The sequence below is a fragment of the Lissotriton helveticus genome, chromosome 10 (assembly GCF_964261635.1).
Source record: "Lissotriton helveticus chromosome 10, aLisHel1.1, whole genome shotgun sequence".
NCBI lineage: Eukaryota > Metazoa > Chordata > Amphibia > Caudata > Salamandridae > Lissotriton > Lissotriton helveticus.
The window spans coordinates 572007911-572079999 of record NC_136071.1 but is presented as its reverse complement, the minus strand read 5'-3'; positions in this window follow the sequence as shown (position 1 = coordinate 572079999).

The following is a 72089-nucleotide window of genomic DNA, read 5'->3' as shown; positions in this document are numbered from 1 at the left end:
ATACAGTGTTCTTCTTTAGGCTAGATCTATTCCCATGGTCAAGAACCCGTTTAGCGTCTCCCCTGTATAGTCAAAATACAAAGTGCAGGATAATGATGAAACGAAAGAAGAATCATAAATGAAAATAAGACAGTATAGGTTGAATTCACCCTTATCTCTGTTTCCTGTTAGAGAACTGAGTTTTCTCCTTTTGGGGAAGGATTCCAATTCTTGACACCCTTGTGTTTACCACAACACTAAATCTCCTTCCACACACATAGATTGAATAGCCAGTTCTATTCACAGTATCTATCTCAATAACGTGCAAGAAGGTAGTGGTACTGAAAGCAATACTCTATCTTGAATTGAACTTACTCCAAAACCTATCCCAGCAATGAGAACGCAGAACAGCGTCTCGTCCAACGGGAATAGGAGCAAAAACTTTGTTAAATCACAAAGTCAAACACAAGAGTTTTTGTTAGTGCATACGTCCGTAATGCACTCCTGCTCCATTTCCAAAGTTTCTCACCCGACCCAGCACGGGGTGAGAACAAACAGAAACAAATTCGGCGAATGTTTCTCCAATACGGAGCTTACCGCTACCTCTCCTCACCGGCACGCCAAGGCAATAATTATCGGCACCACGAGTGAGTGCCAACAGTGTTTATTTCCGGGAAGGTGCGTAACCGATGTCTTGGAGCGTGACGTCGATTCCCGGCTTTTTGGGAACTAGAGTTTGTTCCGTGCGTCCGCCATTTCTCCCGCATTAGGCGGACGGCGTCCATACACGGTGGAGACCTGACAGTACATTCCCCTCACAAGGGACGCCTTCCAGCAGCGGGTTTCCCGGGAAACCGCCGATGGAACTTTGCAACCAACCGAAGAGCATGAACCAAACGCTCCGGTTCCCAAGAGTTCTCTTCCTGGCCATAACCCTTCCAGGAAATCAGGTATTGAAGACGTCCCCTCACCCATCTTGAATCAAAAACCCCCCGAACCTCATATTCACGGTCCTGCTGAACCCAGATCGGTGATGGAGCCCGTCGGACAGGACAAAAAGAGGGCTTCAACAAGGACACGTGAAAGACAGGGTGGATCCGCAGATGGGCAGGCAATCTCAACCTAACTGACAGGATTCATGTGTTTCTCTACCCGAAACGGCCCAATGAACCTAGGATTGAACACACTGTGTTTCCTGAACTTGATGTTCCGTGTAGACAACCACACCTGGTGCCCCTTCTTGTACACAGGGCAAGGCTTACGATGTTTATCAGCCTGCAGCTTGTACGTTGTCTTAGCCTGGACAAGATTCCTGCGCGTCTCCGAAAGTACTCGGCGTATGCGCAGCAATCTGGCCCTGACGTCTGGCAGCTTGACATTGTCATTCGGGAGCAACAGGGGACTGACTCTAGGGTGGTGACCATACATGCAAAAAAAAGGAGAATAAAGCATGGAGGAATGTTGAGAGCTGTTATATGCCACCTCAGCCACCCACAACCAATCCACCCACGCGTCGGTATTAGTCTGGACATAGCATTGCAGATACTGCTTCAGGGTCTGATTAAGTCTTTCGGTCTGGCCATCAGTCTGGGGATGAAAGCTGGTAGACAAGGAAGGGGACACCTGTAAGGCAGAACACCACGTCTTCCAGAATCGGGCAGTGAATTGAGCCCCCCTGTCCGACACTATCACTCTGGGTAGACCATGTATTCTGACGACATTCTCCAAAAGGAGATGTGCCAAACGACCAGCCGTAGGGACCTGATTACATACTATAAAATGCCCCATCTTGGTCAGATAGTCCACCACAACCAGTATAGCTGTCTTTCCCTGATCCTTAGGGAGTCTGACAATAAAGTCGACTGAAAACCTCTCCCATGGTGTTTCGGGGGTAGGCAAAGGATGTAACAGTCCCTGTGGTCGTTGATGGTCAGATTTCATTTGGGTGCAGGTCGTGCACTTTTTTCCCCATTGCATTAAGTCACACCTTATCGAAGACCACCAGAACTGCCTCAAGGCTTTTTCAAGGGTTTTCACCGATCCCAGATGACCGGCACAAGGCGCTTCATGACACCATGCAAATACAGTTCTTTGCAGAGTCCTTGTAGGAACAAGCACTTGAGATCCCCTCATAGGCACTCCGTGTCTCAACCTCCACTCCGGATGATGTCGAAGCCACGTTCTCCACACACAGGTTTGTATTCCTTTACGTACATCTTTCAGAAAATCCCCCGTCTGAGTCACACCCACAACGTTGGCAGGATCAATGATGGACCTGCTAGGTGTTATAGCATGCATCGCTGGATTCTCTTGTCTCGTTAAGGCATCCGCCTTTTTATTCTCACTGCCGGGTCTAAACGTGACGATGAATTGATATTCTTCGAAGAATAACATCCAGCGCAGTTGTCTTGGCGTAAGGTGACGGGCCGCACGTAAAAACTGAAGGTTCCTGTGGTCCGTATGGACCGTCACCCTATGAGTAGCACCCAGCAGCCAGTGTCTCCATTCCACAAACGCATCACGGATGGCCAGCAATTCTTTTTCCGCGCTGGTATAATTCTTCTCTGCGGGACTGAATTTCCTCGACATAAAGGCAATGGGGTGTAACACTCCGTTGGATTCCTCTCTTTGTGACAATACCGCTCCTACTGCAACTTCAGATGCATCAGCCTCCACCACAAAAGGTAGGTCAGGATCGGCATGGGTCAAAACAGGCACCGTGGAGAAAGCTTTCTTCAACCCGTCAAACGCTCTTTGTGCTTTTGAATTCCAAACAAACAGAACGTTTTTTTCTTGTAAGACGGGTCAAAGGTGTTAACAGAGCCGAAAATCCACTAATGAATCGCCGGTAAAAATTGGCGAATCCCAATAAACACTGGATGTCTTTTACTGTGTTCGGACGAGGCCACTCCTGTATAGCCTTTACCTTTCTCTCAGCCATGACTTGACCCGAGGGAGTGAGCATTACCCCTAAGAACTCCACCGTAGTCACATGAAATTCACATTTCGTAATTTTACAATACAACTGGTGCCGTCGCAAGGCTTGAAGTACTTGGCTCACTTGTTTTACATGTTCTTTGGTGGTGTTGGAATATACCAAGATGTCGTCTATATATACGACAACAAAGCGGTCAAGGTATTCCCTCAGAACCTCATTGAGAAAAAACTGGAAGGCGGCCGGGGCGTTACAAAGCCCAAAGGGCATTACCAGATATTCAAAGAGCCTGTACCGCGTCTTGAAGGCCGTCTTCCATTCATCGCCCTGTCGAATATGTACAAGATGATATGCACCACGCATATCGAGTTTTGTGTATATGGTGGCGGAACGGACTTGTTCTAGCAAAACCGGAATCAAAGGCAGTGGGTATTGATTCTCAATCGAAATGGTATTCAAGGCTCGATAGTCAATACAGCACCTCTTTTCTCCATTAGCCTTAGGTATGAAAAACAACGGCGAGGCTGCAGGTGATCTCGACGGACGTATATACCCTATGGCCAGGTATTTATCCAAGTATTCCCGTAAGTATTCATTTTCTGGCACAGTTAGTGCATAGAGACATCCATTCGGCACCACCGATCCTGGGAGAAGGTCTATTCAGCAGTCGTAGGCTCGGTGCGGTGGGAGCTCTGCGGCCTGAACTTCACTGAATACGTCTTCAAATGCTGCATAACAGTATGGCAAAGTTACCTCTTTTTCGGCTGCAGTGGCTATTCCCTGGATTGAAGCCAAGGCTTTTGAGGGGCCCTCAGACTCGAGCACGCAACGTGACTGACAATCCTCAGATGCAAACCGTATCGTCTTGGTGGACCAGTGTATGGTTGGTTCATGTTTTTGTAACCAGGGGAGCCCCAGGATAATGCCATATTGGGGTGCCTGAATTATATTGAAGGACAACTGTTCATGATGGTTTCCCTTATAGATGAGATCGTATTCAGGGGTATGAAACTTAATGGGACCGGCTATTAATTCACTACCGTCCACAGCGTACACCATTTCTGGCTGTTGTTTCTCAATTGGCCTTACCCCCAATCTTTTTGCTTCTGCAAAATCCATAAAACATCCTGTTGCACCAGAATCCACCATGGCCTTAACGTTTTTTACGTCAGAACCAATAACCAACGACATGGCCAAGAACAAATGGTTACTCTCCTGGTCCCGGCCAGGTAATACTGAAGGGATAACATTCCGGCTTGATAGGTCCCCTTCAATCGCCTTCAAGCACTGGAGTTTTCCGACTTCTTCTCACTGCTTACTGCTACGATTTGTCCTGCTCTGCTTTTTCCTGGCTTAGGCTTCACCGGACAGTCCCTCAAATAGTGCCCTTTTTTGCCACAGTATAAACAAAGACCGAACTTTCTACGATGTTCTTTTTCATGCAGCGTCAAAGCAGCTCTCACAGCTCCAATTTCCATAGTTTCCAAGGACTTCTCTACTTGTCCCCCTTTATCATAGGACAAAACAGGCTGTTCTTTTTTCTTAGTGTCGCCTTTTCTTTCGCGCATTCTGTGATCTAACCGCAAGGTCAGTTCGATCAGCGCCGAGCAAGACCGAGGCTGTGGATCTATCTGTGCCAATATGTCCTTCATCTCATCGTTTAGTCCTTGATAAAACAAGGCAGATTGCTTGATTTCAGGCCAGTCCGTTTCTGCTACCAGACGACGAAAGTTGTTCAAGTAGGTTACCAAATCGGAGGTGCCTTGCTTCAAGACTAGCAGCTCCCTGTCTGCGGTGAATGTTTCAGCTCTACGATCAAAAGTTTTTTCAAATTCTGCTCTGAACTCGTCCCAATCGTAGAGGAGGGGATCGTCTCGCCGAACCACAGGGACTGCCCACTGTGCCGCCTCCCCCCCTAAGTAGGAAATGAGGAAAGCAAACCTAGCCTGGTTAGTGGCGAACATCTTGGGTTTGCACATAAAGTGTAAAAGCACTTGTGTCATAAACACCTGCACCTTTTTGTTGTCCTCATTAAAACGCTCCGGAGGCGCCAAAGGAATCTGCGTAGGCATTTCTACCACTACCGAAGTGGTAGGAGCAGAGCTAGTCCCGGCATCAAATGGGTTCCCCTGCATTCGGTCCAGTCTGGCCCTCAACTGTGCTGTTTCGGCTCTAGAGACCGTCACCTCCCTGTTGGAGGCCGCTAGCTCCGTCTGCACTAAAACCAATGCTGCCAAGACGTCATCTATGGAGGCCATGATATCGCCAACACAGCCAAGAAGAGAAGAACAATCGTGGGCCGATAATACTGTCAGGTCTGACGTTGGTTCTCTTCGGGGGTGTGTTGATTGTCCTATAAACTCCCCCACACGACTCTCCTAGAGTCTGAAACAAGCAACACAGACTACCAAGATCGTCCCGTGAGGGCGGGAAAGGAAAGGCACAGCGGGGAGGGAGATCTGAAACGACAAGGACAATGAGTTAGAAAACACCCCCCTAGAACCCCACAAGGAATATCCTACAATCCTTTCTATTATCCACAACCTTGTTTTATGCCCCTACCTGTGCAGGAAATATAAGGATCTTTGTATTTGGGGAGGAATGATGAGGGCCTTGATTGGGAAAGGAAGCCAACTGCAACAATAAACATATAGGAACACAATGAACATCTGAAAACATAAGAAACTATGTTACTTCCTCATTTCAATCTATCTACCACTCGTATACAGTGTTCTTCTTTAGGCTAGATCTATTCCCATGGTCAAGAACCCGTTTAGCGTCTCCCCTGTATAGCCAAAATACAAAGTGCAGGATAATGATGAAACGAAAGAAGAATCATAAATGAAAATAAGACAGTATAGGTTGAATTCACCCTTATCTCTGTTTCCTGTTAGAGAACTGAGTTTTCTCCTTTTGGGGAAGGATTCCAATTCTTGACACCCTTATGTTTACCACAACACTAACAGCCTGATTCATGTAGCTAAAAGCGCTCGCAAAAGGGCCAGATTCTGAGAATCTGGCCCTTTGCGAGTGCGATTTTTGCATTTGGTATTCATCATCCCAAATGCAAAAATCGCTATTTAAGAATTCGCATATTTGCGAGGAATGGCATTTAAGGAATCTCTAATAGAGATTCCTCAAATGCTATTCATGACACAATAAAAAATTGCGATTTAGCACTTTTGGGCCGCTATTTACCGAGAGGTCAGACCTCTCGGTAAATAGCAAAAACTCAGAAAAATGCTTTTAAAAGCATTTTTCTAAGTTGCATGTTGCACACACACTTGTCCTTTGGACATGTGTGTGCGCAACACCTGTTCAATTGTGCATTTTAGGGGTGCTACAGGGTGTCTTTTGGACACCCCTGGCACCCTTAAAATCGCTATCTGATTTGCGAGTAGCAAATTGCTACTCGCAAATGAGGGATACTCCCCATTCATTCCTATGGGCCTTTTGGCCCATAGGAATGAATGGGGAGTTATTCCTTTTTTTGCGAGTAGCAAATTGCTACTCGCAAATAGAGAACATGTAGGAATCGCTATTGATTTAGCAATTCCTACATGAATGCCGTTTTGCGTGTCCTCAATAGCGAGTCGCTATGATTCGCTATTAGGGCCACGCAAAACGGCCCGTACATGAATCAGGCTGTAAATCTCCTTCCACACACATAGATTGAATAGCCAGTTCTATTCACAGTATCTATCTCAATAACGTGCAAGAAGGTAGTGGTACTGAAAGCAATACTCTATCTTGAATTGAACTTACTCCAAAACCTATCCCAGCAATGAGAACGCGGAACAGCGTCTCGTCCAACGGGAATAGGAGCAAAAACTTTGTTAAATCACAAAGTCAAACACAAGAGTTTTTGTTAGTGCATACGTCCGTAATGCACTCCTGCTCCATTTCCAAAGTTTCTCACCCGACCCAGCACGGGGGGAGAACAAACAGAAACAAATTCGGCGAATGTTTCTCTAATACGGAGCTTACCGCTACCTCTCCTCACCGGCACGTCAAGGCAATAATTATCGGCATCACGAGTGAGTGCCAACAGTGTTTATTTCCGGGAAGGTGCGTAACCGATGTCTTGGAGCGTGACGTCGATTCCCGGCTTTTTGGGAACTAGAGTTTGTTCCGTGCGTCCGCCATTTCTCCAGCATTAGGCGGACGGCGTCCATACACGGTGGAGACCTGACAGTACATTCCCCCTCACAAGGGACGCCGTCCAGCAGCGGGTTTCCCGGGAAACCGCCGATGGAACTTCGCAACCAACCGAAGAGCATGAACCAAACGCTCCGGTTCCCAAGAGTTCTCTTCCTGGCCATAACCCTTCCAGGAAATCAGGTATTGAAGACGTCCCCTCACCCATCTTGAATCAAAACCCCCCCGAACCTCATACTCACGGTCCTGCTGAACCCAGATCGGTGATGGAGCGCGTCGGAGAGGACAAAAAGAGGGCTTTAACAAGGACACGTGAAAGACAGGGTGGATCCGCAGATGGGCAGGCAATCTCAACCTAACTGACAGGATTCATGTGTTTCTTTACCCGAAACGGCCCAATGAACCTAGGATTGAACACACTGTGTTTCCTGAACTTGATGTTCCGTGTAGACAACCACACCTGGTCCCCCTTCTTGTACACAGGGCAAGGCCTACGATGTTTATCAGCCTGCAGCTTGTACGTTGTCTTAGCCTGGACAAGATTCCTGCGCGTCTCCGAAAGTACTCGGCGTATGCGCAGCAATCTGGCCCTGACGTCTGGCAGCTTGACATTGTCATTCGGGAGCAACAGGGGACTGACTCTAGGGTGGTGACCATACATGCAAAAAAAAGGAGAATAAAGCGTGGAGGAATGTTGAGAGCTGTTATATGCCACCTCAGCCACCCACAACCAATCCACCCACGCGTCGGTATTAGTCTGGACATAGCATTGCAGATACTGCTTCAGGGTCTGATTAAGTCTTTCGGTCTGGCCATCAGTCTGGGGATGAAAGCTGGTAGACAAGGAAGGGGACACCTGTAAGGCAGAACACCACGTCTTCCAGAATCGGGCAGTGAATTGAGCCCCCCTGTCCGACACTATCACTCTGGGTAGACCATGTATTCTGACGACATTCTCCAAAAGGAGATGTGCCAAACGACCAGCCGTAGGGACCTGATTACATACTATAAAATGCCCCATCTTGGTCAGATAGTCCACCACAACCAGTATAGCTGTCTTTCCCTGATCCTTAGGGAGTCTGACAATAAAGTCGACTGAAAACCTCTCCCATGGTGTTTCGGGGGTAGGCAAAGGATGTAACAGTCCCTGTGGTCGTTGATGGTCAGATTTCATTTGGGTGCAGGTCGTGCACTTTTTTCCCCATTGCATTAAGTCACACCTTATCGAAGACCACCAGAACTGCCTCAAGGCTTTTTCAAGGGTTTTCACCGATCCCAGATGACCGGCACAAGGCACTTCATGACACCATGCAAATACAGTTCTTTGCAGAGTCCTTGTAGGAACAAGCACTTGAAATCCCCTCATAGGCACTCCGTGTCTCAACCTCCACTCCGGATGATGTCGAAGCCACGTTCTCCACACACAGGTTTGTATTCCTTTACGTACATCTTGCAGAAAATCCCCCGTCTGAGTCACACCCACAACGTTGGCAGGATCAATGATGGACCTGCTAGGTGTTATAGCATGCATCGCTGGATTCTCTTGTCTCGTTAAGGCATCCGCCTTTTTATTCTCACTGCCGGGTCTAAACGTGACGATGAATTGATATTCTTCGAATAATAACATCCAGCGCAGTTGTCTTGGCGTAAGGTGACGGGCCGCACGTAAAAACTGAAGGTTCCTGTGGTCCGTATGGACCGTCACCCTATGAGTAGCAGCCAGTGTCTCCATTCCACAAACGCATCACGGATGGCCAGCAATTCTTTTTCCGCGCTGGTATAATTCTTCTCTGCGGGACTGAGTTTCCTCGACATAAAGGCAATGGGGTGTAACACTCCGTTGGATTCCTCTCTTTGTGACAATACCGCTCCTACTGCAACTTCAGATGCATCAGCCTCCACCACAAAAGGTAGGTCAGGATCGGCATGGGTCAAAACATGTACCGTGGATAAAGCTTTCTTCAACCCGTCAAATGCTCTTTGTGCTTTTGAATTCCAAACAAACAGAACGTTTTTTTCTTGTAATACGGGTCAAAGGTGTTAACAGAGCCGAAAATCCACTAATGAATCGCCGGTAAAAATTGGCGAATCCCAATAAACACTGGATGTCTTTTACTGTGTTCGGACGAGGCCACTCCTGTATAGCCTTTACCTTTCTCTCAGCCATGACTTGACCCGAGGGAGTGAGCATTACCCCTACGAACTCCACCGTAGTCACATGAAATTCACATTTTGTAATTTTACACTACAACTGGTGCCGTCGCAAGGCTTGAAGTACTTGGCTCACTTGTTTTACATGTTCTTTGGTGGTGTTGGAATATACCAAGATGTCGTCTATATATACGACAACAAAGCGGTCAAGGTATTCCCTCAGAACCTCATTGAGAAAAAACTGGAAGGCGGCCGGGGCGTTACAAAGCCCAAAGGGCATTACCAGATATTCAAAGAGCCTGTACCGCATCTTGAAGGCCGTCTTCCATTCATCGCCCTGTCGAATATGTACAAGATGATATGCACCACGCATATCGAGTTTTGTGTATATGGTGGCGGAACAGACTTGTTCTAGCAAAACCGGAATCAAAGGCAGTGGGTATTGATTCTCAATCGAAATGGTATTGAAGGCTCTATAGTCAATACAGCACCTCTTTTCTCCATTAGCCTTAGGTATGAAAAACAACGGCGAGGCTGCAGGTGATCTCGACGGACGTATATACCCTATGGCCAGGTATTTATCCAAGTATTCCCGTAAGTATTCATTTTCTGGCACAGTTAGTGCATAGAGACATCCATTCGGCACCACCGATCCTGGGAGAAGGTCTATTCAGCAGTCGTAGCCTCGGTGTGGTGGGAGCTCTGCGGCCTGAACTTCACTGAATACGTCTTCAAATGCTGCATAACAGTATGGCAAAGTTACCTCTTTTTCGGCTGCAGTGGCTATTCCCTGGATTGAAGCCAAGGCTTTTGAGGGGCCCTCAGACTCGAGCACGCAACGTGACTGACAATCCTCAGATGCAAACCGTATCGTCTTGGTGGACCAGTGTATAGTTGGTTCATGTTTTTGTAACCAGGGGAGCAGCAGGATAATGCCATATTGGGGTGCCTGAATTATATTGAAGGACAACTGTTCATGATGGTTTCCCTTATAGATGAGATCGTATTCAGGGGTATGAAACTTAATGGGACCGGCTATTAATTCACTACCGTCCACAGCGTACACCATTTCTGGCTGTTGTTTCTCAATTGGCCTTACCCCCAATCTTTTTGCTTCTGCAAAATCCATAAAACATCCTGTTGCACCAGAATCCACCATGGCCTTAACGTTTTTTACGTCAGAACCAATAACCAACGACATGGCCAAGAACAAATGGTTACTCTCCTGGTCCCGGCCAGGTAATACTGAAGGGATAACATTCCGGCTTGATAGGTCCCCTTCAATCGCCTTCAAGCACTGGAGTTTTCCGACTTCTTCTCACTGCTTACTGCTACGATTTGTCCTGCTCTGCTTTTTCCTGGCTTAGGCTTCACCGGACAGTCCCTCAAATAGTGCCCTTTTTTGCCACAGTATAAACAAAGACCGAACTTTCTACGATGTTCTTTTTCATGCAGCGTCAAAGCAGCTCTCACAGCTCCAATTTCCATAGTTTCCAAGGACTTCTCTACTTGTCCCCCTTTATCATAGGACAAAACAGGCTGTTCTTTTTTCTTAGTGTCGCCTTTTCTTTCGCGCATTCTGTGATCTAACCGCAAGGTCAGTTCGATCAGCGCCGAGCAAGACCGAGGCTGTGGATCTATCTGTGCCAATATGTCCTTCATCTCATCGTTTAGTCCTTGATAAAACAAGGCAGATTGCTTGATTTCAGGCCAGTCCGTTTCTGCTACCAGACGACGAAAGTTGTTCAAGTAGGTTACCAAATCGGAGGTGCCTTGCTTCAAGACTAGCAGCTCCCTGTCTGCGGTGAATGTTTCAGCTCTACGATCAAAAGTTTTTTCAAATTCTGCTCTGAACTCGTCCCAATCGTAGAGGAGGGGATCGTCTCGCCGAACCACAGGGACTGCCCACTGTGCCGCCTCCCCCCCTAAGTAGGAAATGAGGAAAGCAAACCTAGCCTGGTTAGTGGCGAACATCTTGGGTTTGCACATAAAGTGTAAAAGCACTTGTGTCATAAACACCTGCACCTTTTTGTTGTCCCCATTAAAACGCTCCGGAGGCGCCAAAGGAATCTGCGTAGGCATTTCTACCACTACCGAAGTGGTAGGAGCAGAGCTAGTCCCGGCATCAAATGGGTTCCCCTGCATTCGGTCCAGTCTGGCCCTCAACTGTGCTGTTTCGGCTCTAGAGACCGCCACCTCCCTGTTGGAGGCCGCTAGCTCCGTCTGCACTAAAACCAATGCTGCCAAGACGTCATCTATGGAGGCCATGATATCGTCAACACTGCCAAGAAGAGAAGAACAATCGTGGGCCGATAATACTGTCAGGTCTGACGTTGGTTCTCTTCGGGGGTGTGTTGATTGTCCTATAAACTCCCCCACACGACTCTCCTAGAGTCTGAAACAAGCAACACAGACTACCAAGATCGTCCCGTGAGGGCGGGAAAGGAAAGGCACAGCGGGGAGGGAGATCTGAAACGACAAGGACAATGAGTTAGAAAACACCCCCCTAGAACTCCACAAGGAATATCCTACAATCCTTTCTATTATCCACAACCTTGTTCTATGCCCCTACCTGTGCAGGAAATATAAGGATCTTTGTATTTGGGGAGGAATGATGAGGGCCTTGATTGGGAAAGGAAGCCAACTGCAACAATAAACATATAGGAACACAATGAACATCTGAAAACATAAGAAACTATGTTACTTCCTCATTTCAATCTACCTACCACTCGTATACAGTGTTCTTCTTTAGGCTAGATCTATTCCCATGATCAAGAACCCATTTAGCGTCTCCCCTGTATAGTCAAAATACAAAGTGCAGGATAATGATGAAACGAAAGAAGAATCATAAATGAAAATACGACAGTATAGGTTGAATTCACCCTTATCTCTGTTTCCTGTTAGAGAACTGAGTTTTCTCCTTTTGGGGAAGGATTCCAATTCTTGACACCCTTGTGTTTACCACAACACTAAATCTCCTTCCACACACATAGATTGAATAACCAGTTCTATTCACAGTATCTATCTCAATAACGTGCAAGAAGGTAGTGGTACTGAAAGCAATACTCTATCTTGAATTGAACTTACTCCAAAACCTATCCCCGCAATGAGAACGCGGAACAGCGTCTCGTCCAACGGGATTAGGAGCAAAAACTTTGTTAAATCACAAAGTCAAACACAAGAGTTTTTGTTAGTGCATACGTCTGTAATGCACTCCTGCTCCATTTCCAAAGTTTCTCACCCGACCCAGCACGGGGTGAGAACAAACAGAAACAAATTCGGCGAATGTTTCTCCAATACGGAGCTTACCGCTACCTCTCCTCACCGGCACGTCAAGGCAATAATTATCAGCACCGCGAGTGAGTGCCAACAGTGTTTATTTCCGGGAAGGTGCGTAACCGACGTCTTGGAGCGTGACGTCGATTCCCGGCTTTCTGGGAACTAGAGTTTGTTCCGTGCGGGCGCCATTTCTCCCGCATTAGGCGGACGGCATCCATACACGGTGGAGACCTGACAGAGAGATTGTAGTTGTTATTGTTCAATGTTTGAATGAGGGTTTCAAGATCTGATGACTCTCTTTCTCATACCACAAAAAAGATGGTCTATAAACCTTGTCCAGATTTTGATGGTATATCTGTATTCACTGTTTAGTATGTATTTTTCCCAAACCGCCATGAATAGATTCACATCTGTGGGGGTGAATGAGATTCCCATCGCTGAACCTTGCTTTTGGAAAAATAATTCTCCCTTGAAGAGGAAGGTGTTGTGTGTCAGGCAATAATTCAACATTTTGATGAGCATCTCAGAATGTTCCAGAAAGCTCAATGATCTAGTTTTCAAAAATTGTCTGACCCCCTGCTAATCCATCCGAATGGAGGATCGATGTGTACAAGGATGTCACATCTATGGTAGCTATGGTTAGTTGATCATTCCATTGTATGTCCTGGATCTTTTTTAGGAAGTCTGTTGTATCTTTCAGATACGAAGAAAGAGATGTTACGTAGTCCATTAGAAATATATCTATGTAGCAGGATTTTTACTCGAGAAGGGATCCTATTGAGCTCACTATGGGTCTTCCTGGTGGGTTGGGGATTGACTTATGTACTTTCGGCAGAAAGTATATGGTTACTGTTACAGGATGGTCAACCTTAAGGTACAGGTACTCTTCAAAGTCAATCAGTCCCCTGTCCTTCCATGTTTGTATTTTTGTGTGGTATTCTTTAGTCCAGAGGTCCATTGGATCTATCTCCAGCGTTTCATAATGTTCTTTGTTTTCTAGCTGTCTTTTGGCCTCTTTGATATATTGTTCCAGATCTTGCACAACAATGTTACCGCCCTCGTCAGAGGCTTTTATGATGATTTTTGGGTTGTCTCTTAGTTCTTTTAGGGCTTTTTGTTCTCCTGGTGTTCGATTCCAAGATCTGTTTTTGTTCCTTATGGATCTTGATAATTTATTGACCTCTTCCACCACAATTTCATGAAAACGGTCTACTTTATTCCCAGGAGGGAGTTGCAAACAGAATTTCGATTGGGTTTTCCATCCACTTTCTCCACCCTTCTATGTTGCAATGCCCTCATCCTGACATAGTTGTATATCATCATCTATTTGAGAATCCATTGTTGTGTTTGTGTACTTGGCGGTGTCCCCTAGTGTTCTCAAAGTTCTCAGAGTTGCAAGATCTCCCTGATTAAGTGACGATATGGCAATGGATGTTTGATTAGGATTTTGTGGGTTTGATGGCTTGTCCTCATAGTATTTTTTGAGTTTTACTTTGCGACAGAATTTATACAAATCAATCCGGAAGTTTGGAATATCCATGTTGGAGTTTGCACAGAAGGTTAATCCTTTGTTTAGTAAGCTTTTTTGATCAGAGCTCAGGATTTTATTGGAAATGTTAATTACCAGATCTTTTTGGTTAGATTTCTTCATTACTTTTGCCTTTTCTTTTCTCCTCCTTTTTTGGGCTTTGCTCCGCCTTCTGCTTCTTCGGGTTTGCTTTGTCCCCTTCCCCACGTTGTTTCTCTTCGTCTTCCTTGTTGTCACATCGCCATTTGTGCAAGCCTCATCTCCCCGCAAAAATCCAATTTAGATATGCTTGCTTCTTCTTCTGCTGAGCTGAGATCCGATCTGTCGATTGTGCTAGTGGTCTCATAGCCCATGCATTTGTCCATTGCAGCTCTATTTCTCAATGAATCATAATACCTTGCAAATGTGTAAATTCGGCCATTTTCGTAATTAATTAGATCACAATTGAATTTATTTGCCTTCCTCTTTTCCACGTCGGCTTCATGTTTGTTAATTTGTTCTCCAGTGTTTCAAGTAACTCTTTCTTTTCTTCATTGTTCTGAAATGTATCAAGTTTTTCTTCCAGCTGTTTGATCTTAGAAAGTGTAACCTCTAGTTTCCCTTCTGCACTAATGATCAGGGTTCTCATTAATTTAAAAGAACATTTGTGTGTGTCTGATTGCCACTGTTTGATTAAGTCCAAATCCAGATCGTTTAATGTTGGCATTATTAGAATTCTCAAGCCTCTCGGCACTGTCTTGAATTCTATATATTTTTCCAAGGCTGTTTTCTCCCACCATTTATTGACCTCAACGATTCTGGTTTGTTTTAGTGCTCTGACAACATTCTGAATTGCTATTCTTTTCCCTTCCATTTGAATGTTCTTGGGATTAGAGCTTTCACTGTTTGCCATGCTATCATCCAATAATTCATTGGCTCTTTGAGCTCTGTTTTTGCTTCTTTCTGCCATGATTAGATTTGTCTTCTAGTTTGGTGAGGAGTCAATATAGTAATTCTTCAGCTTGCACCGGTTGTACTATTTATTTAAATATTTTCTTTTTCTTTTTCTAGCGAAGTTATTTTGCTCCTTGTTATACTTGTTTTTGTGTAAACATGCATATTTTTCCAGACAAATGCCACGTAAATAAAGAAGGACTTTCTGTTTTACTTTACGACGGTGAGGACAATCAGGGAGCAATGTCAACTAAGACTGCTACTGTTTCCCCAATATATCTATATGAACACAAACAGCCAGCTCCCAAAGAGTTCTCAATGGAAGAAGGCACAGACTCGAGGCAGTCAGGATACAGCATATGTTTTATTTACTCAGGTCATCCTCAATTCCAAAGATAAAAGCGAGACGAGTTCCGGCTTACTAGAAGCCTTTGTCAATCTGGTTGGCACCATTGCAGCTGCAGTATATATAGCCAATCCCACTTAAGGCATTCATAGAAATAAAGAGCATACTATCTAACATGAAATAACAATGTAACTGTGATGAGTATACACAATTTTTGTGCGTGGATATCAACGAGGTAGCAGGTAAAACATTTGATGATATCTGAATAGCGTAGTACAAATATTCAACCAACATGATATACCGTTATCTTGGTTGCATGCATGTATCGGTATATGATATACAAGCCATCCACCCTGGTCGGAAAAGTGATTACCCAAGGAAATTCCAGTTTGTGAATGGGTGCACTGTATGGGTTCATACACAGCCAGCAACCAGGGAACTTTGCCATATATATGCATTTCTGAAACCTTGAGATCCTGTGGAATCCAGGATAAAGAGGCTTGCAAGGGTCTCTGTATCTTTTCTTACCCTTAACGCCATGTGAACATCCAAGTTTGGGTCTAAAAATTCCAACTGCCCCAAATTTATGTGACAGAACAGTCAGCCACGTCAAGCCAATTGACAAAGTCTTCCCGCCCTGCATTCCTACACTTCTTTCAATTGAAATGCTTCCTCCCACGGAGGGTGGACCTAACATATGTCATTGGAATCAATCAAATCTTTAATTCTGTCAAGATCCCTTTGACCTTGAAACCAAGGAGAGGGACTCATAGAATCCGAAAGGGACAGAGCACCAGTAATTACCCTTTGGACTACAAGACAAAATGATCAATCTGATCCATACACACCCCAATCATACATTTGGAACAACTCCAAAGGCGATGCTCCATTCGTATTGCAATACGAATAGTGCAAAAGTATGATTAGCCCCAAATTTAGAGTTGTACAAATAATCTCTGTTCCTAAATGTAGAATCCTGGGCACATTTAAAAAATGCCAAGATTTTGTTTATATCTTTTATATCTTTGTTTCATTCATTAGATTTCACTGAGTGATAAACTGATGCAAGGTCACAATAAATAATAATAATTCGCTGAAGTGCAGTTGTTGACTATAAGTATCACATGTTTTCGGACAACCAAAAACACTTTACATTCCTATGAGCAAAACAGTCTGGCGGATGTATATTACTTTTGGAAATCTGCCATTAGAGCAAAAAAACACAGATCGAAACATACTCATCTAGTTCTTTTTTTCCTACTTATTTTTATTTTTGTAGTTCAATTATTACTTTCTGTGGTAAAATTACGAGTAAACTACACAAATCACTCACTGGTGAATTCGAAATTGTCTCTAATTTTCTGAAATGTATAACGTTCCAGGTTCACCCATACCGTGCGCACCTTTTTCCAACACAAATGTAAAGTAGGTAGAAACCATAAAAAAGGAACTGTGGTAAAAGATGATTTTTTAAATCTCTGTCTGTACTCCAAAGCTGCCAAGAGGGTGATCTTAGAACAGCAAACTTGTGTTAACCCTCTTTTTAGAAAAAACATAAACTTTCTTGCACAGCCTTTTTTCACATTTTATCAAAATAACCCCCAAACATTTTCGAGTAGTTTGACTATTTTCTTTGTCCCTCCAAGGGATTCTATAAAGACTGGGTAACTTTAGAATCACTAGCATTGGGGGGGGGGGGGGGGGGGTTAACGCCAATCTAGCCTGGATATCTATTGTGGGAAAAAGTTATGAAGACTTAAGCATGAACTGTCCCAAATGTTAAAAAAAAGGTCTCAGCACTTGGGAGTGGGAGGGGACAGAGGGGGAGAGGGGAAGCTTCCTCACTTAAGGGGTTAAGGGTGACACATGCATTTATGGGTTTGAAAGCTGTGCAGATTGTTTTGAAAATTTTCAATAAAACCAATTAACCCTTATTCATCAAATAAATGTGTTTTTCCATGCATTGTTGGTTTGAAGCAAAATACTCAGGCAGAGGATTGGAGCAATGAGCGAGCTAGCATTTGTTTCACAGAGGTTTGCAAGTTACAGCCCAATAACCTATGGCTCACAATCTATAGCTAGTGCAGATCAAAGCTGTTAGAAATGGGGGTCTCTAGTTGGCAGAGGTAGGCACCTTTGTCCAGGTAAGGATCCTTACTTCCAGTCAAGGTAAGGGGGATACACACTCTAGATAACCCCTGCTCATCCCTTGGGTAGCTTGGCATGAGCAGACAGGCTTATTCCAAAGGCAATCTGTAAAGTATTTGTACTTTAAACAAATAGTACTACAGTGATAACACCACAAATGGACACCTCACCAGTTTACAAAAATAAAGTATCAACAAAACAACAAGACAAAAACAACAAAAATCCAACATACATGTAATAAGAATATTATTTTTAAAAGGTTTCAAGCAACTTTGTCCATAGGAAACTATGGATGCGTAATTATACACAAAGTACCTGTAGATGCGTTAACATTAGCAAGACCAATCAGTGCAAAGAAGGGAAGCGTTGAGAAACAAAGGGATGAGTCTTTTCCAGAATCCTTGGGGACACTGCTGCAACAGTTCTGTTGCAACCAGGAGAAGTGATGCGTCGAATCCGGACTGTAGGGGGAAGTGATGGGTCGACTTCAAGACGGTTCTGGTCTGCTGGTGATGCGTCAGGAAAACTTGCCGCACAGGTGCGATACATGTAAATCCAGGATGCGCTGGCAATCACTGCGGCGGTGGCAAGCAATGCGGCGTTGGTTTCTTTAACGACGATCCCAATGGGCATCAGTTCTTGCAGTTGCAGGTGCTGCGTCATCTCTGCAGTGGCACAGTGGTGGTGCGTGGAGATTCTTTCTTTACGGCGGTGCTGCATCAGAAAAACAGCTGCAAGAAGGGCGATGCATCCATTTATTTAGTTTCTTCAGGTTCTTCCAGCTCCCAACAGCAGTAACAACTTCCAGAGGGCTAAAACTGGAACTGGCACCTCCTGTCAGGTAATAACTCCCATAACTCCCAGCAGAAGAGTTCAGGGGAGCTGGTGTCGTGTAGTTCCTAGGACTCCCCAGGACCTGCGTGTTTCGGATGACCTAAACTTAGTGCTTGGTGTGCAGATATCTTCTGGACACCCCCACATAATGAGCCAGCCATTAGACCAGCTAGCTATATGGTGCCACTACCATCCCCCTGTATTCTACAGTTGTGTAGGTAGTTTCTGTCAACCACTGAACATGACAACCCTGATTCCTCAGGTATGGTGGAAAACAATACAGTATCTTTCACCCAATCACTCGTGCTTACTTTTCTCAGAATACACATAGAATGACGATTGGAATGGTTTCAATAGTTATTTATTGGTCAAGCATCAGTCTAGTGAGAAACATATTAGCTGCGACAATCAAAAGACAGGAGCAGACAAATGTACTCGTTAGCACCAATATCATAAATAGTATATACATTTCTACCATAGTGCTAATAAGATGGATAAAAGCAGATTGTATAAAACAATAGCATTGGCGTACTCCAATGATGCGTAGCCTACCTAAATGTATCTAGCCTAGATACGTAGGTGAAGCATGTGTATGTAAGTGCTAGGATATATCCTAATGGAGCCGAAAATCCCCCGGGGAAGTGCTAACCCCTCACCTGATGGATCTAAACTGTCTCTGCGTCGAGGATGGCTGTCGCGATTAGTGTCAGGGTGCAAGGGTGTGACGCGTACAAAGCCGCCCGATTCGCTGCTACAAAGCCCCTCCCTTCCTAGGGATCTGGGCTTGACAATCCTTCCCGTTTTGCAGACTTGGACTTGAACATGGTATTCCCTGCGGGATTCAGCACAGCCGGTCCGTTCCTGGTGGGCTCCTAAGGACTCAAAACCCATTGTGGTGGGCTTGGAACCGAGCGGTTCACTGCCCACTCCTGCACTGATTTGTATAGTCGACCGCCTTAGGACAACGAAGACTCCAGGCGCCTGGCGACACCTGACGAGCAGGGACCTTTCCATGCTAGCTAGAGAGGAGCGCAGGAGCGCTCTTCCAGGTACCCTGTTTTCTACCTCGACTTTCTTTTTTGCTTTACTATTGCTTGATCGTTCACTGAGAGTCCCGCTGCTGTGAGGCAACAGCATATTAAATTTTGATGCAGTGATTCTTTGCCTGTGGGATCTCTTCTGTGCAAGACATTTCTGAACTCCCAGGAAAGATCTTACCTAAGGCTAACAACCCAAAGTGGGTAGGCTCAAGCCCATATCCTTATCCTGCGCATACTGCTAGATTCTCATGTGAGTAGAAGGGCACTGTATTTCCCCAATGATTGTTTCGAATGTCTGATCAGGGCCAGCACTTTACTAAACACTATGTGTTATCTTTTTGTTTCTGTTACATAGTTTATGCCCGGGGGGTTCCTTCTGCGTCGGTGCTGAACACTAAAAACAGAAGCATTACTAGGAGACACCCGGCTGGCTAGCAGTGTTTTCTTATTTTCTCCACTTCCCTTTTCAGCGAAGGCTATCACACATAGTAGTGTTTCAGCACTCTGCGTGGGTGCGCCTCAGGGAATAGGGGGGGGGTATTCTGCACCTCATCATTACCGCTGGTGATCTTCTGAGGTTAGTGGCAATTTAATCATCTAGTGCTACTGACGTTGCGACAGTGGCACCCTGCAAGGGATGTCAGGTCTCTGTTTTTCGAAGGATCAGCCTGCAGAGTTTCGGTCCAGCCTGGAAGGAATTCTCCTCTGTTCTGTATGGTGGAGGGAGGGTATTTTTATACTAAAGTGGTCACTCCAAGTGTTCTTCATAAATCGATATGTTTTGAAAACATTCAATAATCATTTGCTTATCCTTTTCTAAACAAAAATGCACAGCTGGCTGTTGGCCATGGATGCAAAAAAGTGGTGACCCTTATTCAGAATAAATCTGCTGTGCCTGAGGACATATTTATGTACGTCAGGTACAGGGATTAAGATAGGGTACCAAGATCCTGGTTCAGAAGAGACAGAAGTAAGCTACTAGGTAAAAGCTCACCTGTGTAGAACCGTTATGTTTTGTGGATGGGACAAAATGTATGAAATTGGTATGTACATGATGGGACTATCCTAAAGAACACAACACTGGGGGTGAAGTCTTTGCGTCCCTGAGACTTCAGAACAGGAGGCCAGCACACACATGCCCTTGGAGATTCTACTTCAAGCAGGTTCTCAGCAAAGTTCCAGTTTTTGTCCTTTCCTTGGTAGAAACAACAACTGCAGGCCAACCCCACACAGTACACAGCACAGGGGTAGTGCTCCTCCTCGCAGCCCTCCAGCTCTTCTCCCTGGCAAAGGTTCCTCTTGAGTCCAGAAGTGATCTAAATTTCTGGGGTTTAAGGTCCACTACTTCTACCCCATTTTGTCTTTGTTCTTTTTTGTGTAAGGGACTCTGAGCCCAGTTCAGACCAGTTCTGACCACATGGGGTGGAGACAGCATTGTGCAAGGGAGGCACGCCCTATTCAGGTGCAAGGAAAACTCCTCCCACTACTATAAATGCAGCCAAGGTCTATTCCACTCCGCTCTGAGTGATCCAGGAAGGGCTAGGCACACCTCAACCCCCCTCCCCCTCCGTGGCGGTCTACAGTGAATGCGCATCCCCAGCCCCTGTCACTCCAAAATCAGAGTCAATCCACAAACAGGCAGAGGCACACAAAATGGTTAAACAAGATAATGCCTACTTTCTAAAAGTTATATAAATAGAAAACCTGGATGTTCAATTTTCATGGCTGCTTCTTTATTTAGGCGGTCAAAAAATGTAAGACATTAAGTTCATACATTTGTGGGTGTCTTAATCACAATTATTTTACATGCGAGTCATCCTACTAAACAATGTGCTTATGTTGAACGCAAATGTGCAAAAAACATTGTAAGCAAAAATATGTTCAATTACACCACCAACTAGTTTTCATAATGTATACAACACAGTTCCTAGAGTTGCAAGTATTGAAAAACTTATTTTGAAAGGAGCTGCTGCCACTAGGGAACAATTCTGTATATATTGCAATACTGTGGGGTATATTTAAACAAAAAACCTCCTCAGAATGCATTAATGCCCTTTATGGCGTTTGTTTCCAATCCTGATTTTGCTTTACAGGATTTCCGACAGGGCTAAAGGCACGTTGTAACCTGAAGTTTTTTTGGATGCACTTTAAAGCTTTTCACATGTGTTTTATTGGGGACTAGTTTTATCTCTGTTGAGCTCAGGGAGAATGCCTCACTTCAGTTGGCCGCTTATGCATACAGCATGTCACTAGTTATTTAAGCCGCCGCTTTTGTATCACGCTGCGTTTGAGTGCTCTCTGTCGGTTTATTTATTTGATCATCGCCCCCTGTTAATTAAGCTGCAGTTTTCACTCATGCAGTGTTCCTTTCTTCGCGATCTGCTGTTTTTTTCTAGCAATTCAAATATGTCTTTGGCTAAACTTTAACTTCTCCTTATTAGAGCTTCCACAGGACCATCCCTCGAATCTAGAATACCGTTACTTGAGCAAGTTCCACAAACGTAGATGTAAATTGCCACACACAAAATAAATAGATCAATGAACATTGACAATAGTACCTAAGGGTAAATGATAACTATAGAGGATATATCATGTCTACCCCTTTTATAAGGAAATACATTAAATATTCAAATAAGACTAAATCTTTGAAAATATTTTGTAAATTTGATTGCCTACCAGTTCTTGTAACGGTAGTAAACCCCTCAGGCTGTCTATTAAAAATAGTGTTGATTGGTTATTCACAAAAAGAAATATTGTGAAGATTGAAGAATCACCCTCTACACTTTCTTCACCTTACACATCACCTTTAACACCCGTTTCACCACCCACATTTCACTCCTTAAGAGCTGTGCATCCCTATTAGGTTTTTTGGAGAACTGTAATCTTGATCCCATCTGCGATACCATAGGAGTGCATCATAGTCATGAGTAGTCAGCACTGGAATATATTCTGTGTGATTAATGTTACTAAAGAGAATGGAATATTGCATATTGTATATTGAAAGTAAGCCACATGAACAATGTGTGTATAGAATATGATTAATTAAGGTATATGTAACATTTATACATCCTAATGTGGTGGGAGAAGTTAACATTAACTGTGTCCCATTGTAAGTTAATACATTAGAAGGTGTATTTGTAAAGTTATGTTTAAACATTTATAAGAGAATTCTATGGACTTAGTACTGCCAAGAAAAATTATACTGAAAAAAATCGGAACCTTTAAATCCCCCTGGTTCACCCCTGAACTTCGTGACATGAAAAAACACTGCAAAAAACTTGAAAGAGTTTGGAGAAAAGACTTTGCTAGCACAAAAAAACCTGAATACAGATTAGCCATTACATCCTATAAAGCCGGCCTAAAAAAACCTCAGGCGGCCTCCTATAAAGAAAAAATTCTATACGCAGCTAACTCCTCCAGGAAACATTCCGCATCATTAAAGAACTCTTAAAAAACCCCGACTCAACCCAGTTCCTGATCCCTCTGGTCACCGATGCAACAAACTGGCAGAATTCTTTGCCATAAAAATAACGCCCTCTGTCTAGCTTCATTTTCACCCATCACAGTGGAGCTGCCCCTCCCAATTCTAGAATCAATCAAGAGCGGTTCGCCTCTGGGCCCGGCACCTTTCAACATCTTGAAGCCAGTGGCATCCACCATCAAACTTCCCATTTCCAACCTAATTAATGCCTCCCTAGAACAGGGTACGGTACCACCTAATTGGAAAAAAGCAATAGGTAAGGCACTGTTAAAAAAAAACACCTCGATCCCACTGAGATGGGCAATTATAAACCCATCTCTCTACTACCAGGAATCAGCAAGGTGGCTCCCAATTCAGGAGAGAATTAACTTCAAATCCCTCTGTATCACACAAAATCCTTCAGGGCAGGGGTCCCCCCATTCTTCGAGCTCTGATTAAACCTTACAAACCCAACAGAAAGCTCCGCGCCGACTCTCTCCACTTAGCCGACACCCCCAGAATTAAGAAGGTGCGATCGGGAGGGCGCCTCTTCTCCTATAACGCCACCAGGCTCTGGAACTCCCTCCCGCTTACCATCCGGAGGGAAACTAACCTATTAAAATTCCGCAAGCTCCTGAAAACCTGGATCTTCCCGTAAACTCAGTTGTTCTCTGGCTAAATCCGCAGTGCTGGGACGCCCCTGGGTAGCCACGCGCTCTACAAATCCATTTCCATTCCATTCCATAAGTGTAAAAAAACTATTTTCATGAAGGCGCATTAAGAATGACATCTTTGTAATTAATTCTTTACCATTTATACTTGTATTAAGAAGCTACATTTATTGTGTGTATATAAATGTGCACATATTCTGTAACTCTGTGCACTGTTAAAGTTGATTAGAGTGGGCATCCAGTAACTAGTTCAGTTCATGCTCTTGTAATTTGTATTTAAACTTCTTTTTTGTTTCTTTATTGCAAGGAAAAACAGCAGACATCAGTCATATATTACAACACAAAAAATGGATGACGTTACATGAGTCCGAGAAGGTGAAGCATTTACATATATTAATCATAATAATATTATTTCCTATATCCATTCCGTGATGGGGGCCCATATCTTTGCTCCCATAGCCCTCCTCTTTAATCCTTTAGTTTTGTAAACAGCAAGTTCAAAATTATACATCATCAATAATTTTTCTCTCCAACTAAAAACAGAAGGTGGGTCAGAATTGATCCACTCTCTTGTGATACAGGCCCGTATTACAGCCATGCAAATAAAGAGAAAACATATTATGGCTTTCGGTCTTGGCTGCAATACAATACCCAAACCACAGCCTGTTAAAACCATCTCGCTGGTTATAATAATCGTCTATCCCAAAATTTCTGCCAAAAATAGTTCAATACAGAAAAAGAATTCATGCAATTTAGGGCACAGAAAAAACATATGAACCGTATCGGCAGCATATTGGCCACATCTATTACATTTGGTTCCAGTGGTTGAGCTCCATTTTGAGACTTTCTTGGGGGTGAAATAGAAGTCATGTATAACCATGTAATGCTGAGATTTCATTATCCCTGTAATAAGGACTCGGTTTGCCAACATAAAGGATTCGTGAATAAGCACACCAGACATTCCAAGCTGAGTTTCCCATTTTGTTTGACATAATACCACATCATCAGGAAATTCCTGAATCAGACACATATAGAAGTTACCTATTAATGTCTTTTTCATCATGTTTTCAATTAGGGGGATTTTAATCATTTGATCTTGTGCTACTTGTCCTGACGTCTGTAGGAAACTGCGGATTTGTAGATATTTAAAAAATGTGTTTTTTGGTATGCCAGAAGCAGTTTGTACATCGGTAAAGGACATTAGGTTTCCTTCTGTATAAAGATCCCCTATATAGTTTATTCCTTTAAAGCTCCATCTAATAGCAATTGGATCCCTAAATATATAAGGAAGTAAATCAGAAGGGGTGAATGGTGTATATGCATTATATTTTGGGATTCCCAGATGTCTCCTAACCATTTTCCACACCTTATAAGCTGCTATAAGGATCCTAAAGTTCGTTTTCTTAAAATAACTAGGCTCCACCCCCTAAGTAGTCAGCCCTTTATCTCCTCACCCATGACCAGTTCATATATCGATGGAGCATTACAAAAAGGAATTGGAGCTTTATCACCAACCACAAGTGGACTAACATATTGTAGAGAGGCAGCTATATAATAGAAAAGAAAATAAGGAATACTCCAGCCCCCACGCTCTTTAGGGAGAATCATTTTTTTATAAGCTCTACGTTGACGTTTATAACCCCACACAAATCTAGTGGTTACTCTCTCTAATTTTTTTAAGCATTCAGAAGGAAATTCAATGGGCATTGTACGGAACATATATATACATTTGGGCAATATCAGGATTTTAAGCACATTGGTTCTGCCATATAAAGATAGGTGAAGATGATTAAGTCTTTCTAAAGTCCAATTAACCTTAGTTACTGAAAGATTCATATTAAGTTCAGGAATTTTAGAGACTGGGAGTGAGATCTTGATCCCCAAATATGTAACTTCAGAAACTGTAGCTATAGTCGATGGTGGATAGTCTCCCACATACAAAATCTGAGTTTTGGACAGATTTAACTTATATCCTGGAAAGGATCCAAATTGTGTCGCTAAGTTATCTATGACAGGTAGCGTGGTTCCTATATCAGTTGTAACCACCACGATATCATCTGCATAAGCTAATGCGCGATAATCTGTGTGATCTAAATGGATTGGTTTAATATTTATGTCAGAATTTAGACGATTTAAAAAAAGATCTATATAAACAGCAAAAAGAAGAGGTGAGCACGGGCACCCTTGCCGTGTGCCATGAGTGATAGAAAACGGGGAGGGTGTTTGACCATCTAGGCGTATTGAAGCATAAGGAGATTGATACATAGCTTTTAAGGCAATTAAGATACCGGGGCCAAACCCCTTTCTACTTAAGGAGTCCCACATGTATGCCCAATTGACCCTGTTGAATGCTTTCTCAGCATCCAACAGGGTCACTCCAATGGTGATTTTAGTAGACTGGGCCCAGTCAAAAACTGTAATTAAGCGACGTATATGATCTGCAGTATCCCGTGATGGGATGAACCCATGCTGAAATCTCGAGACGATCGGTGAGATGATACAAGAAAGACGTGAGGCTAAACTTTTGGAATATACTTTACTATCTGAGTTGATTAGCGAAATGGGTCGGTACGATGAAGCCACCAAGGGGGGTTTATCTTTTTTAAGAAAAACAATAATTACTGATTCCTTTCAGGAAGACGAAATTTTCCCTTTTTGAGCCTCCAAAAAAGTAAAGTCATTTCTTTTTTAAGAACATGTCGGAAAGTCCTATAAATTTCCAGAGGAATGGCATCAGGTCCAACAGCTTTACCTAAAGCTAGGGACAATACGGATGATTCAATTTCTTCCCAGCAAATTGGGGTATCCAATTGCTCAGATTCCTCTAGTGATAGAATGGTGCTGGGTAAGAGATGACTGAAATCTGTTACCCTTCCTTCGATGTCCCCAGTAATATCCTCTGAATACAATTTACAGTAAAATTCACGAAAAAATCCCTAATATTTCCGATGGAATATTATGAAGCTGCCCTGAGTCATCCAAAATGTTATCTATTCTTGCAGAGACCTCCTTCTGTCTAAGCCTCTTGGCTAAGTGTCTCCCTGAGTTTTCTCCCAGCTCATACATTTCAGATCTAAAGACAGCAATTTGTTGCGCTAATATTGTAGCAAGGCTTTGATAAATTCTTGCTTTTTGTATAGCTAAATTTTTCAGAATTTGATCAATATTTATCCCTCGGCTACAAGCTGTCATCAGCTCTATTTCAATATCTCGCAATTTGTTCATCTCAGTGTCTTCTATCTTTCTGATTTCCTGTTGTTTATTGATTGAGAAGCTTAATGTTTCTCCCCGCACCCCAGATTTAGGAGCATCCCAGACTATCTCTATTGATGCCGAACCATGATTAATTAAAAAAACTCAGGAATCCACCTCTCCATATGCAAAGAGAATCGAATAATAACTTACGCTCAAAGGTCCAGGGCCTAAGAGGAGGTCGAAAATCAATATCCAAATCAAGGCTAATTGGATTATGGTCTGATATTATCTTGGCCAGAATTTCAAACTTGATATTTTTAACAGTGTTAACATATCTAGTAGTTACAAAAAAGTAGTCTAACCAAAAATGTTTCTGATGTGGAGCAGAGCAAAATGTACAGCCTGAGATACCCTCTCCCTTCAAGAAACCTATATCTGATAAACCAAATTCATCTATAATCCCTTTAGTTGATTTGAATACATTTTTTTTCCTACCAGAATAAACAGAGTTACTAGAGATATCACATTTTTCATCCATATGCAGATTAAAGTCCCCACATAGTAGTAGGGGAGATGTCCATGACGCAAGTTTGACACTTAGCTGATCCAGCATATTCGAGTCATCTGTATTTGGGCCATAGATAGTACAAATGTTTAATATTGCAGCCTCAAAACATAGCTCGCTTATCACCCATCGACCCATAGGATCTTCTTTAACACGTCTACATTTTCCAAGCCCAAATCTTTTAAGTATAGCAACACCTCTTATGGTTGTACAATGCCTGGTGCAGTCTACTAATTCAAAACCAAGATCTTTAAACCAGTTCCTATTGTTCCAGGGTATGTGAGTTTCTTATAAGCACAAAATATCAATTTTCATATTTTTCAGAATTTGGGCCGTAATACCCCATTTTCTTTTGTCATTTAGACCACATATATTCCAAGAGCATATCTTGATTCTACCCATCTTCAAAATACAATGTACCAAAAAAAATCATCCACATAATATTCGTTTTAATTGATACAACAAAAAAATAGTATATATTGACAACGCCTGAAGATTCTCGCATTGAATTGATTGAAAATGCTCCTTTGCTGTTTTTCCGTGCCCCACACACCCCACCACCCCTCCCACCCTTCCACCCCAAGACACCAACCCCACCCACCCAGTGACCCACCCATACAGGGCATAGGGACTGACAAGTCCCCATAAGTGATGGAGAGAAAGGCTATCTGCCCCGCCAACGGCCCACCACCCCGAGAAAACTCAAAATTTGGAAAAAGGAGAAGAAAGAAAGAAAACATTCCTGTAACGTAGCCTATGTATATAAATGTAGGTATAAGCAACAGGTAGCATATGAGTTACATAATTAAGATTCATTACATATTACTCAGGTAAGCTATATCACAATCATTAGGCTATTTTACTCAAAAAATCTTTTGCCACAATCTCTGACGTAAAATAAGACATCTTCTCCTTATAAACTACCTTTAACTTAGAAGGGTTTAAAAGAAATGCTAGAGCTCCCGTAGCTTGAAATTGAGGTATTAGCTGCCTAACATACCGTCTCTGTTGTACTGTAGCCTGGCAGTAATCAGGGCAAACAAAGAACACTATGCCCTTCCCCCTCCTTTTATGGTCCGGCGTTGCTAAGACATACAATGTTTCTCTGCAATAGAAAGTTGTTAAGGCAAATCAAGATTGCTCTCGGTTTCGTATCGGGGGAGCTGTTACTAGGATGCTTATGAAAAGGAAATCGATGAGCTCTTTGCAGTTCATGGTCCCACCTCCATTGGGTCAATTCGGGAAAGGCTTCTGTAAATAGTTCCTGAACAAATTTTTGGATATTACTCCCTTCAAGACCTTCAGGAACTCCAAGAACACGAAGATTATTTCTTCTTGCCCTATTTTCCAAATCAATCAGCTTCCAATCGACATCATCTCTAAGAACAGCTAAAGCAGTAACCTCAGTCTTTTGTTGCACCATCTCATCCTCGACTGTAGAAATTCTTGCTTCAGTCTCTGCGACACGTGTAGTGAGTTCATTAGTGGTCTTGATAACCCGCCGTACAGTATTCTGAAGCTTCCGGACTGCCCCTTATGTTCGCAGTGCTTCTGCCCTTGTCTCCTCCCGATGCAGTGTGATGGCTAGAAGGATTGTGGCCAGCGTAAGTTCAGATTCTATGTCAGACACACCTTTATTCCTCTGGGTTAAGTCATCAAGGGACCTCCCGGGAGCAGCAGAAAAAGATGTTACATCGCTTAAGTGTGGTAGTGCTGACTCCGTATGAGTAAACAAGGGGGACCCATCATTCTGGAGAAGCTTAGAGGAAAGTGGCTGTGCCTCCAATGAATCTGTTGTGGGAGATGCCCTGCGAACTGTGTTACCTTCCGTAAAGCTTCCTTCATCCTCATCCAGTGGTAGAGAGCTTGTCAGGCTCCTATCATCAGCCCAAACAATTTCGTTGCTCTCAGTGCCAGATAAATTAGATAAATTAGATAAATCCGATAGTGAATAGAATTTGCCAGCAGAATCACCAGAATCAGCATCCGATATAATTTGTTGTATGGCCCCAGATCCAGAAATAAGCGGATCTGCTTGAACAGGTATTTTTGTCCCCTTACTGGTACCCAGAATTTTGGAATGTGCGCTCGCAGACCGTTGAAGTTGATGCTATTGAACAGAGTTCATACCTTCTACAGTCACTGGTATAGGGGTTTTACCTTGAGGCAGATTTCTCTTTTAAAACATAGCAGGAATTTTAGGATTCGTGGACCTCCCCTTGCCGGAAAGTCCTGCAGGGCTACTCAAGTCCAAAGAGGAGGATCTACCTCTTCGAGTTGATCTATTAATCCCTAGATCTCCAGCCGTCGCACAAGCACTTACTTCACCCTCTGGAGTATCGAAATTGCTTCCTCCAACTGCGGGACCAAATTCCTCAGGCAATGCTACCACCGTCGCCGCTGCCGTTGTCGTTGCTGATGCCGTGGCCGCTGTAGCTGCAGTAGCACGAGTGCAGGGACCTTTTCCCTTCCCTGCTGCGCCAGTAGCGGTAGAATTTTTGGGAGCCATTGCACCTTTGCGTGTTAATCTAGATAGTGAAGACACGGTCCACGCCGGGTTTTCCAAGGTCCCAGATGATGCCTCTCTGAAGTATAGCAAAGTGCTTTCAGAAAGTAGGGGGCCAAGACCAATACACCGTGTCCCAATAAGCAGACGATAAACAGGATAGTCTGCGGAGCGAGCCAGGACGCAGCAATACACCAAACGGGGATAGGAACATCGGAGTTCTTGACCTCTAAACAGATCGCACAGCATGGTTCGGCATTATCCAGCACTCCGCACAAATCTCTGCAGAAAAACACAACATAGCCGGCATACAGGTAATCCGATAATCCATTAAACCATAACACCTTTTCCTTTTCAAAAATCCACTTTTCTTCGAAGCAAAGGAAAACTACGGGGAGGGAGGTCAGCCGGAGAGAAGCAGTAAAAAGCCTGTCTCACTCGGACAGCAAAGCATCCGCCATCTTGCCCCCTGTATTTAACCTTCAATGTAAACTGCAATTGCTTGTAATTTTTTTCCACTTTTCCATAACCTTATTAGTTAGCATAGAAGGGTTTTGTTTTCATTAGATAGCAAGATCTGCAACACTACATTTTTCTTTCTGTATTTTAGGCACTTTGACCTTGCTCTACCATTTAGCCCTCTTCAACATTACTAAACGTTTAAATACATATAGCATCACCTCTGGACCCTCAAAATTGAACCGTCCTATGGCTCTTCTATCAGGTTTTGCATCAGAATCTAATCACCTTCTCTGAATACAATTTATTTTGCACCATATGCACTGTGAAAATGTTGTCATATTTTAGTCTAACTCAATGGTGCTTTCATTTTGACAAGAGCTGAATCGTATTGGCATTGTTGGACCCCTGTTGAGTAAAATAGCCAAACTGGCACCCATTTCCCATCAGTGTCTCTGTTTCTTAACATACTAAATGGGCTGACAGTAGTGAGTGAATGTTGTGGATTACGATAAATCTAGATTTTTTTCCCAAAACAAATGTCACATTCAAACTTTTCATGACAGCAGTTTGATAGCCGTCTCTCATCTTGTTCACTTACTGAACAAGACATTTCACCTGTGGACTGTACAGTGTCACAGCGTAATGCTCAATACCTTTGGCCTAAAAAATATTTTCCATATATCCTGAAACAAACTGAACTCTATTGAGTGGCACTAACAAAGGGCCTTCGGTGGTGGGTGTGGACACAAATGCATAATGTATACACTTGGAAAACTGCACTGCAACCACCACCAAATACTGTAAGTGCTCTGGCATGTGTGAATCGGTCCCACAAAAACGATAGATACGTTCTCACATTGTAAAACTGGAATGGAAACTGTGTTTAAAAATGTATTGCAAATATTCCAATGCATGTTATAGAATATGTTTACATGTATTATCAAAGCATTCCATGTGATAATCCAATCCAGCCCACCAAAGATACATTCTTAGGCTCCTTTTAGTAGATGCCCTTCATGTGCCAATTAAATAAGTGTTTCTTTAACTCCACAGGGTTCTACAAATGTATTATTTTCTTGCAACAACATACATTCTTATGTTGGTCCGTAACCTCATAACTTTGCAATTCAATATCTTTTGCCCACTTTCCATCCATTATGATTATTAATACCCCCCTTACTTAACTCTACCACATCAATCAATGCCAAAATACATTTAATTTCAGAATCATTGTTAGAAATTGAGGTTTCTGTATGGCAGAATATACACAATGTCCAAGCAGGGGCCACAGTCCTAGTCAGGGTAAGTCAGAAACACAACATAAATTAATCTGGGCTCACCCTCTGGTAGCTTGGCACAGAACACTCAGGCTTAACTTAAGGGGCAACGTGTTAAGTATTTATGCACACTTTAATTACTGTAACAATGAAGATACCACAAAAAGACTATACACCAGTTTAGAAAAATAGAGAATAGTTAAATGACTAAATGACTAAAATGAGACAAAAAACAACAAAACTCCAAAAAGAACGCGAGATATTAATTTTTAATGATAACATCCCAAAACAGTGCTTAGAAGTCAATAGAGATAAAAGGTTACTTAAGGTTGTGGTAGACCAGTGTGACTCCATAGTTGATGCTGACTGCAATGGAGGGCACATGTGCTACAGGACCTACACAGGGCCTGCTGAAAAAGTGCCTTTGTATGGAGCAAGCTTCGATGACGAAGACTTGATGCGTCGGTTTTGATTGATGCAGTTGGGTCGATGCATCTGAGTCGAGCATCGGAGTTGGTGTCAAAGAATCAGTGTTGCCTCCAAGTTGAGCCTCTCAGTGGCACCTATGGATCGGCGCTGTGTCGTTATCAAACCTCGCAGTAGGGACTTGTGTTGTCGTCAAACTGGCACTGCCTCAGCGCCAAAGGGTACTGAGCCGGTTCTGCTCGGTGAAAAGGGGTCACTGTGTCCATTGTTCCAGAAAACTGATACAGACCCAGTTCTGAGGCGCAGGACTGGAGGGGCACATCAGGTAAGGGTAGGACTCACAGATGAGAGAGTCCAGCAACACCAGCAGAGTTGCAAGAAGTCTTTTGTGACTCAGAGACTTCAGAGAACAGGAGGCACGCCAACAGCCCTTGGAGAAATTTGGGTTCAAGGTTGTAGAGAACAGGTCCACTTCTTCTCACTCCCAGGCATGAAGCAGCAGACCAGCATAGCAGAGCAGGTAGCAAAGTGGCAGTCCCTCCTACAGCACCGCAATCAGCAAGTGGCAGGTCAACACAGCAATACAGGTAGCAAAGTTGCTGTACCTCATACAGTACAGCATCTCTTCATCCAAGCAGGATGTCTTTGGTTCCAGTAAAGTTCTGATTTGGTGGTCTCAGGGGTCCAGTACTTATATGAAAATGTGCCTTTGAAATGGGGGTAAATTCAAAGGGGCCTCTGAAGATCACAAGGTCCCTGCCTTTCCTGCCCTTGTTCCAGACTCAGTACAGGGGGTATGCAGCTATTTGAGTGGGGACAGGAATAGCTCTATTCTGGTACACGTGTGCACTCCTCTCTTTCAATCAACCTGAGGAAGGCCCACCAGCCTGGTGATGGGCCATCAGGATGCAAAGTCACACCCAGCTCCCTTTTTTTGACTGTCTAGAGGGAATGCACAATGTTCAGCTGTCACTCAACCCAGATGTGCATTCAGAGACAGGAAGAGGCACGAATGGTTGAAGAGAGAAAATGGCAACTTTCTAAAAGTGGCCTTTTCAGACTTACAATTTAAAATCCAACTTCACCATAAGTTGTGTTTTTAAATTGTGAGTGCAGAGACATCAAACTCGAAATCTCTATTTCTTCCCAATTGGAAATTATACTTAATAGATGTAGTAAAACAATCCCAATGTTCACATATGGAAGAGATAGGCCTTGCAGTAGTGAATCATGGATTTAGCAGTTTTGCACTACCAAAACATGTAAAACTCAAAAGTATATGTCCAACCTTTTAAATACACTGCACCCTGCCCATAGGGCTGCCTAGGGCCTTAGGAGTGACTTATATGTAATAAAAGGGAATACTTGGGTGTGGCAAGTAGGTTAACGTATAAGAAAAAGAGGGAGATGAGATGCACACCAGCGTACTCAGTGTTTAGCTTGCTTAACGTCATCACTATGCTGTAGGCGTGCAAATTTGCTCCGCGCTCAGCCCTTTTGCACTGCAGTATAACTGAAACACAAATGAACCGGGTTAGGTTCAAATCAAACTGCACAGCCAAACTCAAATGAATCCAATCAATCAAATCGTCAAATTTCATCATAGTTTTCCTCTAACTTTTACTCCATTGTTCATGTTTTCTTTTTCTGCGTTTATTTCAATTCATTTTATTCATCCAAGCGTACTAGGCATAAGTAAAAACCAGGAGCCATTAAATCCTTGCCATATGTCACGATTTATTAAAATGTGTCCCAATGCATTTTGGGAAACTTCCCTTCATCAGGGGACTCTAAAAAATACAAAATACAAAGATAAAAGACACCACCAACATCGTTGTCACACGTTTCACTGCTTAATTCACACAGAAAATGCATCTCATGCTATATTCCTTATTTTTATCGTGTATCAAATATCTGAGAAACAACCTTACTTGATGACCAACTCTGCAGTATTATATCATGCTGGTAATCACACTCTGAACCCTGCCCCAACCATTTCCTTCTATCCCCGAGAAACTGCCATGCCTCCATTGCACTCTCCTCCCATCTATTCAAAACGCTGCTGCATCTAACTGAACATTAATCTGCTTTGGACTTACCATGACATTTCTCTGTTTACTATGGCGGTCCAAACTTCATTTTCACCCACTCTACTTCTCTTTAGCTTGAAGTCATCGTGCGTTCAAATTTTGTAAAGTGCCCCTGCACGTCTTTTCTACCTATTCCAATTAAGCTTAATTTGTGATTGCTGTGCCCCACAGCTGTTCACTACCCACGTGACTCCTTAGACTGCAACGTTAAACAACGGACTCCTGGAAAGGAGAGCTAGTTTTTGTATTACTCTAATTGGCCTTTGACTACGTTTCCCACAATACCTCTCTCCTGCCTTCCTAACATTTTAATGCCCGAACACAGTTGCCCATACAACCTGTTTTCACAGCATAAGTAACAGAAATATACAAATATAGTATAAATTACATGTACATAGAACAGTATTAGTAGCTGCGTCCTCGGTGCTTTAAACATGAAAATATGCTCACAAGTACACTCCCAACATTACAGTCAATCTTGCAAACAGTTTAATACGAATAATAGTGAAATGTTGATGGTGGATGAGTTCTCCCGGACTCCTGTGCCAATCTTACGCATATTTTTGTAGTGTCATAGCTGACACTGTTAAGGGTTAACAATGTAAGCCTACACTAAACACCCACCCACCACTGATGTCACGAGGCACGTGACATCAGTCAATAAAAGGAGCCGAGCGCACGTGCTCGAGGCTCACTAACCCACTGTATATCTGGTGTCTGTGTCACCCTTATTGTTAGCATGTGGGCCTAGGGCCCACGACCACTACAATGGCAACGAGGCGGAGCCGGTGCCCATGCGTGCACCAGCATTAACGTTGGGGGGGAAAAAGAAGGGGAATGCTGCTCGTGCCATGAGCAAACCCCCCCCCACCAGCAAGTGACCTTCGGCGAGAGGCCCGTGGGGCGTGTGCCGTGCCCCGGGCCAAGTCATCGGAGAAGAAGCGGACCGGGCAGTGCCCACCTGCAACGGCCGCAACTGTGCCCCAAGCGGACTGACCGGAGCCCACCCGAGCCGGCCGCAGCAGCAGTGATCCCCACCGGAGCGGAGTGCTGACCGGGCGGAGCCCACTCGCCACGGCCGCAGGAGGAGACAGGCCCGTAGGCCGGAGGTGAGCCCGGGGACTGTGAATGCCCCTGGGGGGTCGCGTATGCCAGGAGCGATCCCCCCTGTGATCGAACATAAGCGGTGCCCACCCGCATGGTCAGGCGCCCCGCCGGGCGTGAAGCAGCCGCATACAAACTTTAAAAACAAAGCAGCGCCGGCGGAGCCCACCCGCGGCCTGCCTGAGGCGACCCCCGTATGAACAAACTGACGCGGTGCCCACCCGCATAGACATTGCCGCGACAATTAGTGATATATACAGCAGCGCCGGCGGAGCCCACCCGCGGCCTACCGGCAGCGTTTCCCCGCCGCGCAGCGTGTGGAGAGAGTGGCTGCGGCGGTGGGAATTAACCTGAAGGAGAGCTGCGAGGCACCCCCTCTGAAGCGGAGCCTACCCGCATTAGGGAGAATCCTGCCCCACCGGTGCAAGAGAAGCACCAGGCTCACGGTGACAGCGCCGACTCCCCCGCTGCACCGCAAGTGAGGCTGCGGTAGGGAGACAAGAGGTAGCGCGCGGCCGGCTATTTTTCCCCTCCGTCCCGTGCTGTGTGAGGAAACGAGGCCGGGCGGAGGAGAGGCAGAGAGAGAGAAAAGACCACGAGCATGGCAGCATTTGTAGAAGGGGCTCGCCGGCTTTAAGGCGGAGCGGTGCCTGACTACGTGTGCCCCCAAACAAGCAGCAGAAAGGCTGCGAAAGTGAAGAGACATCCCAGGGAGGCCCGCAGCAGAAGAGGAGCTACTCCAGCCGACTGGAACCTCCGAAGTACATGGTGAGGGGCAACAGAGTGAAACACGCCCTAATCTTCTCCCCCACAGGCAGCCCAAACAATCTGCAGGCTGAGGAGAGAATTACCGGCAACCCCCCTCTTTGTTCAACCCGCAGCAAGGAAAGCCCGCATGCACTGCAGCCCCACTGCCTCCCAGAACAAAAGTGAAAAGTGATGGGACTTACCTCTGCCCAGCAGTGACTCCAGCCCCCTCTCCTGCACACTTCATGGACAGCTGGCCCTACAAGCTAAAAGAAAGTCACCAAGAGGAGGCTGCTACTGAAAGAAGACCAACAGCCTGCGCTGCCATCTAGTGGACACTGGGGAGTATTGCACAAAAGCACCAATGCAGGAAACAAGACAACACAAGGGAAAGCCTACAGGGAAAGCAAGCCTGCAGCGACGCGGATCAAGACGGAGACCCAACACCGCGGCAGAAGTGACGCCTGTGGCCACAGGTGATCACCGCAATCGCAGATGAAGACAACCTCACGCTGGACGGAGAGGAAGAGTCAAGACGTCTACCGCAAGCAGCAAGATCCAAAGGCAACCGACTGGAAGAGCACAAGTATACCCCGGACGCAGACAGTACAGGACAGCGCCTGAAAGTAAGGAAGCCACACCCAAAGCACCAGAAGACGGGCGAGGCAAGTACCCAAGTGTGAAGAAGAAAAGTGCGACACGCAAGTGGAAAAGCGACAACGCCAAAGAATCTAATGAACCGCAAGGAACAAAGCTACACTGAAGATGTATCACGACGGTACCAAGTGAAGCAAGAACTTGCCACTACACTGCACACTGACGTGCACCGGAAGAGTAACGCAAAGTTACCCCGCAGCCAAAAGGAGGCGAAACAACCAAGCAAGGTGAACGCCCCAAGAAGCTAAAGAGCCTCACCGGAAGCGAGCACGAGAAGTGCATCCACCGGAGAAGGTCCAAGGAGAGGTGAAGCCAACCCTCCGGAAAAGCAGAGCACACGAAGAGCGCAGGAGAAACTGCGCCGACGCAAAAGCACTGCAGCAGAACCAATAGCGATCCTAACGGTCGCGGATAGCAAGAAGACTCACGAAGAGCAAGCTGTCCACCCCATCTGGTAGCAAAGAAGATCGCCCAGGAAAAAGGATGATCCGACAAGCCAGAGGGACGCCCAAACAAAAGCCGATCACCCAAAATGATCGCTAGAAATGAAAGAAGAAATTCTGCCAAGTCAGGATGAATATGTCCTGCCAGAAGACGTCCATAAACCGAGAGATCAGAAGACCCGGAGAGACAGACGCAACACCAAGAGTAACTGGAAGTAAAAGGAGGCAAGAGAGAAGATCGTAATGACCGGTCCAGTCACCGAAGAGTGGAGAGAAGACAGTGTCCTAAAGACAGGACAAGACCAGAAGGAAACAGGCGGAGTGCACGCTGCTTGAAGAAGCCTGGTCAGCAAGACAAAGGAAGAAAGGTGACCGCACTGTGTCGTGAAAAGGAGAAGAGTGGCACGATGCCATGAAGAAGAGAACTGAAGAAGTCATGTGGCACGACGCCATCATCAACAACTTCTGGAAAAGGTGAAGAGAGGTGTAACAAGTCCACACACCTACAAGAAGAAGAAGTGACACACTACAACATCGTGTACAGTGACCCGCACGTCCTGGAGAACACTGATAGCACCAAGAACAGAACAGGCACCTATTCACAAGACCCCGACGACCCGTGGACGGTAGGAGAGCACAGGCCGGACCATTGGCAACACCCACCTTTGGGATTGAGCGGAAGTCTGGAAGCTGAGGGAGCTCAGATGTCCTGAACAAGGAGAACTGACCAATCCACACCAGCCCGTGGAGATCCAAGGGGCAAAGGCCTCAGGGACACCGGTGGCAGAGGGTCCCAACACGAGAGATGAGTCCATCGCCGTCTAACCTGCATGTCCCGGGAAGATGAGGAACTTGTGCGCAAAGGCAAGAGGCAACAACTACCCTTCAGGTGGAGCTACGGACTTTGTGAGGTAGTACCCCATCGACTCCTCCATTCACACGCAGACTGTGGAGTTGGAGCAACGCTGTGGAATAATACCCGGCCCAGTGGAAACCTGGTAAAAGGGCCTCCGGTGATATCTCGTGGCAGGAGAACACCCGCGAGAGGGGCGTCCTAGTGAGAAGAATGTCCTTCGAACACTCCACCCTTTGAAAAGTGAAGCCAAGCTGCCTACAGTGAAGAAACCGACGGACCAGCTGAAGACAAACCCATCCAAGTCTAACTTCTGGTCATCCTGTTTGACGTCATCCTCAAAAGCAAGATCTCCGTGGACTGACCACCACACGTCCACGACGCAAGCAAAGAAGAACACGCCCACCGAGAACCAGGACGTCGAGCCAAGAAGAAATAGTCTCAGCAGCAATTTCCATCACCGTCATCAAGCAAGCAGCTGAAGAGACTCACTGTAAATTTGTAATTACTGTATATTTATGTACTTCCTCCCACAGGCTCGGACTTTTTGCCTTTCCTTAATTTTTATTAAAGTTTGGGAGGAATGTAGTGTCATAGCTGACACTGTTAAGGGTTAACAATGTAAGCCTACACTAAACACCCACCCACCACTGATGTCACGAGGCACGTGACATCAGTCAATAAAAGGAGCCGAGCGCACGTGCTCGAGGCTCACTAACCCACTGTATATCTGGTGTCTGTGTCACCCTTATTGTTAGCATGTGGGCCTAGGGCCCACGACCACTACAATTTTCTCAATCTTCATATTCCATTGCGTTCTATATCCTCTCATTAATCCAATGTTCATCAATGTCTTTGTTTATCATGGGTGCCATCTCGTCGATAGGCGGACATTTGTTAATGTATAAGAAAAAGAGGAGATGAGATGCACACCAGTTTACTCAGTGTTTAGCTTGCTTAACGTCATCACTATGCTGTAGGCGTGCAAATTTGCTCCGCGCTCTGCCCTTTTGCACTGCAGTATAACTGAAACACAAATGAACCGGGTTAGGTTCAAATCAAACTGCATCAAACTCTCATATCCCTCTTTTTCTTAGACATTAACAAATGTCCGCCTATCGACGAGATGGCACCCATGATAAACATAGACATTTCTCGCCTATTTGATACACGATAAAAATAAGGAATATAGCATGAGATGCATTTTCTGTGTATATTAAGCAGACATCAAAACATCAAACGATGTTGATGGTGGTGTCTTTTATCTTTGTATTTTGTATTTTTTAGAGTCCCCTGACGAAGGGAAGTTTCCCGAAATGCATTGGGACACATTTTAATAAATCGTGACATATGGCAAGGATTTAATGGCTCCTGGTTTTTACTTATGCCTAGTACACTTGGATGAATAAAATGAATTGAAATAAACGAAGAAAAAGAAAATATGAACAATGGAGTAAAAGTTAGAGTAAAACTATGATGAAATTCGACGATTTGATTGATTGGATTCATTTGAGTTTGGCTGTGCAGTTTGATTTGAACCTAACCCGCTTCATTTGTGTTTCATGTAGGTTAACGTGCCAGGTTTAAAACTGCACCCAAACAGGCTCCGCAGTGGCAGACCTGCAGCATGTTTGTTTTAAAGGGCCACTAAAGTGGATGCACAAGCAGTGCTGCTGACCCACTAGCAGCATCTAATTTACAGGTCCTGGTCACACACAGTGCACTTTTCTAGGAACTTGTAAGTAAAATAAATATGCCAATTGTGGATAATCTAGTTTAACCATGTTTTGAGAACAGAGCATATGTACTTTAGCAGTGGTAAAGTGCCCAGAATCCTATAGCCAGCACAATCTCAAATATTTAAATTCTCCAAATGAAGTGATACAAGTTATTAAAACCTGTAATTCAGGTACTAAGGTCACTTTGATGGTGTACTGTTTTATGGTCAATTGTTGTGAACATGTTTGCTTCACCCAACACAGCTAACCATTCCTTCATTTTTGGCAATGAAAGGCAATCAACTACAATATCCCCATTTAGTGAGGAAATATTCTCACTCAAGCAAATCTATGCACTCTTTTTCTGCAATAACATCCACAGAAGTCTACTCTGATGAGTCAACAGACTCAATAATACCGCAACTGCCCATTCTGTGTAACAACTCTCTCAACTCATTCCTCTCACATGATGGGGCATCCCTGACTCAATAAGCAAAATGGAGTACTCCTTAAACAATATTATTTTCAAATCCATTCTTGCTTCCTATTGTATCATCAAATAGCGCAGTGACTCGCTTGAACACGAGCCACATTGTATGACCATACTCCGCTAGCATTGTATGAATAGCTGTGTCAGGTTTCAACACAATAAATAACAAAAGAAAGCAGGCCCCTGTAAGACCAATAACCAGCAGGGAAGCAGGGGAAAAAAACACAAAAAAGCAAAACAGTACCAATATGGTATAAATATATTCAGTTCAGAGGTTTACTATTGATACATCCTAGCTTGTTTCTTTCATAGAAGCTAGAATTGATATCTTGAGAACTTTAATACTGAACGAGGCTACGTTGTGGAATGACGAACATTTTGGCTCTGACACTCAGGGCGCTATCTTCTCTACCAGGTGTTCTATAGAATGTTTCTTGTGATCCTCACATAATTTCTGGATACAATGTTTGATGCATGATTTGAATAACCAGAGATGTAACTTCCCATTAATCTTTGCTTGCTGAATCATCTCTGTGGGCAAACCCATCCAGGTTACTTCGGTACCTCTAGACTGCTTATTCATTCTGTGAATTGACCTGTTAAATTGTCTAATCAGCGTCCCCCTTGTGGCTTCTCCAGGTTTCTCTCCCGCTACTTTTATGAATACCTTTACATTGCGCCCAGAAGAAGGTTTGACCATTTATTGAGGTCTATACCGAAGCACGTGTCGGAGCTTACTTTGGATCTGGAACCTCAAGACTAGGAATTCAAATCAATTCTAGCTCCTATGAATGAAAAAAACTTTAGAAAGTTGCCACTCTGTTGCCCTGTTTATACGATGGCCTTTTGCAGTTGTTGGCCACCAGACAGCCTTCTGAACTCCTCGGGAGTTGTGTGAATGATTCCCCGGCTTGGGAACAATGGAGACCTGTCACAGATGGAGGTGTTACCTCCCCTTGCAGGAAGTAACACAGGGTGTTGACCCAAAAAGGTAAGCTTCACAGGAGAAGCGACCTTTGGTGGGCAAATGGTGACCCTCTCGTGAAGGGCTTCCCCTCTGCTCAGGTAGACAGCTGGTGGTGGGAACAGAGAGGTGAAACCAGTTGCTAAACCATTTCTTCTGTGGGTGTGTAACCCACAGGTAGCTACACCACTAGGATGAGCTGTCTGGCTCCTAACAACAAAGGAATGGTTCAGACATGTTGAGTGTGTGCAGACTAGTGCACTTTGGGATTGCTAGATGCCACGCATAGTTGTACGTCATCACAGGGCGGGAGGGATCCTGGTAACCAATTGGCCTGTGACTGTCTCATGCCCCAGGGCACTTTCTGGGCATAAACATGGCATCCGTGGCACCTGAACCTCAGATCACAACTGTACAGGAGAAAGGACTGCCCTGCTGACTCCTGGACCTGGCAAGAGAGGTTGCGCCAACCACTGGTCTGCACCTGCTGCTCCTTGTGCTAGTGAAGATAGGACTGTGCTTGTGAGGCCTGGCTCCTGGGAAAGTCGCTCCAGAGCCCTTGACCAACTGGGTGAAGTACAAGTGTCAGACAACTGACCCCCTGTTGCATCACCAGGGCCTTACAAGCTGAAGTAGCCTGTTCTGGCTAGTCAGTAGCAATCTGTAAGGAATCACTGATAACCGCTGAAATGCAGCCTAGAAAACCCACATCTGCCAGACTCTGGAGAGTCATCATAGAGCAGATTGGTCACCCAAGATGGATGCTAGCCCTCACCAAAGGAAACTGCTGGGACTGCATTGACTATAGATCGGTAGGCCAGTTGCTGCAGGGCTCCTACTGACTTAATGAAGACTTTGAGGGACTACAACTTTGGGGGACAAAGTTTCCCCACCTTACCCGTGGACCAAGGAATAACCACAGGAAGACCCCCTTGACTGCACAGCACCCAGAGCATCTTTCAGCATCCTCAGCTTCCTGTATCCTCAACATCAGGACCATTCCTTTGAAGTCTATGGAAGTTTTGATGTAAAGTGTGGAACTAGAAGACAGCTTTGGGTGATCAGGGAACTGTCCAACGGTTTCTTACTGGCAAACCTGACCTTCTGCTTGTTAGAATTGGTCACAGAGGCTGGGCAAGAGTAGCCGAACATAACTCTTTCAGACTTTACAAATGTTCATAAACATTACAGTTACCAATGCTTGTTGGTGCGTTGGACTAAAAAGCTGAGATTTGTATTTTACTTAAACATCTATATCTCAGGAACCCTCCAGTAGTGTCTAAAAATTCTAAAAAATATTATCTATTTTTATAAGTTGGTGTAGGATTTCCATCGTTGTTGGTAATTTTAAATGCTTTTCACTAGTTCCTTTGTTTAGGAATGGGTAGTCAAAGCCACAGCTACCCAGAGTTGAGCAAGAGGGTTTCCAAACAAGCCTGACTGGACCTAAGACAGTTTCGTCTATTACACAGTGAGGTCTCACAGCCACACCATAAAATAGACCACAATCTTCACAATATATCTGATGTATGGAGCTTTGGTGTGGAAGTTAATAGGGCAAAGGATTTGATTGTGTGAAAAGGCAGGATGCATTTTCCTCTCTGCTCCGTTGGAATTAAGGTGCAGTGAATGTAGAACTGTGGTCTACACATCCCGTCTCTCCTTCTGCCTTGACAAACAAATTGAAACACTTTGGCAGAGTCAAGGGTGAGTCACAGGCTGAAAAGGATTCCCTGGTAATTTCATCATAGTTTCTGCTGTCCCTTCATGACCATGTGCAGTAAGTGTTGTGAATGGACAGCAGAAGATGAGGAAAAAGCATAGAGATGTTCAGAATTTAAAACCTTCAAGATCTCCTGGGAAGCTTTAATTTTAAGGAGTACATTCCCTGTTGAATTTTCTATTAGCCCTATATCCTGCTTCAGCCAAATGCACTGACTGTTAAAGTGGATAGCTTGAATTTGACAGGAGGAGACAGTAGCATAAATGTCACCTTTATTTGACATGAAGCAACCACAAAGTGTTTTTTTTTGGAATGCCATTTTTATGTGTGCATGTTAATGTAATGAAATCACATGATATATTTTTTATTAAAAGACCCATATTGCATTCTGTTGGTCATAGTTCAACATTTAGTATATAAAACACCAATGATGTTCCAGAGCGGGGGGGGGGGGGAAACCTTCAGATTAGAGATACCATCACCCGTCAGCAGTTGCCAGTAGTTAGTTATAGGTAGGACCTAGTTTCTATTAAAATGGTGATTTTCCGTTGCCTATATCTTCGTCGCTGGTTGATGCGGGCTGATCGTTTAATGGGGAGAGGAGGGGGCTCTTCTGTGGTGTTCAGGGACACTTGGGCCTTTTCTTATGAGGCATCAGATGAACTGGGCGAAGGGGAGGTTCTTCACTTCTCCCTTGTTCTTACCCCTCATTTCACGCTGGGAGGCACGTTGGTTTATCGTCCCCCTGGGCCACCAGGGCCTTTTCCTAATGTTTTGGAGGATGTGATTGTGCCACGAGCATTAAGGTTTCCTAAGTTTCTTCTTTTGGGGGACTGCCATATTCATGTAGATGTCTCTGATATTCCTGATTCAAGAAGTCTGCTTGACTCCTTGAATTTAGCCCAGCTTACACAGTGGGTTAAGTTGCCTGCGCATGATGAGGGTCATCTACTGGTTTTAATCTGTTCTAACTTTGACCTATTCCTATCGGAACCTGAATATGTTACTTGGTCCGATCATCATCTGATCAGGTTCACCTGGTCTTCAGAGAAGCCGTCTTGTATTTCTGCCCCCTCTCCTAGTGTATGCCCCCAGAATATTAACCTCCCTGCTCTGTCTGACCCTCTACCTCAGGGCCACCCAATTTTGGGTTCTGAGCTATCTGAAGCGGTGCAGCGTTTTAACTCCTGGATTGGCTGGGGGGCTGAGTCCTCTGCGGACCCGGGTACCAGCTGCAAAAATCGCAGTTCTCCTTCTAAGCCGTGGTTTTCACACGCTCTGAGAGAAATGAAGTTGGGCTGTAAAAAACTGGAACGTTGTTGGAGACGAGTCTACTGTCCAACTGCCAAGATGGCTCTCCGCGCAGCCCAGAGAAAATACTATGCTGCCATTAGGACGGCTAAAGGCAATTACTACACAGGCAGGATTTCTAAGGCCAATAACAATGGCAATTAAATCTTTGTTATCATTAAGAGCTTTCTCTCCCCCTGCGCTGAACAACCAACGCTGCCATCCTCTGAACAGTGGTGCGAGGACCTGTCCTCCTTTGTTGATAAAATAGCGAGGATTCAGGATAACCTGCACACAGCCTGTCTCAATAAGAGGAATACCTCCTTGCCAACACTGCCTCCCCCTAGGCCCCTCACCTATCAGTGTAGGGAAGTTTTACCTCCAGATGAAGTGGATATCCTGGCTGTCCTGAAATCCATGAAGTCTGGGTCTCCCACCGATCCCTGTCCTGCTTGTGTGTTAGGAGGGGTGGCGGAGGTGGTTTGTTCCGAGGTTACTGAGATTATTAATCTCTACTTCATGACAGCCTCAGTTCCCATCTGCTGGAAGCAGGCCAAACTTATGCTGCTTCTAAAAAAATCAGGATTGGATCCCTCGGTTCCATCTAACTACCGGCCCATTTCCTTGCTGCCAGCGTTGGCCAAAGTCTGAGAAAAGATGGCATTTCGCCAGTTGGACGCCTTTGTGCTGTGCACCCGGCTCAATCTGGATGTTGTGCTGCTTATAGTACCGAAGCAACTCTGGTTGAAATGTCAGAAGCCATCAGGGAGTGCCTGGACGGAGCCGGCAGAGTGGCTCTGATTTTGTTGGACCTCTCTGCTGCCTTCGACACGGTACCCCATCAGCTCCTTCTCACCCAGCTGTCTTCCATTGGCATTACCGGCTCTGCTCTGGAGTGGCTGACATCTTTCCTGGATAATCAGACCCAGCAGGTGTGAATGCCTCCCTATTCGTCCTCGGCCAGGCTACTAACCACTGGGGTACCTCAGGGGTCTACCTAAGCCCCCTGTTGTTTAACATTTAGCTGACCCCTCTGATCTTTTTGGCTGAAGAACTGGGCGCAAAAATTATAGCCTATGCTGATAACACCCAGCTACTATTTACCTGGCCGGGCGATGACCTGGATACTTCATCTGTCCAGTTTTGCCTTTCGTCGGTCTTCCGCTGGCTTACACTTGCACAACTGAAGTGCAACGAGGAAAAATCAGAAATTCTCCTCTATGGACAGTTCCCTACCAAATTTAGATAACTACTGTGGCCATCTGATGTTCCCTGCCCCCATTTGACGAGAAACCCAGCAAAAAATCTGGCAGTGTGGTTTGGGGAAAATCTTAAATTTGAGGATCACATCAAGAAATTAACCAGTGTATGCTTTGGTACCTCAAAGCCCTGAGTAGATATTTTACCTTGCTCCCGAGGGAGGCTAAAGAAACAGTGGCACGTGCCCTTATTCTTTCTCGCCTAGATTACACCAACGCCCTGTTTATTGGCATTCCTGCCTACCTGACCAACCGCCTTCAGATTATACAGAACGACGTAGCTAGACTTCTCTTTAACATCTCGAAGAGGTCTGCAGCATCTGCGTAGTCTGCAATGGATGCCTGTGGCCCAGCGGGTATTGTTCAAGACCCTTGTTTTTTCTTACAGAGTCATTCATGGTCAAGGGCCTCTCTACCTGAGGCGACGCTTCACTATGTGTGTACCTAACCGCCCTCTCCGGTCGGCTAACCAATGCCGGCTGGTTATGCCACAATTTCAGCGGGCACGGTTAGGGGGGCAGTCTATCTCTGTGAAAGCAGCTGTTGCATGGAATGCCCTCCCCGCGAAGCTCCGTGCCACTCAGGACCTCAATCTTTTTTAAAATCATTAAAAACTCATCTTTTTAAGATGACGCTGTAATTACCACTACCTACTGCCTTTCTGCATGAGCCCGCGCCAGGACACTCTTGAGTATTTGAGCGCGCTACAAAACTACCTATAACATAACATATAACATAACATGAATCTTCAAAAAAGTTTCCCAAAAATGTGTCAGCTACGTCACATTGGGTCTGGACAGTTTCGGGGTGTTTCATGTAGCGGGGTTGAAAAAAAGGGGGGCCCAAAACACATTTTTCCCATATTAATTCTCATAGGACCTTTAGATGTGACTACAGCCTGAACTGCTGGATGGAATTACACCAAATTTGGAAGGAAGCTAGATCTTGGTACGCAGATTGTGCTTTTTGTAATTTGGTTTAAATATGTTCAGAATTTTGGGAGATATTAGCCTGAAAACAAATTTGTATATTTTGATTACCCATGGATCCCGCAGTCTCTATGCTCTAATCTGATTGGCTGCCAACACTTTAAATCAGTGAGCGTGAGCGTTGGCAGTCAGCTTGGTACTCACTGAGTCCCAGAAAAAAACATTAAAAAAAAGAAAGGGGGCAGGGCAGAAATATCCTGCCCCCCCCTAGGCCTCTTGGGATGTGTCCCACAGTAACCAAGCAGGGCCAAAAAAGGAATTTTAAAAATCAAAATTTTGGCAGGATTCAGCCGATCCCTCTGAAACTGTTAAAGAAAATGAAGCAGGCTCCAGCGCTTTGATGGTACTAAGCCCTCCAGGTGGGCCATTTTGGGAATAAATGAAGGTGGCAAATGCCCCCCCTCCAGGAGCATATTAATGCCCCAGGGACCACCACCTCCCCGGGGCTTTTTAGTATCAATACAGGGAGGACCATGCAGCCTCCTCCACCACCCATGGTCCCACCACCTCCCTGGGGCCACATGCGAAAAAGAAATCGGGCCTCCTAGACCCCCCATACCCCAAGGACCACCACCTCCCAGGGCTAATTCACTGTTATGGGGTGCCTCTTTAACCCCCCCCGGCCCCAGGGGCCATCTTCTTTGTAAAAAAATGTAAAGGGTGTTGTATGGCCCCCCTACTGGGCCTTTCTCACCCAGGGGACTGCCACCTCCCCAGGGCAGGCCCTACAGATAAGAAATGAAGGGGGCCTCGCAGATCCCCTCCTGGAGCTATAGATGGCTGTGGGGACTGCCACCCCTCAGGGACAGATCCTACTATGTCCCGGGGTGGCTAACCCTGGGCCATACATAGCGGTTTGCTGTGGCTTGGCTAGAGCTTTATCACTCCTGCGAAGCCACAGCAAGAGCTCCACTTCCAACAAGCGAGAGCCTTGAAAATGCTCTTGCTTGCTGGAAGTGGAGCAGAATTGCTTTCACAGAGAGGGAGCTACAAGTTTAGCAGCTGCCTGTCTGTGACAGCAGTGCCTGCCCCGTTGGAGGTGGGGAGCTGGCAGGGACTGATGGGACCTTCAGGCTACCCCTGCGGTCTCAAACAAGAGTGGGTGCCTTGGAGGCACCCATTTTAAATAGGCCAAGCCCTGGGGGATGGGGTCCCCAGGACTAAAATCGGCCCTGAAAGGGGCGCATGCACCCCCTCCCGCATTCCATAAAGGCATAGCCTTGGGGAAAGGGGTCTTCATGGCCGAAAGTAGCCCTGGGAAGGGGGCACACTGCCCCATCCCCTAATAACACAATGACCGTCAAGTCACGGAGGCCCCACCTTCCTTTTAGCACCACTCTGCAAATGCACCTCCTGGTGCACTACTAGTTTCCCCCTCTGGCGCGTTTGCAGAGGGGGAAATAATTCCCCTTGAATACTGGGGGTCACTGGGGGCCAAGTAGCCCACCAGGAACCTCCAGTATGTGCTAGGGGGCTGCCTTGGCAAGACGTGTAAAGAGGCCACGCCCCTTCTCTGCAACGCAGCCCCCAGGCGCATACTGGAGGTTCCTGGTGGGATAGTTAGCCCCAAGGGACCCCCAGTATTCAAGGGGAATTAGTTCCCCCTCTGCAAACGCGCCAGGGGGCTGCCTTGCAGAGACGTGTAAAGAGGCCATGCCCCTTTTTACACTTCTCTGCAAGGCAGCCCCCTGGCGCATACTGGAGGTTCCTGGTGGGCTAGTTGGCCCCCAGGGACCCCCAGTATTCAAGGGGAATTAGTTCCCCCTCTGCCAACGCACCAGGGGGCTGCCTTGCAGAGACGTGTAAAGAGGCCACGCCCCTTTTTTCACCTCTCTGCAAGGCAGCCCCCTGGCGCATACTGGAGGTCCCTGACCCCCTAGGCCTGCTCAGGGAGTCCCACAAGGACCCCCAAAGCCCAAAACCTTTTTATTTTTTGGGGAAAAAATCCCGGGATACGTGCAGGGTACGCCCACCCTGCCGATTCCCCAAAAAAACATTAAGGCACCACTCTGCAAATGTGCCCCCTGGCGCGTTTGCAGAGGGGTAAATAAGTACCTTTGAATACTGGGGGTACCTGGGGGCCAAGTAGCCCACCAGGAACCTCCAGTATGCGCTAGGGGGTTGCCTTGCAGAGACGTGTAAAGAGGCCATGCCCCTTTTTACACCTCTCCGCAACGCAGCACCCTGGTGCATACTGGAGGTTCCTGGTGGGCTAGTTGGCCCCCAGGGACCCCCAATATGCAAGGAGAATTAGTTGCCCCTCTGTAAATGCGCCAGGGGGCTGCATTGCAGAGAGGTGTAAAAAGGCGGCCTCATTACACCTCTGTGCAACGCAGCCCCCTGGCGCATACTGGAGGTTCCTGGTGGGCTAGTTGGCCCCCAGGGACCCCCAGTATGCAAGGGGAATTAGTTCTCCCTCTGCAAACGTGCCAGGGGGCTGTGTTGCAGAGAGGTGTAATGAGGCCACGCCCCTTTTTACACCTCTTTGCAACGCAGCCCCCTGGCACCTCCTGGAGGTTCCTGGTGGGCTACTTGGCCTCCAGGGACCCCCAGTATGCAAGGGGACTTAATCCCCCCAGCTACGGGGCACGTTTGCACAGTGGTGAAGGTAGGGTGCGGGGCTTGAGGTGATATGTGCGCAAACATGCCCTGTGGCGCGTTTTAAGTTGGGGAATTAATTCCTCTTCAATCCAGAGGTTCCCTAGGGGCCAACTAGTCCAACAGGTACCTCCATTAAGCGCCACTGAGCTGCGTTGCTGCGTGTTGTAAAAAGGGGATGTGCCTTCTGAACACCTCTCTGCAACACAGCTCCGAAGCGCATACTGGAGGTACCTGGTGGGCTAGTTGGCTCACAGGGGACCTCAGGATTGAAGAGGAATTAATTCCCCAACCTAAAACGCGTCACAGGGCGTGTTTGCACACATGTCACCTCAGGCCCCGCCCCCTTCCTTCACTATTGAGCACAATATTCCTCTAAAATCAACGGAACTACAAATTCCGATTTACTCACCTGTTATCACGAGAGACGTCAATGCTGCATCTTTGAGCCCAGTACGGACCCTGAAAAGTAAATCTAAGCGTACTTACCAGTAACTTGTATTTCCTTCCATAGGAATCTATTGTGTGGTTTTCACCAGAAAAGTTTCTGTCTATTTTTGAAACGTACAAATATTCCTCTAAAATAAGCCGAACTACGAATTCCGATTTACTGACCTGTTATCTGGATAGACCTCAGTGCTGCATCTTTCAGCCCACTACTGATCCTGAAAAGTAATTCTAACCATACTTACAGTAACTTGAATTTCCTTCCATAGGCTAACATTGACTGATTTCACATGGAAATTTTTCAGTGTGCAGTTTTGGAACTTTAAAAAATTCCTCAAAAATCAGCCGAACTACGAATTCCGATTTACTCACCTGTTATCAGGAGAGACCTCAGTGCTGCATCTTTCAGCCCACTACTGATCCTGAAAAGTAATTCTAACCATACTTACAGTAACTTGAATTTCCTTCCATAGGCTAACATTGACTGGTTTCACTTTTAAATGTTTTTTAAGTGTGGAGTTTTGGTAATTTAAAAATTTCCTCAAAAATCAGCCGAACTACGAATTCTGATTTACTCACCTGTTATCAGGAGAGACCTCAGTGCTGCATCTTTCAGCCCACTACTGATCATAAAAAGTAATTCTAATCGTAGTTACAGTAACTTGAATTTCCTTCTATAGGCTAACATTGACTGGTTTCACTTTGAATTTTTTTTAAGTGTGGAGTTTTGGAACTTAAAAAAATCCCTCAAAAATCAGTCGAACTAGGAATTCCAATTTACTCACCTGTTATCAGGAGATACCTCAGTGCTGCATCTTTCAGCTCACTACTATTCCTGAAAAGTAAATTTAACTGTACTTACCAGTAACTTGAATTTGCTTCCATAGCATATCATTGCCTGCTATATAAAATATATATAAATGAAAACAATATTAAATAAAAAAAATATATTACAATTTCAATATTTTTAAAAACATTTTTTTTCAATTTATATTAAAAATATGTAATGTAATATAAAAAATAAAATATCTAAAAATAATACTTTAAAACAATGTAGTAAATTAGTATAAAAAATATAATAATTAATACATTTAAAAATTATCATTTACAAAACCTTTGAAATTCACTGAAAAAACCATAGGTTTCAGCCACGTTATAGTTATGAATTAGCATTTAAAAAACCTTTGAAATTCACTGAAAAAAAACATAGGTTTCAGCCACGTTATAGTTAGGAATTAGCATTTAAAAAACCTTAGAAATTCACTGAAACAACCATAGGTTTCACACATGTTATAGTTAGCTGGGCATTTCACTCATACAAAACCATTGAAAATCCCCCATTATAGTTAGTTCAGCTAACTAGAACTTGCGCGCCCGCGATGCACTACTGATGACGTTACAAATTACATCACTCATGACATGGTCAGTGACATCACTCATGACATCACTGATGACATCTCAAATGACATCACTGATGACATCACTGATGACATCATCCTTGTGAAAGAGTGGCAGACCCCCTCTCACCCTAATATAACCTTTGATACACACATTCAAAAATAGAACCTAAAATTTTCAAAAAAATGGAGATACCAATACCAGTTAGAACAACCTATTCAGTAATTCCAAAATCTACATACACATCTACTCATTCACAAATAGTTCTATATAGTCACTCATACAGCTACTCACTCATCATATGTACTCATACACCTATACATCCTGTTACACACCTACACTTATACATAGAGTTATTCACACATATACTCACACATGCAAATAAAAACCCATTTACTTGCATATACAGCTCTACCCACACCACTACACTTACTTCTACAAAAACGTACACATACTTACTCTCTTAAACAATTTGTCACAGAAACATATACTTATTTATACAGGAACTCTTCCAATCTGTCACTGTCATATATCCTTACTTATATACATCAATACTCACATATACTAGTTTAAAACATATGTACTTACTCATAAAGACACTATTGAGGCAGTCATTCACTCACTAACACACCCATACACACACTCATCCACCCATACAGTCCTGCACACATGCTGTCTTCAAAACACATACGAACAGTGAGTCAGTCATTCATGCATCTGTGCGCTAAGTAATACCCAATCAAACCATACAGACACTCATTCTGATACTCAAAAAAACAACTAATAACCCATATAGACACTCATGTAGCTACTCACAAACCCATGCAGCCACTTATACACAAATTGAGACACTGATACAGATATTTACATATTTAAACATTACTCGCTAATACAATCAGTTTTACATAAAAAAACATTTAGACACTTATTTACCCATTTATTCTTCCATCAACCTTTAGATATACATATATAAAAAATATGTATTTTTCAGAAAGACACACATTCACTGGATGATGTCATCAGTGATGTCATCAGTGATGTCATTTGAGATGTCATCAGTGATGTCATCAGTGATGTCACTGACCATGTCCTCTCTGTTTGCTTTCCCCTTTGTAATCAAGAGGCCCCTGAGGAAATATGACGGCTTCCCTACAGTCAGCACCTCTGAAAAGCTAGAAGAGCTGGTAAAGAGTCAGCCAGGGTATTACACCTCCCGTCATACAACTCAGTACTGAAAAAGGCATAAAGTGGAAACAACAATATATGCAGAATTTAGGGTCGGACTGGGACAGAAAATAGTAAAAAGTTGCCTGTGATAGCAAATACTTGTTCGACTACTTGAAGCGAGAGGAGGAAAACTCGTATTGCTGTAATTGAGGGGATGTGGATAGTAAAAATGGAGAGGAAAAAAAAGCGGGGTCTCACCCGTTGTTTTAAATGAGGCCTCTGGTGGGTAATGTTCCATGGCCAATCCAATTATTGTATTGCGGGGTCTCTGTAGGATTGGTGATCTTAATGTCACACGTGAAGTGGGCGCGGAAGGGCACAGAGACGTTTTATAGTCTAGGAGAGGGCCACCTTCCCGTGTATTGTTTACTAATTGTTCGGGGGGTTCGAGGCAAAGTTAAGTCCGGGGATCGCCATACTCCGGGTCTTTATTTAAATATGCAGGGTGCGCCTTGGCAGTCCCTGAAGCCTCGGTGGTCCTAGGCAGTGCCTTATTTGTTCTGTAATCACACGGGCAGTACTTATGCTGTTATAAAGTGATACACTGATAGAACTTTTACAGTTCCACAATTACCCAGGCTTCATTCGTCTAACAGTTAGTTAGATTATGTTTTGTAGGTGCTCGCTAATAATAAATAATGTTGTGCTTAAAATCTCCTATAAACAGATGATTATCACAATAAATAATAGACAAGTGTTGTCAGAAAAAGAAGACCTGTATACTCAGTTATTTATTTAAAAGTAACTTTTATTAAAACAGAAATAAATAGAAATGTAACTTTAGCAGACCAGTATAATAAAAAAAAAAGTGGGTTGGACTTCAGTGGAAGCAGCGAAGGAAACCTGCAAGACAAGAATAAAATATAAGTATGTGGGCTATGTGGAAGAGGTAAAGAAAGCTAGTTTGAATGAAAGGACCATAGCAAAAACTGGAGGGGAGGGGGAGTGGGTGAAAGTGAGAAGGGGAGGGAGAGTTAAAAAAAGAGAGGGAGGAGGAGACAGAGCGTCGGCCTATTGCACTCAGCCCTTAGTGTTTACCCTCCGTCACCCGTTTGTCTAGGACACTGGAGTCTGCAAAAAATAAGTGGTTTAAGAAGTCCTTAAAATTAAATACATGAAGCCAGAGATTATGGGCCACATCATGAAGGAAGGGAGATAACATTATCGCCACTTTAGCGGCAGAAAACTGCTGCTAAAGTGGCAATAAGGGGTTCATAATATGCCCTTGTGAATTCCCTTAGAAGCTCAGGTTTTGGTGTGAACCTGGGATTCAATGGGAATTCACAAGGGCATATTATCAACCCCTTATCGTCGCTTTAGCGGCAGTTTCTTGTTGCTAAATTAATGATAATGTTATCGCCGTTCTTTGATAATATAGCCCTACATTATTAGCTACGGGAAAATCGCCTGCATGTACCTGTGCACCCAGGGAGCTGCACCCCAACCCCTTCCCTTGCACAGTGCTCAATTGTAGGTCTTGCACACTGATGCTTCACTGCTCACCTGTCACCACTGGTGTGTCCCACGACGTGTTGGTGCAAGCTCCAAGTCCGGGGTACGTTTCTATGGTAGACCAGGTCTCCAAAATGGAACGGTGTCTTGTTATTGCCATGGAAGGTGTTAGAATGCTCAGGGCATCATTGCGGGGAGAGCCCCCACTCAGCCCGTTTTGAGCCAATCAATGGAATTACTGTAAAGGGAGAAATAATTTCATGGTGGAAACGTCTGGAGGTAAATGAAGGTTTATTTCAAGCTTGGTAGAAAATAAGAGTTGAGTGCATCCTTTGTTTTTGAAGTACGATCAACCAACTGTCAGTGGTAATCGTGGTTCAAAGAGGAGTTGGAATGCACGAGAATACACAAGATTAAATATTAATGTTATGGCAAGGTTTACATAGAACGGAATAGAGCGCATGTTAGAAGCATAATGTTCATGTGTAGTGCAGTGGCGGGAGCCTGTGTGCATGTACACTCAGTAAGGAGGTCACTACAGCTGGTCTTTAAAATGAGACAGAGACGTGACAGAATGAGATGAAAATAACATCATAACACATGGCAATATGGCTTATTCGCACATGCATAGTCTGGCTGATGCATCCCACCCCTCTCGCTGAAGAGGTGTCTGTAGGGCAGTGCTGCCTGCTGGCTCAGGCCTACAATACGGTTCAGCAGGTCTTTAAAATGAAACAGAGATGAGACTGAATGAGGTCAGAGATCACATCATTACGCACAGAAATATCGTTTGTTCACACATGCGCAGCGAGGCTGATGCACCCTTCCCCTCTCGATGCACCGCGCTCAATTGGAGGCCCTGTGCACCTAGGCCGCTCTGCTTACCTGCTGTCAGTGTTGATTGTGGGCAAGTGTACACCTTATGGATCCCTTTTGAACACAACTGAGAGTTGGTTTGCACAACTTGGAGCCTGTGTTGTCGCTCTTCTTGATAATATGGCCTTATAAGTTAAGAATGAGAGAGAGGAAGAGTCAGAGAGAGAGAAAGTGTGGGAGAGAGTTTTTACACTGGCGAAAATCTTCGCAGCTCACCTTTCTGCCACCGGTGTGTGTCCAACAAAATGCCGGGCCATAGTGCACCCTCAGGTTTAGTGATCTGAAAGATAGTATACAATTAGTAATTGCAGAGTACATACAACTGCACATGCATAATTCTCCGTTTTGCTTCTATGCACCTAGGCTGCTGCACCCCATCAACTCCCACTGCAAGGAGGTGTCTGTGTGCTCTTTTGCTTCCAGGGTGCTGTACCCCATCCACTCCTACTGCCCAGCGGTGACTTCCCATTCCTGCGCACCCAGACTGCTGCACCCCATCCATTCCCACTGCCCGGAGGTGAGTGCCCGTTCCTGCTCACACAGACTGCTGCACCCCATCCATTTCTACTGCCCGGAGGTGATTGTCCATTCCTGCAAACCCAGACTGTTGCACCCCATCCACTCCCACTGCCCGGAGATGACCGTCCCATCCTGTGTACCCAGACTGCTGCACCCTATCTACTCCCACTTCTCTGAGGTGACTGCCCGTTCCTGTGCACCCAGACTGCTGTACCCCATCCACTCCCACTGCCTAGAGGTGTTTGCCCGCTCCAGTGCACTCAGGCTGCTGCACACTATCCACTTCCACTGCCCAGAGGTGACTTCTCGCTGTTGCGGAAAGAAGCTTCTTTGCTCACTGGTGTGTGTGAAAGAGGGTCCACCATGTGCCAAAGCAACCTTCTCAGACATTGTCAGGATGTCCACGCATCATCGCAGGTTCTACAGGCGTTGAACTCTGGTGGTGTTGGGGGGGGCGCCAATTTGTGAAACACAGCCTGTTAGATAAAAACCAAGATAAGATTGTGTGTCATGCGTTCATCAAAGGAGAGAGGAAGAGAGAGAGAGAGAGAAAGAGTGAGAGAGTGACACTGAAGAGAATCTTCGCAGCTCACCTTTCTGTCACCGGTGTATCTCCTACCACGTGCCGGGACATAGTGCACCCTGAAGCTCCACATTTGAAAGATAGTAGGGAATTAGTAATTGTAGGAAAGTCCAGTACGCAGGAATGAGAAGACAGAGACAGTAATTCTCTTGATGTGGATTGATCCTCAGAACACGTCTTGTATGCAGCAAGTATAAAGCAAAAATGACTCAACTCCCGTTAATTTCTACATCCCACCCTTCTCACATTTAAAACTGCAATATGCTCTTTTGTTGGGGGCCAGCCTTGGAAAAGGGTACCCTACACAGAAGAGGAGATCCCTCCTGCGCTATCAAGAAGGTTTGGGTGTGGGAGGCGGTATGGGGGCCACTCTGACCCACGTCATCACCCTCAACAGTATGGAAATGCTTGCACTGTTCATAAGGCCACCTCACGCCTCACCCGAGGGCTGGGCGTTCCTCACCTGTGTCCCCGACAATAATATACTTCAAATGGTACGCGTAAGACATAGTAGGGACACCCACTGGCTGGTGTTGCTGGGGCTGCAGTACGCTTTCCTTGTGTCTGCCTCAGGGCAGTGGGGTCGCGATCTTTACTTCAATCTCTACGCGGAGATACGGGTGAGGGGCCAGGCCAGTCCCGTGCAGTGGGGGAACCAGTGGTGCGTGCACACCAAAGAGGAGCAAGGGGAGGGAGCGCAGCAGCGGCAGCGAGGCGAATGCATGCTGCTGCGCGTGCTAGCCACCGTCGGGAATGGGCAATACAAAGGCGGGACATGTGCCCGCCTTTGCCCAATCGTGTGACTTTTTTTTTTTTTAAACACGCGAAAGCCAATGCCTGATGGCAAAAGCTGATCACACGCATGAGCGTGTTGTCAGCTTCAAAAACCCCATACAAAAGGCCTCTCGCTGTGCGAGCTGTGCTGTGCACTGCAATGCAGGCACGAGCCCTAAAACAACAGAGAAAGGAAAGGTTTTCAAAATAAAATGGTAAATTCAAGGGTACAGACTATGAAAAAATAAATACTCCACTACTTTGCTCCAGATGTGGGAGCGACGGACATTTGGCCGACTTTAAAAACTGTCCTGCTTTTTATACGACTGCGTATGCTTAAATCGCTGTGACCCCTTTCTGTATCCAGGCTGTTACACCCCATCCACTCCCGCTGCTCAGAGGTGTCTGCCTGCCCCTGCGCAACCAGGCCTCGCTGCACACCTTTTCGCGAACAGGGCACCCTCCACATCATGCAGCCCCGCTCTGCAACCAAGAGGTCTCACAGTTGGTGCTGAGTCTTGATATCGTCATGGCAAAGGACATACTTGTGCACCCATCATCATCGCAGGTTGTTCACCCGCTCAGTCCTTCCGGTGCCACTAACTCAGTGACCAGTGAGGCCACGCACGTGGCAGTAGGCCCCCCTGTTGCATGGCTCAGGCCTACACTGCGGTCGAGCAAGGCTCACAATACGCGAGGTGTCCGGACCACCGGGATGGGCCATAACCGCAGGCTGCATACCCGCTCAGCTCTTACAATGCCCCTACCTCAGTGGACCGAAATTCACCATTTCGTGACTGTGTGCCTGTGCCGACCGCAGTGCAGCCGCTGCGAGCAACTCTAAAATGGTGTTGAGCACTTGTGCCTGGTCTTTTTTATTCGGATGGTCACATGTCCTGTGACGCCAGTGCTGGATGGGTGTTATGTGAGTGTATAGCAGCCGTGAGGGAGTGGCTATGGTGTACTGACAACTAGATCTGTGAGCAGCAGATCACTACAATGAAAATCTGGGCCATGCAGCGTTGTTGTCCTTTCCTGTAAGTGTAAGCCGAGTGGGCTGGTGTGGCGTATGCTAGTACTGCATGAGACTGTGAAGAATGACTCCGGAGCTATGGGCGTTGCTCCGTCGTGAGGTATATGAGGAATTGACTGATGCGGGTGTCCCTGTTGTAGTGCTGCCGACACCCAGGTTGCAAGCACAAATGTGTCTTCCTGACCCTACATTCATCCATAGTTCCACACATGAAAGATGGTGGACATGACGCATTTCTGTGGATATGAATGTTTATTGCACATTCACTAGAATGTTGTAGCTGTAGCAATACATGGCAATGGAAAGTTCAGGATGCAGTTTTTGGCACATGGAGGGCAGCTAATTAGAGTGAAGCTCGGGGTCGGAGTTAGGCTGTGCCAACATATGTACTTATGTTGTCCGTCGGCTAACTGCCGAACTTGGTGCTGGCAAACCAGGGTTCGAGCCTCGGGGTCACGTCCACATCCTGTGATTATGTAATCTCCGCATGCCTGAATGTGTAATATAAATACGGTGCTCATCTAAAGCGCTGAAATACTTTTGGGTCAATTTCGCGCTATATAAATATGCAACAAAAAAAACATGGCAATCCCCACTCACTTATAAATTTACTATACACTTTGCTTGCAGTACTCTAATGATCCAGTCTCTACGTTTGTACTGTAGAATGAGCGAGAGAAAGTTACATGACCAAAGCTTTCCTACTGCCAGAGGTAACATGGTTGCATACGCTGTCTACAGCACAATGTAATGTGGTAGGACCCAGGGGCAGCATCTTGCAAACATAATGAACACAGGGACACGTGCAATTGACTCCTTTTTATTACCAGTGTCACATGTCCAGTGATGTCTGTGCTGGGTGCATGTGGGGTGAGTGTAAGCCAGCCCTCCGGGAATGATTGGTGCTGGTAACAAGTACAACAGCAATGATCGGATCATACACAGCGATTCTATCATAAAGGGTCTATGACTTGTGCTGCAGTAAGATAGGAGCATTACATGTGAAATAATGCACAAAAGATTCTATCGTAAAGGGTCCATGACTTGTGTTACACTGAGGTAGGGGCAGCAGATCTCAAATCATACACAAAACATTCTATCATAAAGGGTCTATGAGTTGTGGTACACTGAGGTACGGGCATCAAAAGCATTCAGCATGTGCGCAGCCTGCGATGATGCGTGGTCAAGGCGGGCCACAATGGAAGCAATGTCTGTTGCCTACTTGACTGCGTCATCTGCAATTGCGACTCGATGTGAATTGTGAGCCCTGCTATCCTCAGTGTAGATCGAAGGCAGTAGTCAGCACAGACATCGAGGAATGCTTTTTGTCATATTCTTTTAACAAAATCTGAGGACATAGAGTACAATTCTCTCTGCAATTAATAAAACAAGACAGAATTCATATTGTGAGCTCGGCTGACCGCAGTGTAGGCGTATGGAAGAAAACATGGAATATCTATGGAATACATTGTCGAAACATGTAGGTTTCAGGAACGTCATAGTTCAAATTGTGAGCTCAGCTGTCCGCAGTGTAGACTGCCATTCAGTGTTTGTTTGGAGTTGTAAGACGAATTTGGTCATTGTAGTAAAGCTATAACTGATATAAAACAAGTTCTTGAAGCAAGGATACTAAAAGGATATTGTGTAGGTTTGAGGGATGTTATTCTTAGTTGCCTACTGCACTCTGCAATTAATGAATGAAGACTCAATTTTAATTGTGAGCTCTGATGACCGCAGTGTAGGCAGGAGGCAGTGGTCAGCAAGGGCCCACCGCCATGTTGCGTTGAGTTGAGCTGCACAGTTATTGGCAATTCAGCGTGTGTGCTGCCAGCCATGATAAGTGGTGCACTGAATTAGTGACACCTGAAGCAACCAACTCCTGTGGAGCCTGCAATGATACGTGGTCTGGGCAGGCCGCACTGGTAGCAATGTCTTTTGTCTACTGAATTTTGCCTTAATAAGGCCACGTGGTGAGGACTTATGGTGCACTGAGTTAGTGGTACCTCTGGCGCTCAGCATGTGCGCAACCTGCGATGATGCGTGGTCCGGGCGGGCCGCACTCGGAGCAATGTCTTTTGTCTAATGAATTCTGCCTTAATAAGACCATGTGGCGATGACTTATGGTGCACTGAGTAAGTGGTACCTGAAGGACTCAGCGTGTGCACAGCCGGCGATGATGCGTGGTTCTGGTGGGCCGCACTGGTACAATGTGTCTTGCCTACTGGACTGCGTCTTCTGTCATTTTGTCACTTCTTCATCACAAAATTCGAGGACATAGAGTACAGTTCTCTGTACAATTAATAAATCAAGGCTGAATTCAAGCTGTGAACCCTGCTGTCCGTAGTGTAGATTGAAGGCAGTAGTCTGTACAGACATAAGTCTGCGTTGCTGTGCCGCTGAGTTCGCAGGGGGCCTGTGTCGAAGTGGCTTGTGGTCATGGCAGCAGCCACGTGGCAGAGTGAGGGCCACCACTCTGGCAGACGCTTTGGATTTCCCACAAGTGAACCACACCAAGAGCCCCAGCCTATTTATTCATACTCCTACGCTGGAGTGGTGTATGTTGGACCAGCCTACTCCGCTTCCACTTCAAGGGGGGACAACACAGCTACATGACTGAGATCTTCCCCACTGCCTGAGGTAACATGGTTGCATCCACTATGCATTTAAAAGTAATATAAGTTTATTACAAGTAAAAATATATATTTTTATGAATAGCTTAGATAATGCCTTGCCCTAATATGTATATTGAAGACCAATATATATATGTATCGTTTTAGACAATAACATTTTTTGCGGGAGTCGCACACCCACCGCGTCCAACATGTCACGTGGAACTCGTCACCAAGCAAGCATCGCGTACAGTAATGCTCATGTGTTGCGAATGCGCAGGAGCAGGAGTCGCGTACCGGTCGCATAGCAATCGCGCATGAAAATATGCACCTGTCGCACACCCTTCGCTGATCCTTCACAACATTTCTAAAATGGCAGCTAGGTTCCACGCAGTGATCGAAAATGGTACACTTTGGGTGTGCGACTCCCCCAAAAATTAAAAAAATAAAGAAAGAAAGAAAAAATATAAATATATTAAAATGAAAATATAAAAAAAAACAATATTTCAGTTTCAATATTTAAAAAAACGTTTTTATCCATTCATATTAAAAATATATAATGTAATTTAAAAAATAAAATATGTAAAAATAAATAGTTACAAAAATTTAGAAAATCAGTATCAAAAAAATAAATATAACTATTATTACACTTAAAAATTGTATTTTAAAAATCCTTTGAAATTCACTGAAAAAAACATAGGTTTCAGGGGTGTTATAGTTAAGAATTAGCATTTAAAAAAGCTTCAAATTCACAGAAAAAACCATAGGTTTCAGGGGTGTTATAGTTAGCTGGACATTTCACTCGTACAAAACCATTGAAATTCCTCCGTTATAGTTAGTTCTACTAACTATAATTCGCGCGCCCGCAATCCACTGCTGATGATGTCACATATTACATCATTCATGACATGGTCAGTGACATCTCTGATGACATCACTGATGACATCTCAAACGACATCACTGATGACATCATCCACGTGACAATCTGATACACCTTATGACACAGTAATATAACCTTTAATCACTTAGTATAAAATACAAAGTACCATTTTTTAAACCATTGACACACCAATACAAGTTTCTAAAAACCCACTCAGTGATTCTAGGTCTATTCACACATATAAACACTCATCTCTAAATTAACTCATACAAGATGTTACAAATCAATAGAACACTATCAAATGCACTTATACATCTATATCAACATTGACACACCAGCACACATCCAACAGTCATCCCACTCACTTATGTAAACTATTGATCACACTTACATTTACTCAGCTACACACTTATACAAACACTACTTCATTTATTTATACAGACAGTAACTCGTACTTAGTGTCTTATAAAATCGTTATTACAGGTATACAGTCATCCATACACTCATTTGCACAATCACTAACTCTTATGTATAGTTTTTTATACACAACAACTGTCACATACACTGCCTTTTATTTTTTCTACTTCGTTGCACATGTATCACTAAGAGATATATTTGCTCATCAACACACTCATAAACATACTCACTCACCCAACTGCTTCCACATGCACTCTTAACCTCATATACCTATTTAATCAACTATTCACACATATTTACACAGTCACACCCCCCACCCAAACACACACACATTCACTGTCCCATACAAATACTCACCTAACTAATCAATATCTAAAATATACTTTCATGTAGCTAGTAACCAACACTATACATTAGTCACTCAAACAGTCAATCACACTGCTACTAAATCCTCTATCTAGATATTTATATATCCACTCATTCTTCAATGCAGATTGCTATATATATGTATATATTACCTACTGGCGGTCGCCAGTAGGTAGTTATAGTTAGGACCTAGTTTCCATAGGAAATCCGCAACATTCTATTGAGAATAACTTTGGCGCCGGTGGACGAATCTTTGCAAATTTCTCAAAGAAGATGGCCTACTCCGCTCCTTCCCTGAAAGTTTGGGGGGGATTCGTCAAGTGGGGGCTGAGATAAAAGGAGGGTCCCAAAACGTGTTTTCCCCATGTTATTTTCCATAGGACGTTTAGACACGGCTACAGCTCGAACGGCTGAATGGATTTATAAGAAATTTGGTAGAAAGGTAGAGTCCGGCTCGCAGATTACGCTTTTCTTTGAATGGTGTAAATCTGTTCAGTAGTTGCTGAGAAAATTAACTTTGAAAAAATATATATTGGGCTACATTGGGCTATATATATGTTAGAGCCCAAATGTAGCCCAATGTAGCCAAATGTAGCCCAATGTAGCCCAAAGATGGCCACCAGAGAAAAAAAAAACCAAATGTAGCCCAAATATAAGCCAGATGTAGCTCAACTATAGCCCAATGACAGAATGTCCCAGAGTGTTCTAAAGAACAACTAGAGAGCTAACAGTCTTACTTATGACAAAAGTATGGCACACCTGAAGTCATCTTGATTGGAATAAAGTGTTAACACTTAAAACATTTAATTTGCAAAGGAACAAAATGAGGGGGTTCATTTTGCCCTAGAAATTATGATTAGTGCTGAAGAAAGAAAAATTAGGGCACATTTTGAGTGACTTCTCAAATCCTCTTATATTTCATTAAAAAAAATCTGATATGCAGTCTCCCAAGATGGCCACCAGAGACAAAAGAGCCCAAATGTAGCCCAAATATCAGCCAGATATTGCCCAACTATAGCCCAATGACAGAATGTCCCAGAGTGTTCTAAAGAACAACTAGAACGCTAACAGTCTTACTTATGACAAAAGTATGGCACACCTGAAGTCATCTTGATTGGAATAAAGTGGTAACAATTAATACATCTTAATTTGAAAAGGAACAAAATGAGGGGTTTCATTTTGCCATAGAAATGTTAACGTTATAGTTAGGAAGTAGCATTTATAAAACCTATGAAATTCACTGAAAAAACCATAGGTTTTACACACGTTATAGTTAGGAAATAGCATTTACAAAACCTATGAAATTCACTGAAAAAACCATAGGTTTGACACCAGTTATAGTTAGCTGGAAATTTTACTCGCATAAAACCAATGAAATTCCCACGTTATAGTTAGTTGGACTCACTATAACTTGCGCGTGCAATGCACTGCTGATGACGTCACATATTACATCACTCATGACATGGTCAGTGACATCAGTCATGATATCACTGATGACACCATCCTTGTGACAGAGTGACAGACCTCTTTTCACTGTAATGTAACCCTTGAAACACATATTCAAAAATAGAAACTAAAATTTTCAAAACAATTGAGATACCCATACCATTTACAACAACCAATTCAATAATTCCACCATCTATATACACATCCACTCATTGATCAACAGTTCTATATAGTCACTCGTACATATACTCACTCATGATATGTAGTGATACACCTATACATCCTGTTACACACCGACAGTCATCCAAAAGATACTCTCACACATATTCACACATGCAAATAAACTATTGAACATCCATTTATTTGCATATACAGCTATACACACACAACCACCTTACTTCTATGGAAACTTACACATACTTACTCTCTTAAACAATCACTTATAGAAACACATACTTATCTAAACAGGAATTCTTACAATCTCTTTCTCTCACATATACTCACTTATATACTTCAATATTTACATATATTAGATTAAAACATATGTAGTTACTGATAAAGACACTAGTGAGACAGTCATTCACTCACTAACACACACATATACACACTCTTCCACCCATACAGTCCTGCACATATGCTGTCTTCAAAACACATACAAAGAGAGAGTTTTCATGCATCTATGTGTTAAGTAATACCCCCACCAAACCATACAAACACTCATACTGATACTAACAAAAACATCTAATAACCCATATACATACACATGTAGCTACTCACCAACCCATGCAACCACTTATACACAAAGTGAAACACTAATACATATATTTAAATATTTAAACATTACTCTCTAATATATGTATTCACTAAGATACACTTAATAAACCAGTTAACCAATCAATTTTTTTTTAAAACATCCAAGTAATCAGTTATTTAAACATTTATTCTTCCATCAACTTTTACATATACATATATAACACATATTTATTTTTTTAAAAGACACACATTCACTGGATAGTGTCATTAGTGATGTCATGACTGATGTCACTGACCATGTCATGAGTGATGTAATATGTGACGTCATCAGCAGTGCATTGCACGCGCAAGTTATAGTGAGTCCAACTAACTATAACGTGGGAATTTCATTGGTTTTATGCGAGTAAAATTTCCAGCTAACTATAACTGGTGTCAAACCTATGGTTTTTTCAGTGAATATATAAATATATAATACATATTTAAATATCGCACCACACCACATTCACTGGATGATGTCATCAGTGATGTCATTTGAGATGTCATCAGTGATGTCATCAGTGATGTCTCTGACCTTGTCATGAATTATGTAATATGTGATATCATCAGCAGTGGATTGCGGGCGCGCAAGTTATAGTTAGTAGAACTAACTATGACAGCGGGATTTCAATGGTTTTGTACGAGTGAAATGTCCAGCTAACTATAGCACTCCTGAAACGTATGGTTTTTTCAGTGAATATATATATTTATGTTGAAATTTGTAAGAGAGAAAAAATGGCAATAGTTAAAAGCTAATGTGAATACTTACAAATGTGGGTTAACAGTCTAGTCTATTTTTAAAAGAAATAAACAAGGGATTCATGCACTATGTCACTTTAAATAGGTAGTTTAGACGGCAGGACTCTGTGGTCCAGTTGAAGGCATTTGCCGAAACGCGTTGACCGCCCTTTCATGTTTGCACTAATTTTTTTATTTTTTTGTTTGTTTTTGGAAGACCTTTATTGTGCACAACAATGTAGTCATACAGTGTACATTTCGTGGCATGCAAGGGCCGGTCAGGCCAGATATAGTCAAGTGGATCCTTAATTGAATGACACAGCCATTTAGCCGGTAACCCGGGGGTCCGGCGGCGATATCCATTAACATGTATGTACAACATTCTGGCAGTCAGTTGTATAAATGATAGGTCTGCATTTTATCTTTTATTAGTAACATAAACATTGCAGGTTTAGGCAAGCATTAGTATTCTTGTGTTCAGCGCTCAAGTCCCCACTGAGGATCTGGGAATCCGCTGTGATCAAGCAATAGTGGGGGAGCTGTCGATAGGTGGTGGTTCAGACGTGTGTGCATAACGCCGACGCGGGTGTGGCAAAATGTGTAGTGGTATAGCTCACTGAGGTATAGGAGCAAACGGTTAAGCTTGGCGTGGTTTGCGTGCGGCCATTGTGTATGGAGACCAGGATATCCGGCAGTGTGATGTACATGCGTCTCGCCGGTGTTGTGAGTAGGAGGTCGCAAAATAACAGACGAGGGGTGATAGTAAGTGTGCGGCACATCCTGGTCGTGGCTTAATGTGGGTGGGGTTTCGGTGCGAGCCCGCATCTTACTGCAGTCCTTGGGCGCTGTCGCAGCTCAGCAGTCGGCAGGCGTCATGGGCGCTGTAAGGGGGTCATTCCTTGCTAGCTGTACGATGCATTGGTTATCTTCATCTGCAATAAGGGAGGGGGTCTGGTCGGGAAACATGACCAGTGAGCTAACTGTCCCCTATGTCTATACAACGGTGGGAAAGAAAAAACCTCTGTAAGTGGGGAGGCAAGTGGGGTCAGGGGAGGGGGGGGACGGAGATCAGTATGGGTTCCAGTGGGGGGTCAGCTGGTGTGAGGCGGGGCACAGCAGAGTGTTCCGTGTTGTGAAGCAATGAACTCGGGGGGGAGGGGACATAGAGCCGTGGTCACTGCAGTCGTTGGTTAGCATCGCAGTGGTGACGGCGCTCGGTGCGTCAAGTTATCCCTTGCTCCTGGCAGGTGCGCTGGAATGTCTTAAGGAGGTCGTCCCAGAGCTGAGCGATGGGAAATTTTCGAAGTCCTGCGGTTTGCTCCCAGAGGAGGACCGTGCTTTCCGCCCGCGCCCAGTTGGTAAAGGAGGTGTACCAGTGTCGAATGTGTGGGGGGGCCGTGGCTTTCCAGTGTTTAGTAAGTAGGCATTTCGCCGTTATGAGACCCATGTCCCAGAAGCGCGCCTGTACTTTGTTAAGTTTCGTGCATTTGTACAATCCCAGGATGCACGCCTCCCATGTGTGGGGCATCTGCCCGTCAGTGTTGTGTGTGAGTAGCGCTGTGACTTCGTCCCAGTACGTTCGTATGTCAGGGCAGTGCCATAGCATGTGCAAGAGGTCTGCCCCATACAGAGAGCAGCGTTGACAAGCAGCGGTCGTGGTTGTGAAGTACCTGTTGGTTTTGTCTGGCGTGAGATAAGCTCGGTGCAAAATGTAGAATTGAATGATTTTAAAGCGGGGGTTGCGTGGAATGTTTGTCGGTCCGGCTAAGATCATCTCCCATTCCTTTTCAGTCCAGTCCCATCCCCTGTCCGCTGCCCATTTTTCCCATAGCGGCATCGTTGATGGTTGCGAGTGTGCCTGCAGGGCTTGCGCTAGCCAGTGAATGATGTGTGAGCCGTGGCCCATAACATGTAAATATTGCATAACGTTGTGCATCGGTGGTTCCACTTGCATGTCGCCCCAGGGGGTGGTAAGCGTAAGCAAGAGGGACGCATGTAACAGGAACTGGCCAGCTGGAAGGCCTGTGTCAGCCGCTAGATGCGCAAAAGGGAGCAGCTCCCCATCCGCATACAGATCACCGAGCGTGTCCACGCCTGCCTGCGTCCAGGCGGTCAGGCGTGTCTCAGTCAGCGCACCTGTCGGGCCGGGAGTGCCCAGTAGGGGCAATACCGGGGCATATGGTGTCGTTGCCCGGGTGAGTCGCAGACATCTCAGGAAGCACTTGCGCGCTGTCTCGAGGTGTAATTGGGAGGGGCAGAGGGCCCTGGTTAGCGGATGGAACAGCGGCCAAATTTGGGTTTGTGTCCAGGCAGCGGTGTCCGAGGTAGTGTCCTCCAGATGGTTGCCGCTTAGCCACCCCGTCACCCATTGCAGTTGTGCCGAGAGGTAGTACAGCTCCATGTTGGGAACCGCTAGGCCACCCGAATCAGTGGGCATATACAGTTTGGTCAACGCCACTCGGGGGCGGCCCATATTCCAGATGAGGCTGCGCAGCAGGACCTCCAGGTCTCGAAATATTCTGGTAGGCACATACGTGGGAATATTGGTGAAATAGTACAGCAACCTAGGCAGCACAATCATTTTGGTTAGTGCTATTCGGCTAGGAACATTGAGGGGCAAGGTGTTCCAGAAGCTGATTTGTGCCCTAATTGAGGTGATCGTCCGCAAGAGATTCCCCTCCAGGGCGTCCATTGGGTACCGATAAATTCATATCCCTAGATACCGAAAGGTGGTAGGGTACCATTGTAATCTCCCTCCGCCCAGGCGGATGTCGCACTCAGGTGTGTCCGGGCTGAAGGGATAGGCCCCCGATTTAGCCCAGTTGACTCGCAGACCCGACATTTCCTCAAATGTCCGGAAGACTTCAGTTAGGGAGGCAGGGACATCAGTAATATCTCTGACGTACAGTAGTAAGTCATCTGCATAGAGTGACACTGCATGTAGGCCGTCCGCCAGTGGTATCCCCCATTCAAGTCCCTGGGTCCTGAGAGTTGTGGCCAGGGGTTCCATTGCCAGTGAAAACAGTATGGGCGATAAGGGGCAGCCTTGTCTAGTGCCTCTCCGCACTCGGATTACGTCCGAGAGCAGTGCTCCCGTGCGGACCCGAACTGTTGGTTTGTCATATAGGAGGTCCACCATAGCTGTGTAGTCATCCCCCAGCTCGCACTTCTCAGTAACCGCTCTTAGGTACGGCCACTCAACCGAGTCAAAGGCCTTTTCCAGGTCTAATATCAGGCATCCTGCGCTGGGCCATTGCTGGACAGCATACTTTTGAATCCGGAAGAGGCGGCGGATATTGTGGGAGGTGTGTCGCGTCGGGACAAAGCCGTTCTGGTCCTGGTGTACCAGTCGGGGTATGTGAGGGGCCAGTCTGCAGGCTAATGTGGAGGCCAGTATTTTGTAGTCCGTGTTTAGTAGCACCAGGGGACGGTAAGAGCCCACCCGTGTGCCGTCTTTGTCAGGTTTAAGGATGGAGATCAGAGTGGCTTCATTTAACGTCGGGGGTAAGGCCGCGTCTTCCGCAGCAGCGGTGTACATTTTCAGGAGTTCCGAGACGAGAATATCAGAGCTAGCCTTGTAGAATTCGGCTGGGAGCCCGTCCGGTCCCGGGGATTTGCCGTTGGACAAGTTAAATATAGCGTCTCGGATCTCGTCTGGGTCAAGCGTGGCTCCCAATTCGTTCTGCTGGGCAGTCGTGAGTTGTGGCATCTGCAGGGGGGAAAGGTAGTCAGCAATATCAGGGCAGGGGCTTGGTAGTCGGGAGCGATATAGTGTTTCATAGTGGGTGGTGAACGCTTCGTGTATGTGGCGCTGAGTGTATAGTAAGCCCTTTCCTTCCACATGAATAGCCGTTACTGGGGTCGAGCGATTTTCCTGCGATATCAGCCAGGCCAGGAGGTCGCTCAGGTGGTGTGTTCTCGCCGAGTGCGCTGCGTAATTGATGTTGTGCAGTCGTTCCAGTAGTCGCGCATATTCTGCTTGCGCCCCCTGTAACGAGTCAACATCTCCCCCAATAGCCTCCTCCTCCCTGTCGAGCAAGTCAGATTCTAGTCTAGTTAGGTCGCCTTCCAATTGGTGCCTTATGTGCCCCTGTGTTCTCAAGCAGTGGCCGCGGACTACTACTTTGAAAGCGTCCCATTCTATCTGGGGGGAGGACGCCGTGTCTGTGTTTTCCTGGAAGTATTGGGCAATGCGTCCGATGAGGGAGTCGCGGAAGGCCGCATCAAGCAGTAGCGCAGGTTGTAGTCGCCAGGTGGGTACAGGGGGGCGCGGGCATTCCCAGGATATAGATAGAAAGTGTTGGTTATGGTCCGAGTGCGTGCGGCCCATGTATCGCGCATCTGTTACTAGAGGCAGGAGTTCGATGGATGCCATGAACCTGTCTAGGCGGACATGCAGATCGTGGGCGCCAGAGTAATAGGAGTAGACCCGCGCTCCGGGGTTGCGCGATCTCCAGACATCATGGAGGTCCCACTGCGCAGCCCACCCAAGTAATGCTCTTGTGGCGCCCCGTGTGGGCGCATTGAGTGCGGGTGGGGAGGAGCGGTCCAGTGTTGTGTCAAGTGTGCAGTTGTAGTCCCCACCCAGTATCCATGGAGCCGCGTGCCAGGTCGCCATTACAGTGGAGAGGCGCGTCAGGAAGATTCCCTGATCTATGTTAGGTGAGTATAGGGACACCAGAACCACCTGCCGCCCATCCAGCCTGCCTTGCGCGGCAACGAATCTACCCTCCTGGTCAATGGTGGTATCAGTGGCTGTCCAGGGGGTTCCAGGACGAACCCATATAAGTGTGCCGCGAGCAAATGAGGAGTATTCTGTGGCATAGAGTTGGCCACGCCATCTGCGGCGTAGTGCGTGTACCTCTGTCTTGTTCAGGTGTGATTCCTGGAGCAGTGCTATGTTTATCTTGTGCCTTTTCAGGTATGAATAGATTTGGTAGCGCCTGGCCGGTGTGTGCATTCCCCTGACATTCCAGGTGCATATTCGTATTTCAGCCATATCTATCAGCCGTGTAATATCTCCCATCCTCCCCGCATCTCAAAGCCCCGCTTGCAGCACCTCGCCAAGTCCAGTGCCCCATCCTCAACGCAAAAAGGTTGCCAGTCATAAACACAGTGTGGAATGATCTCCAGTGGTACAGAGGGGTAAGGAAGAGAGGGAGAACATGTAGCCTCAACATGGCAAAATATCGAAAATACCAAAAGGTCGGCTGCACAACATGTCGCCGTCCAAACGCTCTAATGAACTCGTAAACTATACAGTTCTAGGGGGTATCGTGTGACTTATTCGTGTGAGAGTAGTAGTTACAGTGTGGTTCATGGAGAGCGTAGCATCCCTCCCGGGTGGGTGAAGAGGCCGTTGCTGTTCGGCGGGTGCCCAGGCCCCGCTGTTCGGTATAGTGTCAGTGGTTTTCCCCAAGTGTCAGTGGTGGGGGTAAGGCCCCCAGGGGAGATCACTCTCCTCGAGCAGCTAGGGCAGCGGCGGCAAGTATATGCGACACTGCAGGCTTGTCACCAGTTCCTTGTCAGGAAGTGGTCGGGTCGAGTGTAAAAAGCAAAAGGTTACTCACAGTGTCTGGTTTGTTCCTGATCCCTCAGGCCGGGGAGTCTGCGTCCATAGATAGGCGCACAGGTTACCTGTGAAGGGCGGGCAGCTATGCAGGTGCCCAGCTGCGTCCGCACTGCATTCCGAAGGCGTGGTGATTTTTGGCCCCTGGTTAGCCGAAGAGGTCTGCTGTCTGAGGCGTGACTTCAGGAAGCTCCTCGGAGCGCTGGGTGTCTGGTAGGCCGTATACCGCCTCATCATCCGTTAGGGATGCGGCCGGGCTGGCGTTCGGGTGTGGCGATTAGGGTGGAGAACTGCTGATTTCCACCACCTTGCGTAGGGCATCCCGTTGGTCCTGCAGAATTTGATCCATGGACAGAGAGTGTGTTGCCGTTTCCCGATTCTGTGGGGATGAGGGTGTCCTGCGGCGGCGCCGTCTTCTCGGTCCTCGAGTCCGTTCCGTGGTGGTGGTTCCTCGTGCTTTCCTAGGTGCGTCCGGCATCCCTTCATCTAGCCAGGCCTCTGCTTCCTCCGGGCTTGTGAAGAAGTGCGTCTTATCGTGTGCAAGCACTCTAAGTTTGGCTGGGAAGAGCAGTGAGTACTTGAGATCCGCTTGGCGTAGGCGCCTCTTCACCGCCAAGAACGAGTGTCTCTGCCTTTGTACTTGCACGGTGTAGTCGGGAAAGAACATCACTGTAGCATTGTCTATGGTGACTTCTCCCAGATTCCTGAACTCGCGTAATATCGCATCACGGTCTCTGTAGTTAAGTACCCGGAGAAGGAATGGTCTAGGGTTCGAGCCAGGTGGTAGCGGTTTCGTGGGCACGCGGTGGGCCCGTTCCACCACGAAATAGGGTGAGAGCGTGTCTTCCGGTAGCAGGTCACGCAGCCAGTCCTCTACGCGTCGAGCAGGGTCCGTCCCTTCCCATTTCTGCGGAATGCCCACTAAGCGGATATTGTTCCTTCGCGCCCGTCCTTCTGCATCCTCAGGGCGGTCTTCTAGAAACTCCACTCTGTTTAGGAGATCTTGTATGTGTTTATCCGCCTGGGTTATCTTCGGTTCGATGGCTGTCACCGTGCTCTCCAGCGTCGTGGTGCGTTCTTGGAGTTTTTTGTGGTCTGCCCTAAGGTGGGTCAGGTCAATGGCCACTCCATCAATCCTGGTCTCTAGGGAAGTGCGCGTCTGTTGGAGGGATTCTTCCATTCTTTCCATGGCCGCCAGTACACTGTCTAGTTTCGACGCCACGTGCTCCGCGTCCATCTTGGGCGTCGTTTTCGTTTGCTTCCCCTTCGTCGACGCAGTTCCTGATCCAGTGCATGTCATCACCCCTCCCTACATGGGCCAGGCAGGGCGTGCAAGCGATCCCCGCTATCAGGAGGAGGAGAGGCTGCGGTGTGTAGCGCGCAGCCGTTGAGGATGGATAAGCCCTGCAGGTCTCAAGCTGCTTCTGTGATGAGGGGCGCAGTCCGTGCAGTTGTCCAAGGGTCTGGGTCGCGGGCCCCCGGGTGGTGTGCAGTAGGCGTCTGCCGTTGTAGTGGCAGCTGCTCCAGGCCTCAGGGGGCGAGTGTCATGGAGGCGGGTCGTGGGGCCTGCCTGCAGCTCCGCAAGGGCGCCCGGTCCGCGCCCGCTAGGTTTGTGAGGTCTGTGGTGCCCAGGTGGGCAGGTTCAGCTCAGCAGTGGGCAGCGGAAGTGGGTCGGCGGCTCGCCTCAGAGTGGGCGAAAGGGCTCCTCAGTTCGTCCTCTGCGCCTCGTGGAATTCGCGCTTTTTTATGTTGTTGTTTTTTGGCACCAGCGTGGGGGGGAGCGCGCGGGCGTCTCCAGCAATCGCAGCGCCTTTCCAGCGTCCCCGCCCACGTCCGGGCGTCTCCTGTGGCAGTCTGTGGCCCCCCAGTAGATATTGTTCGCAGGGGGGGGCTCCTAGGTCCAGAGGGGCCGGGGGGGGCTATGTAGTTGGCCCCAGGCGTCCCTCGGTTGTTGCGCCTCCTAGTGCGGGTCCCTTCTCCTGGGTGTGCGTGGTGGGGGCAGCGCACGGCAGGGGCTGCGAAGGACGTCGTCCTCTCCCCGGCGCCGCACCTCCGGTTCCAAGCCCCCGCTCCCCTCTGCGTCCGTGGAGCTCCTCAGGTCCACTGCCAGGTAGAGCCACCGCCATCCACGGCTCCTCGCCGCCCCGT